Consider the following 56,421-nt stretch of genomic DNA (forward strand, 5'->3'; position numbering starts at 1 on the left):
TCTTGAAATAATTCCATCCCTCTGAATAACCAGAGGTGTCTGTCTGAGTTAATCCTCCCCAACACACACACGCGCGCACGCACTTTGGCTATAAAAGCATGTTTTGAGGCTGATAGTGGCAGAAAGGCAAGTCTGAAGTCCAACTCAGTTCTATTGACTGATTAAAGTCAATAAAACCCATCAAAGTAAATTGCAGGTTTTCCCAGAACTTGCTGCAGAAAACACAATGATATTATAGGCTCAACAATGACTATCGCAGCACAAACGGGTGAAGTTTGAAATTTTATTCTTTTAGTGATATGTTTAAACACAAAAAGAACAGATCAGAACAAAGGTTTGAATTATTACTAAACTTTATCTCTTTTCTTGCAAATATAGTAAGCTAATCATTTGACAAGGAGTGTTTGTTTCAGTTAAATTGGCAATATGCAGAAGAGTTTGGGCTCGAGTGCATAATGAACCCCCATCATCAACCCTCTACTGCCGCGCTTGACAGTTGGCATGAAGTATTTGAACTGACATTCTGTTTTTGGTTTCTCCAATCACTGTGCTCTGCCTTGTGGCCAAACATCTCTACTTTGATCACATCAAACTAAAGGATATTGTTCCAGAAGGCTTTTGGTTTATTCAAAGGTAAATTTATCATTTGTGCTACTATATTCTTTTTAGGAAGACGAGGTTTACCTCACACTTGCAAATAATTTCCACCCATTTCTTACCGTCATATCTTGAAGCTGAACATCCCTATGTTATGCTTTTGAAGACTGTGACATACAGTATATACATATACCCTATATATACTCTTATACTGATGGAGAGCAACACCTGCATCTCTAGGGTCATTACTGACGTTCCATGTTGGCATTTTATTAGCACACAGTTATATGCTCTGCAGCAGTGGTTCTTGGTTCTCAAGGCACACAGCCCTGCATGGCTTAGATGTTTCTCTGCTTTAATGCATCTGATTCAGACGACTGCATCTCAGCAAAACTCTGTTAATCAGCCATAAATTGAAATCAGGTGTACTGAAGTGCCTAAAATGTGTGTTTTAGGAGTGTTTTAAAGACCAGGGTTGGGAAACAACACTCTAGAGCAGCAAACTGGACAAACTTTATTTATAGAAATGGTTACTTTTATGATGCTCTGACGATCAATGCATTTAATCCACAGTACATCCTGCAATATTGATTTGCGTCCCAAAAAGCTGATTTCACAAAATAATATATCTGTAGAAAACACTGTTATAAATGTCAAGTTCTTCTCAGTTTATTTTTTTTTCCCTAACATAATCTCCACAGATACTAATTTATGATTATGTAAAACAAAACAAAACTAAATGTTTCCCATGTCTATATTGCTGATATTTAAGCAATTATTTTGTACTAATTAACCAGTTAGCTCTAATTATACCATCTCTACCATAAATATATCTTATATTTCTTATGCCTGGTGTGGTTGCAGTCTGCCTGTCTTTGCAACAGAAATCTGCCATTTCAGAAAAAATATTTTTGATTTTTTTAATCTGCGTCTTCATCGAGGCTTCACTCCCTGCTTCGCTCATTTCCTCCCCCTCTTCCCGGGTCTCATTACTTCCCTTCTACCGTCTTTCTCTTGGCTGGGATAATCCCCCCTGTAGGGGACTTCAAAGTGCGGGCCGGCCAGGGAAAAGCCTTAATTACCCATTTGCCTTGAAACTCAAGCCAAATCACAACTCGCCCGGGTCTGTCCGACTCCACACTCATGCCTCCCTTGACTAATTGTGCTTCAGAATCCCCCCCCCCCCCCCCCTACACGTCTCTCTCTCTCTCTCTCTCTCTGCTGTGTGGAAATGGAACGATGAAATTAAATCAGAAAAGGAAAAACGGGGAAAGATGTGAAAATGTTTAAGGAGGTGATGAAAGTAATAATGGCCTTATTTCAGGGAGTATTATTATTTTGGATGCTACACTGATGCTATGTAGATTTTCATGTTGTCTATGGCTGTCATTCAAAGTGACGCTGCTGCAGAGCTTTGAATGACAGATAAGAACATTGTAAATTATCCCATCTAATTTGCCTTAGTTTAACCTGAAAAGCAACAGTGCTGCTTCTTTACATCAGGTCCGACTACTGGGAACATTCCACATCTTTTTATAGGTTTTTGGGAATCTAACTGAGTGAAGGTAAGGTTCAACATCTTAATAAGTAGCACCGCCACCTTTTGGATGGCACACTGTCTTGATAAGAGACACTAGGGCACACAAAATATATGCTTTTGTCGATGTTGACTGTGTTAGATGAAATTATTTGAGGTTAAAGCATATATTTCAGTCAGAATATGGGAAGAAATGAAACATAGTGAATGATCTTGCCTTACTAATCTACTATTAACTATTTAGATAGATTATGCTCACCCATAGGCCAATAAGTGTTTGTATTAAAGTATTCACTTTCAATCACAGTGAAATCTGACATGTTAACTGTAGGTTGTACAAGGTATGATTTCAGATTATGTATTCTACTAAGAATTCTACTAAAAGTCACTTGAAGCTAAATTTTTTACACATTCAATAACTTAATTATTAAAGAAATATTAAGTAGGTCCATTTATTTACAGGCAATTGCAGGATGACGTGCTACACGTGTCTTTCTACCTCACTGCAGTTGATGAGCTCATCGGACTTCATGCATGCATGTATCCATGCATACAAGCAGATATTTCCTTAGCATTTTAATGTGTATCTCCTCAGCACTTCTCAGTTACCAGCTCTTCATCATGGACTTGACTGCTAAAACAAAAATAAACAAACTAAAGGAGGCTTCTGTTTATTTGTGACTAAATTGAATTGTTTTTTTTTGCTTCTTTAGTAGCAAACCACTCAGTGAATTCCACTCCATGTCACAGATTATTTGCAAGGCTTTTCCCTGTAGCTGCTCTGTAACCAAATGTGATATTTGAATTTGTTTAAACTAATTTAATAATTCCTTTGCACCAAGCAAAATTCTAAATGCAAGCATAGAAAGTGTCCTAGCTGCATATCCTTGCAGTTTTGGTAGTGGTAAAACAATATGTTGTGCTGCAGTGCAAAAATCACAATAAATTGTTAAAAATGTGCTCTTTCACATCTAATTGTATCCATTTTATTGACAGAGAGGCAGCTGCATGTAGTGGTGTACTATAGTATTCAGTATGGACTTTTTAAAAACTTACTAAAGTAAGATTTTTCTGCACAAACTTCCGAGTTAACAAGTTCCAAATTTAAAGGCACCATAACAAACGCTGTGACATCAATATTCTGGTTCTGCTCTGCATCCCCCGAACCGGAACCAAACAAGGAGAAGCAGGATTCAGCTTTTATGCACCACAAATTTGGAACAAACTTCCAGAAAACTGTAAAACAGCTGAAACACTGACTTCCTTTAAATATCAACTAAAAACCCATCTGTTTAGAGTTGTATTTGAAACGTAATCAATTATGAATTTAATCTTGGCACTTGACTTAATGTAATGCTTTGATTGTTGATTCTATGTTGCATGACTTTGTGTTTTTGTGATCATGTTTACAAAGACGTTTCAAAAACAAAAATTATTGTTGTGGAAAATCTGAGATCTGTATGTAAATTGAAGAGACAGAACTGTTGATAATCTTAAATGTAGACCTCATGGGCAATTTGATAAAATGGAAAATATGAGGGGTTGATTTTGAATTTACAGCATGAATCCATCTCTTTAGAAAGATGTTTTGAATCTAGCCTACCCACCTCCATTGGCACTTGTTCTTGCTGCTGTGGTTTCCGTCTCCCAGTTGTTCAGCAGTAAATATTTCCTTGCAAAAGTAATATTCTTACTATATTCTGTCAAATCATCTTGAAGAATTTAAAAAATGAGGCAGACAAGCAAGATGGACGTTTGTAACATCTTGTATTTGTGCTCTGTTCTCATGCTGAGGCCTGGAAACTGACATGGAGAACCCCCAGCCTTCCACATCCAGGCCACTGCCAGTGCCGGTCAGAAATCACAAACAGAAAGGACAAACCAAAGGAAAACAGAGTAGTCATAGAAAAAACTATGTACAACCAAAACATCAAGGTGTGTTTTTGTCACTAAAAGGCTGTTTAACAACCTTTATTTGATCCCATTCTGTACAACATGATTCAGTACAACAGTACAAATTGATCAGGTTCTGTTTGGACAAACAGATCGTGGCAGCCCGTGAGTCGGATTGGTCAGAAAGTCACCCCTATTCATTCACAAAGGATGCACACAGCCTACAGGTTAAAAAAAGACAAGCTCTTTAGGAACGACAGCAAGCGCCTACACATGTAATTCAAACCATCCATGAAGAATAATCCATTCCAGAAGAATAAAAATAGATACAGGTCAGGATTCTCCGTGATTCTTCCTGAAAACCAGAACCGACGCTCCCAAAAACTTCCATCACCGAGTTCGTCTTAGCCCAGGCTTGTTTTCCGTTCATTTATTTTTTATTTCTTTACACCCAAGCCAGAAGAAAAGCTACTAAAACTCAGGAATTTACAGTTACATTGACAAAAAACAGTTTCAGAGACCCACAATTTAAATTGGACTGTAAAATAAAAGATTTAAAAAAAAAAAACAGCATTTTTTTATAGTTCTGTAAAATGCCCCAGCATTCTCCAATATTACAAATACTGTTATACTTTTACAGTAAACCAGAAAAATGTCATATATATTCATATATATTTATATATATACCAAAAACCCGTCAAGAAAAATGAGAAGCAATGAAGAAATAAAACTCAAAAGTTTTGAAGCAAAACTAAAAAAGAAAAAGAGATTTACATACACAAAAATGTATTTTAACCCTTGTATCAATACTGTAAACTTCTTCCAGACAGAGTGCACTAAATTCTGTTCTAGTTTCTGTTTTTCCTGATTTTTCTCCAGTTTTTGTGAGGTTTTTATTCACTTCCTGATGATCCGGTTTTGGGACAGACTTGTGTCGTGGTCTGTGTGGAATTTGATATAGATCTATATATATTCATATAGGTTGTGCATTTATATGTACATATGCATACATATATATACACACAGACACATTATTATTATTGTGCCGGGTAATCTGCTAATGCTAAACCTAAACTCATAATTTTCTGCTGATTTTTTTTTTTATCTGTTTGAGTGTCACATTTCACTTTACAGTAAATTTGTCTTTGTTCAAATTTGATGCTTCAGGGAAACCGTTGCATTTGTCTCAGACAATAAATAGGAAGATCACAATTCAAGGCACACTCAAGTCAAATTGAATGGCAGTACACAAAATATCCAGAATAAATTAATATTCTAATTACTCCCATTATTCAGTTATTACATTTTTATAGTGCCAGCTTTGAGAAAGCTAAGCCTAACAATTGTGGCACTCCAGCATCAGGAGATCCCAAGCTCCACACCCTTTTTCCCGCTTAGCTGTTTTGTTCGTGTGCATTGGATGGATAAATCATAAAGTGCCGGTTTGTTTCTGAGAACGGTCAGCATTTGAAATAAATGCGATTTGTTTATTTTTAATAAAAGTGCAACTATAAAGTTGGAATGGCTTAAAGCAAACAAATGGATTGGAAATTCAAAACATCCCAAGGTGATAGAGAACATTTAAATCATTTTAATGTTAGTAAAATGTTGCTCTGCAAACTTCTAGTAGAATGTTGTTTAATTCCAATATTTGTCAGCTTTAAATAATTTCATTACAGACATCTACTTAATTGTCTTTACATACCTAATCCCTTAGAATAAATTAAATTTGACTAAGTTAGCCAAAAAAATTTAAATGTTGAAATTTATAATATGATGTAGATGAAATGCTTTGAAAGGCAGCATAAGAACGAGTGGGTAAAAAATAATAATAACAATTGAGCTGCTATATTTTACCCTGAGACGTCTATGTGCTCTTTCTGTTTCTCTGCCCTAAGTATTGCTCTCTGCAGACTCATCATGGCTTCATGCTCAACAACTAATTAATAATAACACCTATAAATCATGAGGCTTGGTGAAAAATATAATGCAGAGGTGTTTAATGTAGTAAAAGGAGGTTCGAGTGAAAACTAGTAAGTTGTTGTAGAGTTGTAGGATTCAGCAGCTGTCATGTCGAGAACCTGTTTCCTCAGGCTGGTTAGGTTGTTAAGGGTTTATGAATCTTGGGATCTTCTTTCGTTTGACATTTACTATTTGTTATGACACTCAGTGCTACATATCCAATTATATTGAAATGGTTTACAGTCATTTCATGCTACAATGCCAAAAAGGATTGTTGTCCGCATATCATCGTCACGCAAAATAAATTAACTCTAGCATTCGCAGTTGACTCTGAAATTGAAGATTGAATTCTGCTTCTTTTCAAGATACTAAACAATTATTTTAATGTACAACTTCCTACAAGCCGTGTCCGAAAAACAAACAGCCTAAAATTTATTTTTATTTTTTTTCTGTTCGGTTTGCTGAAGAGACTCTCAGGATGTCACGTGGGATAAAAAAAATGCAAACTTAAACAAAACAGTAAAAAAAAATTTACCTGCACGTGCCAAAATACAAAATCCAATAAATACAGAAATTATTGCACAGTTAAAGGCTCCACATATTTAAAACTCATCAGACTGATTGTTTAAAAATGAATGCCAAATGAGGCAGTTTAGACAGCTTCAGTTAAGATCTCATTTTTTTTTCTCAGTTGGCAGTTTTTTAATCAAAAACACAAAGTCAAACTATAATCAATACAAAAGTATCCAGCTACCCCCTTAATTTGTTGTCCTTTTTTTAGAGTCCAAGGAGAATGGTGCAGAGCATGAAAACGTGTTTTAGACTCTCTCTGCTTGTTCAATTTTGACCTCACTGGTCATCAAATGTTCTCCATGCCACTTTTTCATGTGTTTCTCCAGAGTGCTGTACACACTGAAGGGCATTTGGCAAATGTCACAGCGGTAGACCTCCTTACCAAGCTGGCCGTGTGTCTTCATGTGGCGGGTGAGCTTGGAGCTCTGGGCGCATGCATAGTTGCACAGCTCACACTTGTAGGGCCTTTCTCCGGTGTGACTACGCCGGTGCACCGTCAGGTTGCTGCAGTTCTTGAACACCTTGCCACAGTATTCACAGGTGTCGCATCTCCTCCCATCCTTGGAGCTCGGTCGACCTGGACCAGGGCCTCCACCTAAATGAGGTGTGCTGCCCCCGCTGGCGGTGCCGCTGCGGCCGGATAGACCGCCGTCCAGCAGGTCTCCTGGAGGTGTCGAGAAGCGCAGGCTGCCGTTTTCCGATGAGTGCTCTGAGGAGGTGGCAAAGGGCGATTGTCTGGAGTCAGTGAAGCCTAAGAAAGGGTCTTTGATGAAGTGGCGAGAAGCAGCATAGCCCACCAACCATTGGGAGTACACATTCTCAGAAGGGATATGTGGTGCCTGGGGAATGTCCAAGTCCTTCTCAATCTTGATCCTCTTGTTTGAGGAGTTGGAGAGAGCAGGGCTGGTGATGGGGGTGGGCTTTCGAGGGAACAAGCCTGAGAAAGAGTCACCGGAGCCACAGTTCCGGCCATTAATGGTTGTCCGCTCTTCCTGCTGGTGGTGATCCATCGCTCCAGCCACAGAATCCTCATCCATAGTGTCCCGCTGGCCATCAGAACCCCTTTTGGAGAAGGGCATCCTTTTACGATTGTCAACTATCAAATTATTATACTGCTGAATGGAATTGAGCGCTCCACCATCTACCATTTTGTCAAGGGAGAGAGATGTCTTTTCTTCCGAAGGAGGCTTAGAACCATTTTCCCTGTTCCTGTAGAACTCAGACTCCATACTGAAGTTTGATTCTGGTCGACTCTCGTTCTCCAGTTCCTCTTCTTCCTCTTCCTCCTCCTCTTCTTCATTACCCTCCCCGTGGAAGTCCCCATCACGATTTTTAATGCCCTCCCCAGTGATATCACTGGTGCCTGGTTCTGGGGAGCTTGTGGTTGAAAGGCCATCGTCTGAGCGTCCCGTCATGGATCCAGCCTTGTGCATGTGCGTCTTCATGTGGCGTTTCAGCTTGCTTGCCTGAGAGCAGGCATGGTCACACAGCTGGCACTTGTATGGTTTTTCTCCAGTATGGCTCCGCCGGTGCACCACCAAGTTGCTTTGGAACTTGAATGTCTTACCACAAAACTCACAGGACTTTATCTTGTTCTGAGTCTGGGGAGGGGTGGTGCTGTTTGGGGGCATTGGTGGCAAAGGAGGGGTGGTCAGAAAGGGAGATTTAGGGCCTTGTTGAAAGGGATTGGGGTTTAGCAGTCGATGCATAGGGTTGGGCCTGCTGGGGGATAGTGGTGGCGTAGTGCTGTTTGTGTTCCCTGCCAGTTCACGTAACCGCCGGGAAAAATCCATGGACTGGGACTCCATGGCCATCGGCGTAAGCCGCATCACCCTCTCAAAGGCACTGGGGTGCTGTGAGATGAGGCCCATTTCCTCGGCGCTAAGGCGTTCCAGCCGATGGGGGTCCAGGTGATGGCGGGGAGGTGGGCTGACAAACGGTGGGGTGTTGGGGAGACGGTTCTCCACAAAGCCTGGGGGTGGTTCTCTGAGTAAAGGCCCTGTCATCCTCAGCAGGTGAAAGGGATTGTTTTCCCCCAGGAAGCTGGTGAGTGGGGACTGTGGGATGGAGTCGTTGCCCATCGGCGGAGGCATGGTGAGTCGAGGGGTGAGGGCTGTGCTGGAGGGGTTGGATTCCAGATAGATGCGAATGCCGTGAGTGTTCTGGGCATGCTGCAGCAGGAACCAGGCGCTGGGGAAAGGCTGCTTACAGGTGGTACATATGTAGTTGGAGGGCTCATCTCTGCCACCTGCAGACACACAAAAACAGAATAAAGATTTTATAGTTAATATTCTCAGAGATATCAGCCCTCAACATAACTCTATACTATCATGAAACATTAACAATAGATGTTTTATTAATAAGAGCTCAATTGCAGTGTGTAAACTTTTCAACTGAGGCAATGAGATGTGGTAAATACTTTATATTCTATGTAATACTCTCAGTAGCTGGGAAGACCTTTTTCTCATCATGCTGTCGCAGAAATGTGATGTACTTATCATGCTTTTGACAAGTGAATTTTCACAGTCGGCCTACAACGAATATGTGTTTAAAGAGGTGCTTAATCTCTCACTAAGGGAAATATCTTTCCTTTCACTTCAGTTTAGTCAACCTGGGATTCCCCTTATTGGAGACATATGCAGTGTAACTCCAACCCTGAAATTATTTTTAGCCTTAGTCTTTAGTACATTTTAGGGGGGAAATGCGGCCGCAGAGAGATATTTAAAATTAACAACAATTAACCAGAATTCAGTGCCGTCCTCAGTCTTTATTTTCTTTAACAGAAATTAATCTACTTGTTTTTCTGTCTGATTTAAAGATGCCGCAGACACACACACCAAAAACAAAGAGATGATGCTAATTGTGCTTTTTTATTCTTGTGTATTTATTTAATGAAACCTTGTTTTCTTGACCTACTGCACTAATTTCACATTGCTTGGAAAACATATGCTGCTCTAATTGTTGCCCTTGTTTGCGGGCGTGCATGCGTGTGTGTGTGTTGGCTCATTGGGAGTAAGGCTGAAATGCATTTACTTTACGAGGAACATTTATTTATTTAAAACAAATAGCAGAAAAATAAAATTGTGTCCAATTTGCAATCATTGAAATTTAAGACATTTAAATGTAAATTAAACATACAAAAACACAGACAAAGGATATTTTTTTTACAATAATATTAGTAATAAAAAATAATAAATAAAACCTGAATTATTCATGAATTTGTCTTACTCTGAGTGTGTTTGCATTAAGGAGGAGCAGCGTGGAGGTGGAACAGCTGTTCTCCTCTACAGTCCTGTAAGGCCTTTTGACTTAATTATAGCAGACAGGACGTTCACACACACTCACACACCCCCACTTGTACAGTGAAAATAACAGCTCCCCATGTCTCAGCTTTTGTCTCCATGCTTCTCACAAGCTGTTTTAGTGTCGAATCTTAACACTCCAAAGAAAGAAACATTCACTCCCTCTGCCCCTGCCTCCATCTTTCTGCAAACTTCTCATTTGATCAGTGAAGTCATTTAGGAGTGTGTGTGTGTGTTTTGGAGAGTGAAATAATGCACCGAGACGCTATTTGTCTCCGGTCACAGTGGAAGCAGAGAGCCACGGTTTTTGTCTCGGGCAAGTGTGTGTGGATGCGTAGGGGTGTGTGTGTGTGTGAGTGAGAGACAGAGTGCGAGGAAGAGAGAGAGGGAAAGAGAGCGCCCTCCCGGGGGAAGGGAGTCTAACGCAGATGGCAAATAAAGTATGCAGCCTGAGGCGAGAGCACATTATGCTAATTCTAATGTCAGCTGTACTTTAATATACGACTCTATTTAATCACCCCATTATTTTCTATTTCCATATGAAAAAGCAGGGAGAGCGAATGAGCTGCTCATCACTTTATTTGGTCGAATGCTGAGCGCTATGCTTTATAGAGTGAAGGAGAAAACACTGCACGGATACTTCCCTCCTCTCTGAGTGTTACTGTACACACACACACACACACCCCAGGCATGGACATGCAAACTCTTTGAATTATGATCTCCTGTATGAGTATTTACACTCAGTATGTCTGTAAAGGTTACACAAGTTCACTGACATCTTTTTATAGAAGGCTTTAATGCTCACAGGGTGAACATTCACAGAGAGATAAACCATCGTATGCTTGCAGCATTCTGGAAGTCAAAACATTTTATTCCAACTTTTAGCATGCATCTGATTTTAGTGACAAACAGTAGATCAGACTCTGATGCTCTGCAAGCAGTCAGGGAAGTGATTAAGATTCTACCAAGTCAGAGAGTGATATCAAATATTTAAGTTTCTAACTACTCTATTGGAAATTTTCTATGGAATAAAGATTATACACAATAAATGGTTTTATTAAATATTCTGAAGTAAGAATATTTGATGTAATAATTTTTAAAAAATTAAGGAATAAAAAAGATAAGCGATCCTTTTAGAAATGCATAGCCTTACATGTTCAAAGGGTTTGTTTAAAAAACATGAGCATAAGTTTGTATTTCAGTGACTAATTTCCATAAAATAAATATATTGTTGCATGAGAGTAAATAAAACATAACGCAGCTTTGAACATTTGTTTTTAACATTTTAAAAATATAAACTTTGGAAATTCACTAGTATTACTGCCTACTTCTAGAGTTAAAAAACAGAAGAAGAATCAACAAATATTCAGTTTATGCACATAATGAAACTAAATAATTCATTATATATATATATATATATATATATATATATATATATATATATATATATATATATATATATATATATACCACATTCATTTGCATTTTATGAGTTTTCATTAACAGCATGGAAGCAATAAAAAATGAGGCAAGGAATAAAGATAGACAATGTCTTGGTTGTGTTTCCAACCTGATATTCTTACAAATTTCGCCTGAAGTTGTGCAATAAATCCATCTGAGAATAATCCAATTTTCTTACCCCGTTGTACTTCAGTAGATGGGGTTGCTCTAGCCATTTTTTAGAAAAGAGTGTCACCTCAAACAATGGTTTTGTCAAATCTAAAATCTGAAGTGTTTTATTTCCTTCTATCCTTTAACCATACCTGAATAATTCTGTTCACTGGAAGCGGCTTGTAGTAGTTAACAATTGAGAGGCTGGTACACCCAATCACACTCAAACTTCAGGCCGATTTACAGTCTCAAATCCAACGTGTTTGTCATTTGGACGGATATAGGAAACCTTTAGAAAACGGGGGTTTCCTCTCAGATACACAGAGAGGACATGTGAACTCTGAATCATCTTTAGCTCTTCAACTCCCTCAGTCTGATTGGAGTCTGTTAGGCATTCATTAAAATCTGTAAAGTTTTGTCCAATATAAAATTATTTAAGGTCTTTGTGTAATAAAAACACTCATTAAAAAATTATGAACATGATTGTGTCTGAAGCACAATTTAATTCAATAGTTATTTGATGAAACCTAATAAAAAGAAGCAAAACTGATAAACAGATGCATGTATACACCTTTTTGCAGCTACATGAACTAGGTGAACAATGTGTACTTATTATGTGAAGAAAGTTTACTCTTCAAATCATTTTCAGAGTATCATTTCAAACAATCATATAAAAATTTACACCAGATACAGTGGAAAAAAGGAAAAAGTGGTGGTCAAAATTATAAAAGAGACAAAGAACGATTTACACTTTGCTTAAATTTAGGTTCGCTCACACATGGATTGCTAAGCTTGAGCTTAACATATTTCTACAGTATTTTAAAGTAGAAAGATGATGACGTGGTCATATTTGGAAAATAAAATTCTATATAATTGACCTTATTTTTAGACATGTCAGCCCATTTTCAAAAGCAGAATAAAAAGAAGCAGCTTCATATTTTCTGGCTCCGGTTCACAGCAGTTTTCTAGCTTGTAATCTCATCATTTTCCTGCAGAGATCTTTGCTCTGAGCTCTAACAGTTCATCTCTTCTGTTTTGTTCAATTTCAGAACCGAGACACTAAATAAATCTGATTTTTTTTCTCTACATCACTGATTGAGTAGTTTCACAGTTTCACATTCAGGAAAATTTGGCTTATTCTTTACACTTTCTCTCATTCTTTATCTCTGTGTTGTTTCAGTGGGCTGATGATTAAGAAAAGGGATTGTCTTCATCTTCTTCATGTTCCATTCGGTAGTCTCTAAAGCGGATCATCTGCTTTTATATCTCCAGCATCCTCCTCTGTCCCATGTCATATTTTCCAATGCACAAACTTTATCTGTGATGTTCCTCTTTTTCTTCTCTCTGACATCGCCATATTCAACATCTTTTGTCCAGTGTGTATCCTCTGTCCATCTGTCAATGTAAATTTATCTCCATATTTCTCCAAAACATTTACACATGACTAAAGTTGAGAAAAAAATATTTGTGACTCTCCACAATATGAATGGAACTTGAGCGTCACTTTTTGAACGGATGTTTTAAGAAAAAAAAATATGATCAGCTGGAGATTGGACAAAACATTAAACTAAAGACCTCTCAGTTATCAAGTCAACAGGCTGCATACATGTTGCACACATGCTTTAAATATGGTTTGTAATTATCTCAAGTTAATTGTGTTCAAACAGGACTTTTATGACAGAGAGAGGGCAACAATGGAGGAAAAGCTCTAATGTTTTATATTGCTTGCATAGATGGATTATTACTTGTTGCAATTACAAAATGAGTAGTTTAAACTAAAAGGGAAATTTCAAAAGTGCTCATAAATGTCTCTTAATTTGTGACCAACTTATAGTTCTTATAAAGCACAGAGCATATGTTAATGATAGAGGTCAGAATGAAAAAGAAAAAGACATGAGCGAATAACTGCTTTACTGGTCAGTAGGATAGAGGTGCATCCTAACATGATGCCAAGGAAGAACAACATAAGCATTGATTTTAAAGGTGCAACTATTTCTCTACATCAATATGGAAATAATTACGAGTTTATTTTCAAACCCTTTGAATCGTCACCTTCATTCTGCAGAGAGAAAACCAGAAAATGTTCCAGCTAGTTGCCAGTAAATTCAACTAAAATTTAGACTGAGCAATGCTTAGACAAGTGATTAAAAAAAACTGACTCCACAGGCTTGAGTTAGAATGTTGAATGGTAAACTTCATGGCAGCACAATTAAAATAAAAACTGAAGAAATTCAGCTTGTTTAGAGAAGTTGGAAGAGAAAGTTTTTCTCTCTTAATGTTTGAATAACTCCATCTAATTGAATGAAAACATCTGGATCTAACTGATTTGGATGAATGAAATTTAGAAAAACTAAAGATGGACCTATTGTAAGACAAAGATCTGCTAAAGACCAGATATTTTTTGAATGACTTGCAAACCTAGCAGTGATTTAGCCATCCTGTTAAGTTCTTTGCACACCAAAGTTTAAGTTTGAGGCCATTTGTTCAAAGCTTGGTTCTAACTGGTTCATTTGAAGCAACTGGGGAAAGAACAAGTCAAGATTTATGGCTGCTAAAGTTGCTCCCATGAGCTGCGTATTTCACTCCCATGAGAGTGTAATTAGCTTTTTACTCATTATGTTTTTGTTCTTGGTTCTTCTTTGTTTGGCGAATACTTTCAATGTGTAATTTCACGTTTTTCTTGTACATTTGAGGATAATTTATAAGAGTTTAGAATCTGTTAAAGAACTGATGTTTTTGTGTGCTATGGTTTATTGAACACCCTTATAAATTGTTAAAAGTAACCATAATATTTACCCAAATCCAATTCTGCATCCCACATCTTCCCATCTTTCCTTCAGGTGAAACTCCACCTCCCATTTTTTCCACACAGAATCAAACTCTCATTACACACTGATTCCAGTTTTCACTATGATTCAATTTGCTGTAATTACTGCTGCTGCTGCTAATAAAAAAGGAGGAAGAGAGAGTAGAAAAGCAAAGGTGCAGAGGTCAACTGGCAGTTAGCGGCGTTCATTTTCATCACAGTGTATTCTTCTGGGGCGGCTAATGGTCCAATTTTCTCCCCCTTGGCCCTCAATAAATATTGCTGGAATTACAGGTTAAATAGCTAAATTAAATCACAGCTATTACAGATGAAGGAGGGAGGAAGAGTGGGAGAGAGGGAGTTAAATATGTACAATTACAGGGGGTGTGCATTGCTGCAAAGAGTGCGATTAAGGCAGCGAGGGTCGGTGGAGCGCTGTGGGATTATTGCGTCCAGTTATTACGCAGATCCCTGCAGCAGGCTGATGTATCACTTTTATCTAATGTTGATTTATTGTCTTGCACTTTGGTCATTAAAGCTTGAACATTAAACCCAACCAAAAACTGAGAAAAATTTGCTGGTGTGAGAAATTCATATGGGTTCCGGACAAATTCTTCCTCCTGTCCTACAGCTGCTGAGCCTCATTTAACTCCTCACTCTGCATTGCTGTCCATCACTATCAGCGCATGGCAGCATTTTCTCCAGTCATGTCAAGTAGCACACATCCGAGCAGCACCAAAGCTAGTTGCTGCTTGTGGGGAATTAGGAGGTGTTTATTTCATGTGTCTCTGAGCTCATTTCAAAAACGGAGCTCACTCGGCGCCGCTTTGCCAGTATTCTTTAAATAGTCTGTTAGCTCTGAATGAAGTGGTTTGAGTGCAGCCCAACACGCACTTTAAATTGGTTTTAAGAGCTCACAACTAGAATCATTACAAGACCACATACAGTACCAGCAGCAGCTTTAATTAAATCTCATCAAGATCTTTTGCTCCAACAGCCGAATTTATCTGCTGCACGACGCGCCGGCCGGCCAGAAGTCTTGTTGAAGCTCCGGTGGGAAATGTGAGTCATCTCCGAGCTCAGATCACCGCAGATGCTGTTGGCCAAAAACCAAGAGGCAAACCCCAAAGTCCTTCTGGTTTTTAGGCTCTTGCTGTCAGACTGCAAGCTGCAAAACAAGCTGCCTTCTAACAGATTTTCTCGTTTTTCAGCTAAAAAAAATAATGCAAAGTATTCAAAATGAAAGGAGTTTAAATTGGGAACCAATAACTGGATTTGATCTACGAGGTACTTTGAATATTTATTTTTTTTCTCTAGCAGACTATGTTTGAAGATTCAAACCCTCCCTTATCCCTTCAAAACAGTTATGTCATGTCCCACCTAAAAGAAATTCAACATTATAAAATAAATACCATCTGAATGAGCAGTCTCAACATATTAGAAACATCCTATGTTTTAATAATTTACAAATATTTTTTGCTTGAAGATTTTTTTTTCTGAAAGGGATGTTTAACTGACAAAAATATGGGTGAATGTATAAAAAATATGGATTTGAATGTCTGGTCAAATAATTTGAATGCGATGATGCTAAACTCCTGAATTCAAATGTGCAGGTGGTGGAAACAAAGAAGTGTTTGTATCCAGCAGGCCATTCTGGTACAACCATAATTAACCAGATTTAAGATAATCAACCTGAGCTCTGTTGGTTTTTATTTCTAATTTTCTGTACTTCTGTGTAATTTTCCTCTGTCCTTCTTCCTTCTGGGGTGTGTGTTGAACTTTAGTTTCATCCCATCTTCTCCTCATGTTATCCAGCCAACAAAGGATTATCACTGAACAAGGTCTGTACGCATTCCTGGCAAGAAAAGACGGGTCTTATTGGTGTGGGTTTGAAAGGAAAGCTGAACAGATCAGAACCAAATTAGATTGAATTTAGCTCATTAGAGGAAGAGGAAGGCAGAGGGAGAGATCCGTGGTCCCTCACGCCGTGCAACGAGTCCTGCAGTCAGAACAAGGCCAATCCAAAACAAACTGCTTTGTGTTTGTGTGTGTTGCTGCCTCTGTGCCCTGTTAACAAATTAGAGGGATTAGGAGAGGAGAGTGCCAGAGCATACCAGCTAATCCCACACACTGGCCTGCACCACTGCACCTGGGGAGCCTGCGAGAAACTGTGAGGAGCAGCAGGAGCCTCTACAGCCGCCTTTATAATCCTGCACAATGCACACACAAACACACGACACCTGATACATGTCACTCCGAATGTGTATGTCGATGAAAGACAGCGATGTGACAGATTTGTTGCGCTTCACTGCCTCTCAGGTGACTTCCAAAGTAGCTGACATATTTGTTGCCGTCTCTTGTAAAGCTTCAGATCTCTCTCCGAATGTCTTTATTCAGTAGTTGCCATTTAAATACAGTAAAACCAATGAAACTTTTGTGACACTTTGCATATATCCAAAACAATCCGTATTTAATGTCTGGAAAGAGAATAAAATATAGCAGAAAAGTAGATATGATGGGATTTTTCTGCCTTACAACTAACTTATTTCAGGCATTCTGTCATTTTATGTCATTTAGAAGAAGCTGCTGAGTAATGCCACCACTGGAGACTCACAAAATGCTGAGTCACTGGTTGCTATGGTAATTCCATTATTTTCCAGGGAGCAGGAGATGGCCCACAGCACGACTATTTTCATCAAATATAAACAAAAGTTTAACTTTTAAATATCTCAGTCAAGCATCGTGTGAAACACAATTATTGAGTGCAAATAAATATTTGAACCGTCAGTAGCAGAACCTCCTGGATTTAAGTTGATCCACACTTAAATCTTTAATTCATGTGCAGTTTTTTATTACGGAGATATGATAGTTTAAAGAAACTTCAGTTACATCAGTTTCAGTTTCTATTTTTTTAGCGCTGCTATTGACCTTTATTCACCTTAGTCAGACAGGAAATGAGTAAAGGAAAAAAGGGGAAAACCTGCAACAAAGGTTTCAAAGGCTGAAAATAAAACCACGCAGGTGTGTCAAAGACACAATAAGTAATCTCAATAACTACTTTGACCTAAAATAACATGCTGAATTAGTTAAATAGGACAAAAATGTATTTAACCTGACATCAAAATATTGTTCTTATTAACTGCATCATAATATTGAATAAGGACTGAAATAAAATTGAATTGCCATTATGGAGAAGATTGGAATTTTATTTGTGAATTTATTTGTTCTGGTGCTTGATTTTCTCCCTTTAAATATAATTGTTAACATTTAAATTTGAAGTAGATTCTCAGTTCTCACAGACATCTCTATGGAGAAAACTGTGTTTTTGTCTGTACAGGTTAAGTCACTGACATGCTGTCAGGTGGAGAGTTGGCATAGCCACAATAGAGAAACTCTGCCATGAGCTTGATGTGACAGGGACAGCAGTCCAGCACATTTTTGGATCCCTCGCTCCTCTTCCCATCTCCCATCCCGTCCAAATTCCATCCCCCTCCTTCCCGAATGCAAGACTCGTCCAAGCTGAGCTCGGCCAAGTGGGAGTCTCCTGGAACACGCACAAGCCGGAGAACCATCCAAGACTGTGATGTAGCAGTGCCTCTCCTGTCTGAATAAGACATATTACAGCTTTGTCTGACAGCAGCATCAAAAGGAAAATCTCTCTCTGTCTGCGTTGGTCCTTCACTGCTCGCCTGCTCTTCCTTACTGTAGCAGACAGGTTTATGAATTCAACATTACGCCCTCTGATCAGTTTCACCTTTTCTACTCTCAAAGCGAGCAGAGATCTTTCAGGTGACTGCAGCCTAATATATATATATATATATATATATATATATATATATATATATATATATATACTGCTCAAAAAAATAAAGGGAAGACTTTAAGTGTTAAACACCTGTTTAAGTGTTCCCTTTATATTTTTGAGCAGTATATATATATATATATATATATATATATATATATATATATATATATATATATATATATATATTGTGGATGTAAGGCAGGAAAAGTGCTGATGCAGATTTGGCTTTAGGGTGAGAGGAGAGAAAGACAATCAGGGACTGAACTCTGGGGTCTGAGTGGACTTGTTTATCCAGAAATAACACCGGGATGAGGGAGCAGGGAGAGAAAGGGGGGGACAAGTAGAGGAAATCCAGACCAGAAATCGTGAGGGAGGGTATGGATGGGATGCAAGAAGGATGAGGGGACAGGTCTGTGCTGCAAGACCTTATAAGGGCCGGATGAGTGCAGTGATATTAACAGAGTCGCAGCAATGGTATATATAGTGAACAAAAACCGAGAGCAGTCACTCTGACTGACTCATGCAGTTTTAAAGTGGACTACATAAATGTCAAGACTTAAATTAAAGCTAATCTAAAGACTCATTTGTGTTGATTATACCTTTGTTCTCATTTATCCTCAATTTCTCCTACTTTAAAAGCCCTCTATACACAGCACATAATTCAACTGCACTTTAAAAAAAGGAATACAATTAAATTTACCACTTTATATATATATATATATATATATATATATATATATATATATATATACTGTATACTGTATATATATATATGTTACTGAGCTCAGTTCAAATAGGCTTGTAGAAACCTGGTTGCTTGTGCAAAATCTCCAAAATCACAGCTGTAATTCTTGCTAAATACGTCCTTCACCTACATGGGTGTCCCTCAATAAGACCTTCCACTTTTCTTTCCCAAGGACTCAAAGATGGCTGAGCAAACTACAACACTGTGAGGCATACGTACAACAATGGTGGTAGTAAGACCATGTACTACATAAATACAAGATTTGGTCAATGAGAAAGGGGCCTTTGGGAAATCTGCTTTCCAGTTCAACACTAGATTTGTCAAACTGCAGTCCTCAAGGACCAGTGAGTGCAACTTTTAAAAGCATCATTGGTCCACCTGAATCAAATGACTGAATTACCTCCTGAGGTAGAAGTTTGAGACCGCTTTTTATATGATGATCTTGACTTCCCATCAGTCAGGTAATGTTTTTTGACTGAATGTCAGTTTAAGCAAATTGAACTTTTACTGCCAATGTCTTCATCTATGTTTGTTTTCAAATCAACAACGTACTGGATCCTTGAATCTCTTCCTGCATTGGTGGAGTGACCACATGGTGGCTCTATAAAACTTATCTGGCCTACACCTGACCAGATCCTGGTGAGTAAGATTCACCAATGAGTCTCCTCTTACACCTGGCTCCCTATCTGAAAGGTATAACCAGGTCCAACAATCTTGAAATTGTCTACATAGATACTGAATTGTGCCATGAGTCAATTTACCATTGGTAAACTGACTCGTGAACAACAGCTTTGGTTTTAAGGTAACCAAGACATTCTAACCCCACCACCATGACAACATAGTGAAAGTAACGTGCTAACTTAAGTAGGGGTAATAAAAGGTTAGGATGCTGGCTATATTGAGCAAATTATGGCATCAAGATTGGTTTCTATGCAAGCTAGTCAAATAAGACAGAATACGGGAGAGACTGAACACAGCTTCAGGTGAAAACTGTCAGCACATCAGTTTGGAAAACAGCTCAAATTTAAGCTTCACTGACTTCATCCACAACTCCATTTCTATGCCTCTAGCTTAGCAGACAAGAAAATATGACAAAATCATATTTGCACCTTGCAGAGTTTGATCTTTTATTGCAACAGGTAAGTGATCTGTGTTGGTTTTTATAAAAACTGTTCTGCAGCCCCTTTTTGCCTTTTAGTTTGTACTAATACAAACACAAGCAAAACAAAACAGTAGCCTTCATGTTTTAAAGCAGAAACGATAAGGATGCATTGGCATCACACGTTTATCATAAAGCAACAACCAAAACAACAAACAGAAAAATATTTTTTCCTTACACAATCTAATTTTTAAGGAGCTAAGGGACTCTGTTTTATTCCAAGGAACCTTCAACCATTTTATGATTTTCTGCAGATTATGTCAAATAGCTGCTACTTCACACTTGATGGAGCTCTCTCTTGTAAACCCCACAGAATGTGACAGAGAGCATGGGTCAGTCAGATGCTGCTTTTATCCAAGAACTGACCATTTAGGTCATAACATTTACTGTAAGAGCTGCTTTCTCTGCATGTTCCTGCTTCATCCAGCTGTCACGACGGATGCACTGATCTGATTTCCCTTCACCGTGGCCAGGCAGATGGCACCACGGAGCTCAAACAAACCATAAGAGGCTAAGCCCTGCCAGCAGTTGGTCACACTTTATCCACTGACCAATCACAGCTGCATGACAATGGCTTGGACCCTGCAGTTGCTGTAAATGGCTGAATGGGTGGTTGTAATCTACTGCAAAGTACCAATGAATTGAGAGAACAATCCGGTGTAGGGCAGTGAGAGGAAACGGAGCAGAACCCCGTGGTGATCTGGCAGCCACAACGATTGAGAAAATTCTACCTGCAATTTTCTCCATGCAGGTCTGCCTTTTGTTTGTAGGTCTAGAAATGGCACCACAGGGCACTTAGGAGGTTCAGCAGGGGCAAAACATGTGCAGACAGCATCCTTACACATCACATAAAAACCTCATGGTCAAAGCTGTAAACCATATCTGAAATTATCAATAACTGTGTGCTTGAGTGTGTTTCTAAAGCAGCGTTTTTATTCGCAAACTCTGCCCAAATTTCTGGGTGAATAAAGGCAAGAAGCAGAAGAAAGAATGGGGAGTGGTCTGCCTGTCTTTAATCAGGCGGCTGCTGCCAGTTTTTGGCCCTCAGCCAGTATTGTTTACTTGGCCAGCCCCCAGCCTCGCTCTGCATTGTAAATGATCCTGCAACGGGGGCAATTTTAGCCCCTCCAACAGGTAGAAAACAAACCGTTCCCACATGGGAGGGCCCTCATACACAAACAGCTCTCACAGGCTAAACAACATCAAATAAAAACTATCATATAAATTCATTACTTGTTGTGCTGGGAAACAGGACACGGGCTGCTTTCTCAGGAGAAAAACTACACATGTTATCGATTTATTTAAAGATTTAAAAAAAAGAAAAGCAGAGACGGCAGCATCCCAGCTCTTTTCCTCCAGCCTTCTTTTTGTTATCTGTGATGTTGCCCAGAGAAATCAATAGAACAACTGTAGCTGGCGAGCTTTGTTTATCTTTTCCTCTAAGTGAATAATTCAGGGGTGTCAGCAGGGGTGAGGCGAAGCTTTGATATAAACCAAAGAGTTTTGTGTTCAGGGGGGATCTATCTCCCTCTTTATCCCACTCTTCTTCACCAGAAAGTCACAAGGAGAAGCTGCAAAAACTCCTACTTTGGTTCACCAGCCTCAACAACAATCCCCCTGGTATAAAACTGAAGCTCATAGGAAAAAAAGATGAGGAAAAAGTGTGGCAAACAGCTTTGGGAGAACTGAGAGTAAATGGCTTTAATTTGAAGGTTTCAGAGTTTCTTTATTAGCTGATTGAGGTGGAAATAATATACGAAAGGTAAGGCTGAATGATCAAAAAATGATTTAGCATTTAATAGAAAGGTGGCGTCCAAATAATACATTTCTTTCTATTTTACCAGTGGTAGCGAAAGTGTGAAATTTGTAAAGACTGATGAAACTATAGTTCTGAAACTATGGTAAAACTACCATGTAGGTACATGGGAACCTTGTGGTTCTCATGAAAAATGTTGGTATTAATTATTTTTAAGATAAATGTGATTTACAAAAACAATAAATTTATGATGTAGAGGCAATAACATTCAAACAGATAAGTTGTTCAAGTGCACTAATCTTTGCTTTATCAGAAACCTGTTAGATAACATTCCCAGAACTCCCAAACAGAGGTTGACAGTACAAAACCGAAAAAGTGTGGGTGGAAACAGGATGTGGAATTATATTTTGGAGTTTGGAAATTGGATCTTGGAATGAGATCTTACCCAGCTGAACATATTCCAGCTCCAAATTGGAAAACTGCTGGGATTTGCTTATACATATGCTGAAATAGGCTAGCTGCTGTTGGCAATAGAAGCAAAAATGTCCTTTTGTGTCATTGTTTTTACTTTAAACATGTTCACTTTGCAAAGTACTGTCAGTGAAAGTTTTAGTTAGATAAAAATGATCAGCCGTGTCAAAAATCTATTCTCACTGCATATATGAGGAATATTTGGGTGCAAGGTATTCTAGAGATCTTTTCTGTAATTTTATTTTATTTTATTTTTTTCAAACTCCAGGCTGGCAAATTTCAACATGCATGGAAGAATGGAAAACATAATCAAACTGCAATGTTCCAAAAAATAATGTTTTTCTCTTTTTTGGGGTGAGTTTTTATGACATAATACTAATGGTTTTCAAGATGGTGATACTTGGAAAACATTGAATTTTCTGGGGTGGTACATATAATAGGTTCACTAACCACCACCAACTAAAGTAAATAAACCAAATTAGTTAATTAGCCTACAAATAAAAATCCAGAGATTTTATTTGTTTAAAAAGACCTGGCTCAGAGATTCTTAAATCACAGGCCACAATTCAGATCCAGACCTGAATATAGCATGTCTGTGCTTAAGTGGTTTCAAGCAAAACACTTTTTTTAATGGCTATGTTTTCTTGCATTTATGGTAATCCAATAAAAGCAGTGCAGCATTTCCAGCCTTTATTACGTCCCTGTTTTTGGTACTGTTTGTGATTGGCAATGTCTCAGTGGGAGCCTGTTTGGTTGCTGCTTTAGCAGAGACCAGGAAGAGATTCATAGACTCCATGACTCCTGTGGTTTTATATTTGTTGAGATTATTTAGGTACGAAACAAAAGAAGAAAATTTAAAACATTTTGCACTGAGGGTAACGTTTAAAGCAATCTCTTTAGTTGTAGCAAAGTGAGAGTGGTGGCAACCTATCCATGAGGTGTGGCTTGGGAATTTAAAGCCCTGATGGAGCCATGCCAGAGGTACAACCCATCATTTCAATTGAACTAATGCTGGCATAGATTTCTGCATCAAGACACAGTTTGACAGAATTGTGCCAGGACTTTTGTTGAAGAATCACTGTGGGAGGTTTTCTAAATTTGCCCTCATCCCAGTCCAATCTAATAGGTCTTGAATAGTTTTGAAATGCCCGTCCACTAGGGAGGATGCCTTACAAGTTAGGCTGCTTTTCTGGAAAACAGATATTGAATTACAGATTTAATAGAAAGTGTCTAAGTCCGGCTGAGAAAATTATGAATACTAACAGCAAACCACTTCCTGACAGAAAAACCTAACAGGATTGGTTTAAATTACTGTTTTGCCATAAGCTGTGGTTCTGTGTTGTATAGCTGAACAGTAACTGGAGAGATTTAAACCCTTCCAAACAAGGGGATCAACATGTATTTGTCAGGCTATGTCACCCTTAGCTGCAGGAACATATATGCACACACTCCTCCACACACATAAACAGACATGCACACATACGACGAGGCGGCAAACACATCCAGAGAAGTCACTAAACCTCTGCGTCCCACCTTCACCACGGACACACAAAACCCTCAGTCCCTTGTAATTGAGGTTTAAATCCTTTCCTAACATCCTTCCATCCCTCACTCTTCACCAAACATGGATTGGGCCAACACAGAGCCCCTAATCCCTCCCAGTTTAACCAAGTGAGAAATTAGCTTTTGTTAAGTGGTGATTTGGCCGGTGCTAAACGCCAACAGACTATTGTAGAGGAGAGGGGCAACCATGAGTTGCAAACACTCAGAGAAAAACTGTCCGTGCAGCCCAGACTGAACTACTGCAACAAAGCTGTCAAATTGTTTTTGCTGAGATTTCCATCCCCCTCCGTTTGGTTCAAGAAAACCTTGAAGAAAGGCCTGTATCTACAACGTTTCTCTGAGGTATTGTGTCTGTTCCCTTGCCTCTAAATTCCTCCCAGTTTTTCTGCCTTTATAAAACCAAAACATGTACTCAAAGCTGCTGCAAAAAGCCACTAGTGTCAGGTTGATAGACGACACAAGGATTCGGATCCTCAAAGCTGCAGAGAAAGAGCCGGCTGTTGCAGCAGGAGGAGACGAGACAAAGCCCGGCGTGTATCTGAGACTCAGCAGGGCGAAATCTGCCACAGACCGGCTCAGAGACTTCAGGAGTTCATCAGAGCTGCTGTGATACATCTACAAGGGAGAAAGAAAACTGACAAACTTTCTGTTTTCAATGGCCAATCCAATACTAGAATCTTTACCACATCATTGGATTTATGCTTTTACTTTTGCTCTTGGTATTTTGTTTTTTGTTTTAGGTCCAAGTTCTTTATTTCAAATTTCATTAGTTGTTGATCTCTCGTTGCTGTGATTGCTTCCTGATTTCCCATCATACCTGATCCTCATTCCTAATCTTTACACCTGCTTTGGATCCATTCATTTATTTCCTTACTTTATATAGACCCTAATTTACTTATTCTGTTTCTGCAGCCATGATCAGTTGTGTTTCATGCATCTCTCAGCCCTGCTCATCTGCTGTCTTTCCTGTACTCTTTGGAATTTAGCTCTTGCATTTCACATTTTTAGATTCCCTCCTTCATTAGCATTTTTTGTGTTTTTTAGAACTTGGAGCACACCTCAGAGAAAAAGCATGGATATGGTGCACAAAGACACCATTATGAATTGTCTTTTGTCACTCAATCAGTTCCTGTTCACACTCTAATGAAATGCCTTTCTTTCTACTTTTCCAGTAACTTTCTGAAGTTTGTCCTTTAGACATTTTATTGGGGAACATAAAAGCTTTAATGTTTCAATTATGCTCCAAAAATTAAGAGCTCCAAGTTATGCTTAAAAACATTTAGTGAAAAAAAAATCAATAAAGTGAAATTTCCTAATACATAATTTCCCATCAGTTGTACTGAGCTTTAAGGGAATAATGTTCTACTCCATTCAGGAACACATCATTCCTTTGTGTAACTGTGTAACATCAAAACCCTGTTTTCATTTTATTAAAGTTTTTTTTTGTTTGTTTGCGACACCACCCAATGAATTATTGAGGGGGATAGGAGTAAAAACGTGACTAAACAAGTTTGTGGAGCACAAATATGTTTTCCTCTTCTGTTGTTCATTTGCCAGCTGCCCAAAATTGATCTTGCTGCGCACTGTGGGGGTCCTGACCATCAGGCTGGGAACCATCGCTCTATTTCACTCACATTTAATGAGGACCAGCTCACAGGTTCAGAAACAGCTTTAAAGTTTAAGTTCAGACTCTTCTGGTGCACATTTGGCATGAAATTATTACCACATTTCCCCTTACTGTTGAACCAACTCATAATTATTTGCACAACTAAATAAATGTTCTGTTTTTAGATCAGTTTTGACTTGCATATTGCTGTGATAATCATGAAAACATGACTTATTAAACTGAAAATGCCCTGAATTTAATGTTCCATAAATTAATGAATAGTCGCCAAGAATACCAGGATGAAACACCCACCTTCATTCTGTCACTTAGCCCACGATTGTTGGAAAACTTTCACAGCCCTTAAAGACTGGATCATATGGAGAAAAGACGAATCCATGTTTTTTAAAATCTGATGCTGGAAAGATATTTCTACATATGACCAGCTGCCATATCTATGACCTAAATGTCTACACTCATTAAACAATTCAACATAAATGGTGTCACTAAGAAAAATTGCAGCTAAATATGTGAACATACTAGTGTTAACATTAAGCACACACTAAGGAGAGTCTGTGGGTGCATGATTTTTTTGAGAACACAAACACACACACACACACACACACACAGTGCAGCAGCATAGCATTTGGAGGGAATGCCGTCACAGCCTTTTTTGCAGAGCCTGCATCCTTAAATATCAGTAACAGTGAAAGTGAATTAAGACGGAAGGGAAGCTCCACATAGCTTCCCAATTCGCTTTCTTCTCTCTATCCATAGTCATGCTTGACGAAAGCTTCACATAAGACAAAAGGTAAAAACGTGAAAGAAACACAACAATGATATTTTATGGTTTCATTTAAAATCTAGAAGCTATATTTCCTTAATGAGAGCTCACTGAACATTGAAGGAAAAGCTTGATGACTTTACATGATAACAAAAAGTATTTTTAATAAATTGCTTTCTGCAAAAATGTAGATGACATTTCACCAGTTTGCAAAATGCTATTTAAAAACTGTTGATGCAGCACGGATAAGCTGTTGCATGGATTAAACACACAATAAGTTTTCTGTGTATGTGCAACTTGTCTCACCCAGCACTACACAAAGTATTAATTTGAGGTGTGATTTATGCAAGCCAGTCTTTAGTTTCTCAGAAGACAAATAATTCAAAGAAGAATCTGTCTTCAGTCAAGACCATGTGTTTCCCAAACCTGACAAAGTAATTTTTGATTCTAAGCTATAGCATGTAGTTTAGGGACTACAACGGCAAATAATATAAACTGAAAATGAAAACATAAAACATAATAATAAACAGAAATATGAAATGGGCATAAAAACTGACTTTGGATTTTACATAAATTGGCAGTTCTTGTTTCCCTTAAGTTGTCTGTATCTGCAGTGAGAAATGTTTCATGAGGCTGCTGGAAAAGTGTTTAGTGGTGTTGCCTCACAGCATGAAAGAAGTGGACACAAATGGTACAGGTTTCCATGTTTTTTTGTGTTTTAATTGGAGCTGCTGAATATCTTGAAGTACAGAACAGAAAATAAGTTTACAGCATATCCCCACAGTCTCTGAGGGAAAGATGCATATTGTTTTTCTAACCGTAAACAAGTAATTGTTGGTGTCTAAACCTAACTGCAATACATCTAACGCCAAAAGGAACATAAATCAAAAATGAAATGTTTTAACCTCCTGAGACCCTGCATCCTCATATGAGGACATTACATTTTTGTAAACACAGATGTAAATAATAACATTGATTGAATGGTCTTATCGTCACACAGATAGACCCAATGTCCTCGTCTGAGGACATTGGGTTTTGAGAAAACCACTTATTGTAGAAAGCTGAAATTTCATTTTTAGGCCAATTGGGTCCTTATGATCCCAAATGACAAGGAGAAATGTATATGCAAAAACAGACCCATTGTCCTCATATGAGGGCATTGGTTTTGACATAGTTCAAGAGCACATAGAAAGCTAAAATTTAATTTCAACTAAAATTAGGTCATACTAATCCCAAATAGTAAGGAGACATAAAAAATGCATATCAAACAAAAGCCCGGGTCTCAGGAGGTTAAGATAATGAATCTCAATCTCTTCCCTACAAGGCCAATTTCATTTAATTTTATTAGATTTGTTGAAAATGTTTCACTGTTTTTCGTTTCTCCCAGAAAGCTAGTTGCATTGCTAAACTGTTGCTAATGCTTCTTTGTGTGTCTGGCAATGGATCAGATAAGCTAGTTCTTTATTAGCTTTATTAGGTGAGCTCATGGAAACCACCACCAAATCACATTTTTGATCTGACAAAAAAAAAAAAAAAAAACATGGCTTAAATTTTAACAAAAAAATCTGACTGGTATCAAAAAAGCTGACTCTCTCATGCTGCCACTCGCAGATCAATGCAATGCACAAAGCTGTGGTTCAGCTGAATCTATAAACACCATTTCCAACTGAGTTCTTAAACACTGTTGGTCAATAAATCTTGCTCTGAATGATGTGTTTATCTCCTTTTCCAGAGCTTCTGGTCCCAATTAGATTAGTGAAGAACTGGGCTGCATTGTGAAGCGTTCATAAACACTTCATGTAGTTAAAAGCAACAATGATATATAAAAATCCTGATATCAGGGCATCTGTTGGAGGGATACTGAATAAACAGTGTATTTCAAGCTAAACTATTAATAGTTTCACAATACAGCCAATAACGTAGCTGCAGGTTGATTCTCAGATCGTGGCAAACCAGTTTTTTCTTCAAATGCCTGCTGGATTTGCTGGGCCAAGTTTAAGTCCGGGAACCGCTATTATGGAAAACCCTGTCTGTGTCAACCCATCAAAGCTATACTGTGTTACTCCTCTTTGCAGTTTGTCGACAACGCAAAGTAAAAATTATGTTTCATTCTGTTATTTTATGAATGAGGCGATAGCTTCCATTAATGTAAGTTTCATTCACACATTTCTGCTAATTATTGCCCAAGTTTTCACACGTTAAAGTTTCACATAAAAAAAGGCGACCATTTGTCAAGATTTTGACAAGATTTATTCCTCCTGTCAAAGAGGAAAAAGATACCATACAAAAAGGTCCAAACTTATTGCTCTATATTTCTTGATTATCTGAAAAGAAGCATATGATCCAGGTCGTCTTCAAATATAGCTCTCATGGAAAATAAGTTCTTCACACTAACTATTCGCCAAATAAGTTAACACAGTGCCACCTACAATCACTATAGCAAACCATCTGTTTCGGTGCAAAAACACACAAACATGAACTCTAAGTGTTGAAGAAGAATGAAACCAGGATTCCTCGGTATTATTCAAAGCTGCCCTGTGATTTATTCCCATCCTGTTGATGGTTTTATTGGCCGCAGCCGGAGACTCTCCATGATCCCAACAACCTCTGACTGAGTTTTAATAAATCAAACCACAAAATAACATAGTTTCTCTTCATTTCTCTTCATTCCCTTTTGATATAAATTGAACTCCACTAACACAAAATGGCACACAAATGCACTGTGGATCAAACTACCCCCCAAGAAATAAAAATAAGCTTCTTCTCGCAGAAGACAATTTAAAATAAAGGCACATCTTATAAAATCAGTATCTATTCATTTTTTTCATGATTATTAGAAGTATCACATGTATGAAATCGCAGGCATCTGCATCACTGAAATTAAATTGTAATCTCCAAAATTCTGCGAATGTTTTCATCTTCATCAAACCCGGCACTGTCTGAGAAGTCTTTGCTGTTTTGAAATGAAGAACTGTGAGTAAACAATAGATTTACAAATGGCTGCCAGCCAGTGCTCGACTCAGTGTGCATGTGTTGGTGTGTGCGTGAGATAAATTTAGGATGGGAATTTACTGAAAAGCCTTCAGTTTCTCGACAAATAAAGCAGATTTCAAGAAAGTTACAGGCAAAAAGAGAGTTGATCTGTCATCTTTGATAAAGGTCTAACATTCCTTTCACCTCCTCTTCTTCCTCCTCCAGGCCTCACCTTCATCCTCCCTCATGCACACACGCAGATGCATACACACACACACCCCTGCCTCCTCCACCAATCTCATCACTGACGCCAGGACATCAATTTTGCAAGTCGCCGAAAATTACCATGCATGAATGCAAAAAAGGCTGATCAGGAGTAATTAACACGGCTTCATATGCAAATTTTATTAATGCAGAACTACAAAGTCATTATGCAAATGAGGGCTTCGCCGAGCCTCTTGACAAATACTCGCAGCTCCAGCCATCGAGATGGATGACAAGTCTGCTCACTCACTTCGGACTGGAGGGATGCCTGTGTGTTTTAGTCTAGTTAGTGGATTAGCACCGGCTATTGCTGCTGGCTAGCTGTGTGTGCGTGCGTGAGCATGTCCGTGCATACGTGGCCAGTCTGTGCGTGTAAACTGTGTGATTAGGAAAGTGGCTAATGGCTGTGTGGCAGAGTAATGAACCTGAGATGCAGGGGATGGAGGCATTTGGGGGGTGAGATCATATGAATATGCATGATGCTCGCTGGCTTTGATGATTAAAGAAAATTTTAATATTTAAATGAGTGCATGCAAAGTGATTACCGCTGCAGAGACAGAGAGGGAGAAGACAGGGCAAAAATGGCAAAAAGGGATTTAGAAAATGCAAAGAAGCACATGATGTTGTATTGATGGTGAAGTTCCCCCCGCAACCCCCTACCCACCTCCAGCCTCTGTGTTTCCTCTCTGTCTCAATCAGTCACCGTCTTTCTCTGCCGTCATGTGTCTCATTTCGCTCTGGGTGCCTGGTTTGTGTCCAGGATGTTGGATTTTTACAGAAGAAAGATGGAAGAGGAGGATGGAGGGAAGACAAGAGGGGGAAAAGTATGCTCACACGGACACGCAACATCTCATCCTGTGATGCATTTCTAAGGCTTGATGAGGAATACACGGAAAGAGCCAACGGTTAAACACGATCATTCTAATGAACTAAAGATATTCTTTGTAAGGAGGAACCAACCTGATGAGACAAAAGTTATTTATTGAGTGCCTGGAACATGCAAACAATTGGACTCCAGCATATTTGATGGTTCTCTTCGTTGTGAAGAATGAACGACACATAGGAATATGTTAGTATTTACAATGATCCCAAAGTTTTCTACCAGACCTGTTCTTTCCTGTCAGGATTTATAGACCAAGTCAGGAACAACAACCATAACAGGATCAGCATCAACAGGCTAATGGATAAAAGCAGTGTTACTGTTCCATTATGAGTATTTGTTTAACAAACTATGTATTTAGTGACACTGGGTTTTCAACTAGCTGGAAGTTATTTTTAAATTTTTTAGTGGAAATGTTCCTCCTTTGTTTTCGAGGTTTACATTCAGTCAATTTTGGGCTATATTAGGATCAAACAGCTTTGGACTAGCTGAACAGGAAATGTAAGATTTTAGCACCAGACTGACTCAACATCTCTTCCTGCTACTAATTCGTCCCTTTACTTCACTTGCTCCTCTTTGTGTTTGTCCATCTCTAACACTTGGCTTTGGGCTTGAATGCTTATGAGGGTTATATATATTGAAAACTCAGAGAAAACTGTTTTATATCTGCTCATGATGCCATTTGGTCCTGATTAAAGGGAATGTGACATTTTATAAATATTAGCCATCGGTGATGGTAACGGAAGGGCTCAAATGGAAGAAAAAAAGTGATTTGGCCTCAAAGTTTTCTACTGGTCTTTGCACATCCAGGTAAAGGGTGTTTCCATGTCTTGTAAATAGGGTAACACTGTACAAAAATATGGTCGTACAAATTTTTGCACAGTGGTTTCTCAATAATCCTTTTTATTGATAAAGGGCTGTTTTGCCATTTTAAGACTCTACAAAGAGCTAGAAGACTTCAGGGAATGCTGCTCTATATTCCCACTTAAACTATTTCAGAATAAAAAAATAAATAAATAAGGAACCCCGTTATCCAGAACCAGATGACATTTCTGTAAGTTCTTATCTGAGCAAACAGGAAGTCCTTTTTTAAACAAACTGTGTGGTTAAACCTTGACCTGATATGTGCATGCACCTTTCAGACCCTATAAAATGCATCATGGCTGTACTATCTAAAGATACAAACACCCAGGCTGGGGTGAGAGAGGCAAACCAATACTTGCAGAGGGAGAGAGAGAGCGATACAAACCAAAGTAATTACCACTTCAAACAGGCCATCGCTTCATCCGAGAGGCCTCCCAGCTTTATTGAAACAACGCACACACATACACGCACACAAAAAAAACAAGAGCAGTGGGGCTCCATAATGCCTCTAAAGTACAGACTGCTGCATCAAACACACACACACTCTAGGTTGAAGCTCTTTATGCAGTTTAATTTGGAAGACAAATAAGCATATGGTAAATATTTTCACGACCCACCACCGAGTTCTGTCGTTATTTATGAAAAACGTGTGTGAACGTTTGAAGCGTTTTCGTCATCGCCGCGTTTTAATATTGGAATTACAGCTGGTGGTGTAAGAATAAATGAAGTGCAACAAACAGAAGCGAAAAAGGCTGTGAACGCAGCAAACGTACAACCCGTCAGATTGAAAAAAGGTGTCATCGTCTCGGAGTTTGTCAGAACTTCCCCCCTCTGCTGCTCTTCTGTGTGTGTGTGTGTAAGTGGACTTGGTTAAATGTCTGAATTAAAGCCTGGCTGATGGGGCTTTAAGGGCTGCACAGTATCGTGTCAGGTACTGTTAAACACTCCTCGGTGAGAAGCACTCACAGTGTGCAAACCTTAAAGGAAAACTGACATGTTTCTTTATTTTAATCTGCTGTCACTGTGTGGTGCCTGCTAACCAGGCCAATGCTCACCTGAGACTATGAAGGTGTTTGACCTGACTGTTGCCAGTAAAACTTCAGCAGATTGGCTGCAATACGTTTTTTCAAACTGCCTCCAATGATGTTTGGTTATCTGTGTTGTCAGCGCAGATAAGAAATAGTCATTGTCTGCTTTATTGTTTATTTTGACTAATTCAGAGGCTTCGTGACCAACAAAACCTTGAGTCAGAGAAGGACTTGCTGTATGCTATTAGTCTGTCAAATATTTTATACCTGGACTCTGACTACTTACGGCCTGTCTTAGCAGCTTCATGAACTTTTAAGCTGCTGCTATACATGAATTTCTCCTGAGTCGGACAATAAAGGCCATTTCTATTTTATTCAATGCAATTTTGCATTTTTTTAGGTTTTCTCAACAGTTCTTTTTTCTACACCTTTTATTTATTTATTCTACATAAAAAATTGTATGGTAGCAACGGGTAAAAACAATTATATTATAAAAGTAACATATTACATTATACTTACAGAGTGCCTACGGTGTAGTTATTTGTGTTTTCTTTCAGGGTTGAAGAGCTCTCCTATTGGTGGTATATGTGAGGAATATCTATGAAGTATGTAGTAGAGAACTTAAAGGCCCCAAAATGGTAAAGAAAAATGTCTCTTCTTTGGGTTCCTGTTTATCGTCATATTGATTTTTAAAATGTTTAGGAGGTTAAATTTGCCTCGCATCATCCTGTGGATCTCCTCAACATCCGCACACCTTCATGACCAATCACATCAACCAGCTACTTTCTTCACAAAGTGTTGAGATGAAAGTTGATGCAAGTAGCATTCACTATGACCCCACTACAACTGAAATACCTTACATGGTTTAAATCACAACAAACCATTCCATTTCTACCCATTGTTATCTATTCAATGAAAAAATACAATATTTATCAAAGGCATATTATTTATAAAATATAAATTAACATAACTTTTCATACAAACTAATAACAATGTATCCTGTGAGCACCAGAATGTTATTATATATTGCTTCTTACTATATCTTGCACACATGTTTATTATTTTTCAATCTCATTGTTTCATTTTGTTTTGTAAACTTTATATTAATATCAGTAGATTTTTTTCTTCTGAACATGATTCATCTTTGCTGTTAAAGAAATATAAATCTTCCCGCAAAAAGATAGAAGGCACACCTTGCTCTGAGCGGTCCATTTTTATTTAACAAAGTTTTTAAAAAGGATATCATTTTAAACATGCTTGACAATATGTTGAAGATAAGAAATTAACTAGAAGAACTTATAATCATGCACATATATGTTTTGCTTATCAATGACATAAAATTATACCTTTTAAATTTATAAATAAAAATGAAAAAAAAAATACTACAAGAGGGAAATTTGCCTGAGACGTGAGATTACACCTACTGAACCTTGTCAATTTTTCTTAAACTGTTTAAAAATTGAGTTTCATTGCATACAATAATTATCTCTTTAAATCTTTTTCAATCAAATGTCTAATAAATCTACCCTTGCCTTATGGATCATAAATCATTCTGAGATGTAGTTTTTTTTTAGAAGGTGAACTATAACTTGTGCTAAAATTGGTCACAGAAAGCCTAACACTGATAGAGAAGCATGTTTTTACTGCTCAGGAGGGGGAACACTTCATGCTCCACATTTCTCTCTCATGTCTGACTTTAACACAACCGGTTAAAGACAAGCTATCAGTTACAGAACAGGAACACCTTTTCTAATTTAAAAGTTTGAAATAAAACAGAGGACTGCTTCTGCTGCATCAACCTGCAGGGTGCCAATTACACCGCCCTGATCAGTTTTCCCTCTGCTCCATCTCTGTCCCCACCTACAACACCAGGTAATAAAAGGTGTGAAGGGAAAAACTCCATCTAAGTCAGAAAGAAAACTTCTTTCCCAGCTTGTCGCTACCCTTCCCCCCCCAGTGGCTGCAAGTCGTGCGTTTTCTGCAAATTAAAGCCCGTGTTGATTAACAAAGCGCTCTGTCCTTTGCTTGTGTTAATAAGGTGCAGCTTGGACGTATGCATCATGTGGAAACTGTGAAATACCGAGGGTAATTTTGCAACATAAAATCTTATTGGAGCAATATAGTTTACAGCTGCCGCCGCAGTGCACGTCCAATTGAGCCACTAATGTTTTTGCTTTTAATATGAAAATTATTATTACGCTTTCTGTTATAAAGAAATATTGTGCAATTACGGTTTCCAGCATGTGGGGCTGATTCCACTGGAGAATTGCAGTCGGATATATTGCAAGCATTTGAAGCAAAGGGAAAATATATTTCTGCACATAAATATGAAAAACTAATGACATGAACTCAATTAGCACCGAGCTAGGGAGCTGTTTTTTTTCTTCTTTTTTTCTGTCGTGTCCACAGCAGTAAAACTCCGCCTTACAGAGACTTTAGTGCTTGATGAAATAATAATGAAGTTTAGGTTCAAACACCATTTCCACCAGAGGTCAGACCACAGACTGACATTTTCTCATGACATCTTTAAAACGGAGTCTGAGGTGTTACCTCCAGGTGGCTTTGAACAAGAGTTTGCAACTGTATCTACTTTTATTTATAACCATGCGGACAGAAAAGGTAGCGCAAACTGTAATATAACAGAGGAAATATGTCAGTCTTAGCAGACAAACAGAAATGGGTCTACAATTAGTTTACTTATGCAAACTAAGTAAACTTGTGATAAAATTACGTCTTTCAGCAGTTTGCAAACATATTTTTGACATTTTCTTATACACACTTTCCCTGGTTGGTCTGTATTTTCTGTTCACTTAAAAAAACGTTTGTGCAAATCTCCTGATCCAACTTAATAATGTCCTAAAATATCTTTACAATGCTGACAATTGTCAATGAAGCTTGCACTTATAAGCAAGCCTTTAAGTCAGCTTTTGACATCAATTTAAATCTTGTTGCATTAAAATTTTGCTGGAGAGTCTGAGGAACATAAAATAAAATGAAAATTGTAACATGAATCTGCAAAAGCACACTAAGCGAGGGCTAAAATCAGAACAGGAAACAGAAAAATGTAGCAACATGTTTTGTGTTGACCACTATGGCCTCAAACTACACAGAATATCTACTTTCATTTGAGATTCAGATAACTACAGTTTGGAATCAAACAGCGTTCCCTTTTGTTATTTAATAAAAATCATAAAACAACACCCTTCATCATCTATAAACACAACTAATATCATGACTTTGGAGGACTTTTTTCAAACTTAAAAAAAGTCTGATTAAGGTTAGGGACAAATGCTTTCATCTAAAGCAGGTGTCTCTATTAAACAATCAATCAGTCAAATTTTATTTGCATAGCACCTTTCAGCAGCACTGCATTTCAAAGTGCTTTATATCATAAAAAACACAATAATACAAAGTCAACTTAGAGAAAATGTTTTGTTGCTGGTATGAATACAAATCTGAACTGGTCAAAATTTAAGCAGGGCCATACTTGCATAGCTAATCAGACACATTTGGAAACTTTTATCTTTAAGATATATGTGAATGCATTCTGAGTCCTGACCCTTGCTTAACCGCTGGTTTGTTGGTGATTTTTAGCTAAATCTGGATTTTGGTGAATTCCTGTGGATTTCTGACTTCCAAAGTTCTCTGGGAATATTCACCCTTTCTCCTGTGGAGTAATTATATTGACTGGTTTGAGAGATAACTGAAAAAAATGGAAGAAACTTGCCTCTTTTTAATCCCCTTCTCTGCCTTCTCCTTCCACTGTGTTTTTCCTCTTTCTTTCTTTTCCTGGCTTTGCTTATTTGAATTTTAATGAGCTTTTCACCTTTTTAAGCAGATGGCTTAGGCTGGATTTCTCCACGCGAGTTGGGGTGAGCCTCTCTGTCATGTTTTTGCACAGTTTGTTTCAACGAGCCGAGTCCTTGAGGGGGTTTAGAGCTCCAAGTGTGGAAGGCGTCTGTCCTCTCTCTGTTGTCCTCCCTCTCTAATGAAATGAACTTCTCTCTCTTTCTTTCTGCAGCAGCAACACGACGGGACTGATCCACAAAAACTGAAAACATGTGTGCTCAAAGATATGCAAACCCAAATACTCTCTTTGTAGCAGACAGACCTGAGAGTTGGAGGTCAGAATCTGGAAATGCTGTTTTCCAGATCAGTTAAACCCTCAAGGATCTCATGATTAAGGTGAAGGTGTTCCAGCATGTCTTCCACTCATTTTGCATTCTAATTTGCTTGTGGTAATATTAGGTTTGCAATTTAGATCAAAATTCAATCAGTTTCTGATTATCATCTCATTTTGCAAAAACTGACATTTTCAGCTGTTTCTGAGTACAGATACGCCTCTTTTCCAAATGCAAAGTATATTAGTATAATGGAGCTTCTGCAAACAAATTCTGTTGCATCCAGTAAGACTTGAAAATCAGAGCTGATTTGAAACAGTTGCATGCTCTCCACATAATCTTCTGCACAAAAGCAGCAGAGCTTTTTCCCCCCCTGCTGTCAGTCTATACAGTGGAAGAATATCTATTATGAGATGCAATTTTCAAAATTTACCTGCAAACAAAAATCTGAAAATTGTAGTGCATGCCACACACATTATTCTAACTGGATGCCAGAAACTATTTCTCATCTGAGCAGAGCACCTGATTTCACATGTTTGCTGTGCCTCCTACATGGCCTGTCAGCAAGTCGCTGTAAGAAATTATTTTGGTTTTCTATCAACAATTCAGCAATTTTACCATTCTACCACTGAAGCAATATTGGTGTTAAATATGGCTAATAGTTATCATGTTAATAGAATATCCCTCCTGAGCTGCGGATCGCTTCAGCTCCTCCAAAGAAACAATGGGCCTTTTGGCTGCTTTCCTTATAATTGCATTCATTGCCAGGCCTCCCTGATTAGGTGGAAAACCACGTTTTTGTAGATTTACCGCTACTTTTTCCATTTTCTACTGATGAACTACAAAAAGATCTCTGAGAAGTTCAAAACTTGGGACATTTTTTAAAGACCTAACCCTGCTTTAAGCTTCTCCACGACTTCATCACTGATCTGCTTTGTTCCTTGGTCTCCATGATGTTGATTATTTACCAATAAATCTCCAAGGCGGTCCCAGGAAAGTTGGATTTATACGGAGATTGAAGTAAATTAAATAATAAGGTGGTTTTTGAAAGCATTTTGGTTTCAAAAGAATTTAATGGGTTGGAAATAAATACATGATTTGTTTACAAAAAAAGGTATAAAATCAATGTATTCTAATACTTCTTAATGCTAGGTTTGTTCTATCAATTAAAATTGTGACTAAATACATAGAAATCTGTGGTTTTCAGGTGAAAAAATGTGACAAAAATCAGTGCTGTTCAATATTGTACTGCTCATTTAGAGAGTTTGATTTAATAAAAAATAAAAACTGAGTCTAAGCAGACCTATCGGACTCTGTCTCCAACTCTAAAAGTTAGGAAAAGTCCCAGTTTAGAATAGTGGGAAGGTTATGCAATGTTGAGAAAATACACTTGCAAGCTAAAATGATTTTGAAAAAATTCTACAAATTTCACTTAAATGAACTTTGTTTTTCAGATTTTATTTGTATAAAGGTGTTCTTTTTGCATGCGTGTGTCGAAGAAAATGTGAGCTTCCTGAAAGTAATAGTGTGTCTCTGTCCTGCCTACCTGCTGGAGTGCTCTCCTGCTTCGGGCAAATTCCTTTGGTGGGCGTCTTCTCCCCTCTCTCCACTCCTTCTCTTCGTCCTCTCCCTCCCACCGCCTCCTCCTCCTCTGGTGTCACCTGGATGCCGATCTCCACCGGCTCCACCACCTTCCTCAGCTCCCCCCGCTGGGCGTAGTGATGAAGGCTTTGCAGACCCCCTCCTACTCCTGCTCCTCCTCCTCGGTCATTCAACTTGTCGTAGCAACCGTTGGGCAGCAGCGGTGTTTGGCACTGCTTCTTCTTGTGCTCGATGAAAAGGAGGATGTCGCCCAGCGGGAAGGTGAGTTGGCACTGGCCACAGGTCAGCAGGTCGTGATCGACGTGGAGGCCGGGCGGCAGTGTGTGGGCCAAACTGGGCTCCAGAGTGTGGCCAGGAAGGCCGAGCGGGTGGGGGGGCGACGGGTCGGAGAGCAGAGCGCCATCTGGATGCTCAACTTCCGCTACAGTTAAGAGAAGAAAACAGGCGACACGAGTCAACATCAGTCTGGATTAACTTCAGCAGGAGCTGTGAAAAATAGTTTAACTTTTTTTTCACAGACACATCTTTAAGTCTTCTCCTCAAAGAACAGAGACAGAAAGAATAGAGAAATGGACAACAGCAGGAAGAAGAGGCCGAATGCCACAGATCCAAACAGTGGAGGTTATGATTGACTCTGAATCGTGACCTTTGCTTTCTATTCATCCACTCTGCAAACTCTGATGCACTCAGCAGGATTTGATCATAAACTCAGAAAGACTTCAGACGCAGCAGCTGTCTGTGAAATCTGATGGTAAGATTTCCACAGACACATTTTCCAATCCAAAAACAAAATCAAATCAAGTAGGCTTCCACTTCCACTTATTTTTACTGAAGTGGCATTATTAAACTTATTGATGTCCGTTTTGATCACAACAGGTTGATATAAGCCGACCCACTTTTGTCTCAAATTCAGCTCTCAGTTTACTCTGCAAATTTGTTGTTGGTATATGAAAAAGAGGAGGCTCAGGGGAACTATAAAAATCTGGGTTTGATTCCTCATCATGCCTGTAAGATTCATTTAGTTTCTCTTAGTAAAACTTAGATGAGGACATAAACAACCCTCCAAAGGAGAAAAACTTTATTTTTCTAACCGTATCATGTCTGTGATTCATGATTCTCCAGTTCATGGACGTGGTGTCCAACCAGACTATAAATGTTACTCCTCATCATCACCTCTGTTTCTAATGGACGAAGGATTTAGCTGCAGATCTCAAACTCGATAGACCTGCTGTTTTTTAACACAGAGCTGATCAACTTTCAATTAGAGATATATTCTAGATTTGATCCTCAGAATATCAGTAGACAGACTGAAGACAGATGCAGGCATGCTTATCTGTTTTCTACGGCTGCAGGAAGTGTGTGAGAGTGTGTGAGCGTGCGGGGGTGGGGGTGTGTGTGTGTGAGCAGGTGTACAGCATCAGAGCTCCGTCAGCCCACAACCCTGCTTCTTCTGCATCATAACATGTTTGTCTGAAGCACACACACGCATACACACATGCACACATGCATGCATTATTGTGTTTGTGGCCTGCAGGCTGCAGCCATCTGTCCTCTGAAATGATCAGCCATGTACAGTACGGAGTGTGTTTCCTAATAAACATCAGAGAGAATAAAGCCAGTTAGCTGACCTGGAACAAACCCAACGCGCGAACACACCGCAGACTCGATTTCATCTGACATGTCAGTTATTGTAGTAATGCGATAAACACCGACAGATGTGAAATAGGCAGCTGTCTTCCTGTGGGTTGATCAACTGGAACAGAACGATTCTCTTAAAACCACAAAAAAATTATCAAATTTACTCAGATGTTTGTTAGTTGTACTGATAAATCGCTGTGTAACGTTACATTCACCATGTCTGAGGAGACGCTCTGCACGAAAACAAAACCGTAGGTTTGGTTTTGAGTATTTTCTCTTCTTTTTTGCACGCCGGCACGGCCGACAGTTTGTATGCAAATGATGGCGTGGAGGAGGAAGCGACACTGTAGCCTGATTTACCTAATAAGGTTTATGTGAGGCAGCTGAGAGCGCTAATAGGATGAAGGAGGGGAAAAAAACAGAAATGGGCAGAATTTTTAAAAATCAGTAGAGATGCGGAGCTCCGATGAAATGCAGAGTTAAAAATATTCTGTTTGCAAATTTGGCCCAAGCCGCCTACCGTACCTGTGGTTTGGCTTCATTTGGTGGCCATCTACTATTGCAGCTTGAGATACCAGCAAATGGTATAAAATGTTTCCTTTTATTCTGAGCAACTTAAGCTGACAAAAAAAAAAAAGCCAGTGTGTGTGTTTTTTGTGTGCAGCGAGCTCTGAAATTAAGATAAAAATGTTAGTAAGGCGACACACTATCACACACAACCACACACTTTCACGCAGGATGGTATTGAGATATCAAAATTTGATTTAAGTTAATTTCCTCTAAGCTCATTTTGCTGCCGCATGCAGCTGCAGCTGGATGCAGAAGCTCTGCAGACACAAAGTTGTTCTTGCTGTGCATCAACTATTTTTACTTTGCAACTTGTTTTGACAGAGCAACTGGAGATGAATCTGACTGTGTTTGTGCAGAGTGTACGATGTGTTTTTCGGTTTGCAGGTGTTTCAGGATCAAACCATCACCTTCTCGCTCTTCTGTCGTTTCCTGTCTACTGTCAACCATCAAAACCAGAGCAAGAAATACATGAAAAAGTACTCATGTTGAGTAGCAAATGATTCCAGGACAAGAACGGGAATCGGATGATATTTGTTCCCCTATTCTGTGGACAAATCCTCCCTGTTTCGAATAAAACTAATTTTAATCCACAAAATGTGACATTTTTATTTTTACTTCTTTCTGTTTTGTCGTTAGGTTTGTCAAATCAATGACGCATGTCGTTTTAGTTATACAAAAATCTGTAACATTTAGAGTTATTTTGATTTTCATGTACAGACTCGAGTGAAAAGAAAGATCCAGTAGTTTAAAAACAGCATTATCTCAACCAGTGCTGGATGATGCATTATGACACCATGAATGTCTCCATTTTTGCGACAAGAAATATTTTCACAAATCAAAGTGTGTTGTTTTTGTAAGCATGAAGAAAGCTGTATTTTTCAGACAGCTGACTGGCAGTTCACAGCCACAGGTTTATAGCACTGTGCTTTACGACGTCAGAAGAAAAAATCCTGTCACTCCTGCGTTTTTCAAGAACGCTATGGTGGAAAATTTTAGCAGGTTTTAAATGTCTTTTTTTAAATACTTTTTTGATACCACTAGCCAGCCCATGTCTACTACAAAACACTTGGTTCAGCATAAAATTACCCCAAATTAATCACTCCCACCCTGAAAAATGTGTGGAGATGAAAGACTAATCCCATAGGGTTGTTACTAGAATTATTCTGTTATAAACTAAAGAAAAAGTCCAGAAAATATGCTTAAATCCTTGCACTAAACGCACAGTGAGTGAGGCCTTGTGAAGTTTTCACTGTAAATAAGACCCAGAAGTACACAGTGTGCAGTTGCTGACAGTTAAGGAGGTGAATGTGGTCTTCCAGGACTGATGTCATCTGATTAAACACACACTCACACACGCCACACCACACCACACACACACTGCTGCAGCGCTCCCAGCCTGATAGCTCCCCCTAGCTTAAGCCGAGTGAACACCAACAGGAGGAGGTGCTGAAGTGCAAGCAGACAACAGTAAACCTCAGCTGAGCACGCCAGTACTCTGGTATGCAGGCGTGTGTGTAAGCGTGTGTGCAGCCATGAGTTCAGACATGCTCTTGCGCATTCGTGGACTTCCATGCAGGATTTAAATGCTACAAAAGCAATAGGAAACTGCACCGGTTTACAAAAATCAAGAGGGGAGGGAGTGTGGGGGGGAGGACAACAAATATCCCTTCACGTTCTGGTTTAAGTAAATCAGCACGCACATCTCACGCGTTCAGCTGCTGTTTTAGTGACCCTAAACTGAACCGGTGCGTTTATCAGAATCCGCTGAGCAGGAGAGCAGTTTCATTTGTGGCATTTTAAAGGCTCCTCTCCGCCTCTAACAAAGACTTCAACCCCAGCGGGGTGCACGGCTATTTGACAAGCCGAAGGGAAACATGCATCTCAAGTGGGCGACTGCAATTTACACGGAGCACGTGCGCGCGCGCGTGCGTAATGAAAGCTCTAGTCCTGTTTGCGCCTCTTCACACTCCATCAGCCTCCTTGGAGGAGAGCCGGGCTTTCTCTTTCTTTCTTTCTTTTTTTAATTCACCGTGCATCAAATCAGACAAAACCCGAAACTGTTCTGATTCTTATTGTCTCTGAGGGACAAACTCTGCACATGATCAGGAGATTTCTCACTCTGGATTGATTTATTTTTTTCCTTCCTCCTCTTTTAAGTGCTTGATGTGAAAAATGTGCAGAGCTGGATTTACTGGAGACGATAAACATGCATATTATTCCTCAGATTCATTCACCAGTTGGTTCCAGGACCAATTCATTACTGAATCTAAAAAGAAAAGGCTGTCACACTTTAAGATGGAAAAAGTCTCCATAAACAGAACATCCCCTAAAAAAAAAAACATCTGAGCGCTTCATGACCAAACTTCATTTAAAAAGTTTAGCTTCACCATCTCCACACACTCTCTCTTAATGCAGAATTCAGATTTTAAAATGCCATTTTTTGAGTGTTTTGCAAAAAATTTTGAATAAAAACCTGCGCATTCAAACCTACATCTGATGGATTTTAGCGCATGCCAGCACAAGAGGAATTATGTAGATTTGGGGGGAGGTGTGTACATTTACATGTCTTAGTTCTCACATAAATATGTGCATCTGTGTGTGTGCACATGTGAGTTGTCAAGCAGAGTAAATCCAGGACCTTCGCTTGCACATAAATTACAGAACGTGGTAATGCACAAGAGCCTGAACGCGGATAATTCAGACGCGTCCGACCGACCTGCACACAGAACAACTACGCAAACAGGAAGCTCGCTTATTAACCTGTAATCTTTCGTTCCACCTGACTTCCTACATCCCCATTTTCAGCTTTCTGATAAACTTACAGAGCGCACCAAGTGACGCTCGGCAGGCCTCCCGGGAAGCTGCTGCGCAAAGTTGCGGCACTTTTCTTTAAAAAGAGAAAGAGAGAGAGAGAGAGAGAGAGAGAGAGAGAGAGAGAGAGAGAGAGAGAGAGAGAGAGAGAGAGAGAGAGAGAGAAAGAGAGAATAGTTTAAGATCAAGCATTCACTAAAATTCCTTTTTTCCGGTCATGCAGGTTGGCCTTACAGCAAAGCGGAATTTGTGCACAACCAGGCTGTGGAATTAAAATCACATCCAGTGCAAAAAAGTTTGTTAAAACATTTAAGGTAATTCAGTGCGTGTTGTCCCCCTGCTGCCAGGACAAATCAGCCCGAAAAGTGATCCGAGGCCATAAACAAAATAAATATCTTCATGCTTAGATGTCTGAGAGAAGAAAGTGCCAAAAGAAACCTAAAAGCTTCACAGATGAAAACTGTTTGGAGTCTAAGGATTAATATGAGGGAGTCAAATATCACACAAGATTAAATGTCAGAGATGTTTGTCTTTTCTTTTGAAGAAAAACTAAATTAATCAAATTTAATACATCATTTCTCATTTAGAAGATAACTTGTGACCTGTAAATTGTGTTTGTCACTTATTAAGGGAGCACATTTTAATTTGGTGTCAAATAATCCAAACGTTGTGAACAGGTTACATATGGTGGAAAATGAGCTTTATAACAGTCTGAACGGCACTAACAAAGTGTTGGGAAAAATCCCATATTTACGTAGCGGCGTCTGTTTAATTGAAGCCATTTTTCTTAAACAGTTTTTTAGAAAAGTTAAGTTGGTGATTTATTTTTTAAATAAAATAAAAACAAACAATCAGTCTCTGAAATGAAACAAGAATAAACTGTACAAAAGTGTGTTTTCGTGTAGAAAAATATGTCAGGAATCTGACAGATTAAACTGTCTTTCTTAATCTAAAATACACATTTCTCTGCTGAATAAATCGCAGCTTCACAGTCAGCCAGGAGCGGAGCACCGATCTCGTCTCGGGACGGACCTCCGGCTCCTCCGTGCGCGGCTCCTTCAGCTGCGCACAGTTCTTCGCCCTCCTGAGTTCGGACTGTAAATTCTGAGCTCCAGTGACAGCGTGTTATTTTGCACCGAGCAGATCAGATAAGCGCTTTAAAGAATTTGACTAATTCCTACCAATTAATTATGAAAAATGGGAGAACAATCCCTCAGGGGACACTTCACAAAACTTTCCGTGCCAAATCTGAATATTTTATTTATTTGTTTCTATGCACTCAGAAAAGACAAGAAAAAAAGAAACAAAAACAACATCGGAATGTGAGCGTGAGAAAAGTGATGCAGGGAAACTTACGCGTGATTTCTCTCTGGGACAGGTGCTGCGGGTTCCCCTGCTTTCGTCGGGACATCGCCCTGGCATTTACACTGGCATCGCCCGGAGAGCTGCGCAGGAAAGGTCGGCTCTCGTCCTCCTTCTCCCTCTTCTCCTCCTGCGGCTGCTGCTCCTGCACGCGGCCAAACTGGCCCCAAAATTCACTGGTCACCCCCAGCTGACCGCTTCGCACCGGCCCCTGGTGCGGCCCGCGGACTGGCCCCTGCGCGGCGGATCTGTCCTCGGTGGGCAGCGGCTGCTGCGCTCTGCGGTCACCGGCCGTGGCGCAGCGCTGGGCGCCGGGGCGCTCGCTCGGAGCTCGGTGCCAAAGTGGTTGCGCGCCTCCCTTCTTGGAGCGCGGAGGGAGGGGGGGACAGCCGGGCTCGTTCCTCCGTAGCTTTCACACCATCCCCTCAAAGGAGCGCGGAGGAAAAAAGAGGGGAGCGGAGAGGCGGCGGGGTCACCTCCTGATGGTCTGTCCGTCTCTGTGTCCACTCTCCGGACACTGGACACTGTCCGGTCCTGTGTGGAGGAGTGACGCGGGTGGCTGGACTTCAGTTGACGCGTGTAAAACAGGAATCCAGATTTCTTCTCGCCAAGTGGTGGGCACCTCCAGCGCTGCACTCAGCGTCGGCCTCTCAGACTTTAACTCTTGCAGTCAGAGCCCGGCACTGGTCCGAGGACGGTCTGTCACCCTCTTTTTCTCTTTGTGCTCGCGGAGGAGTCTCGCATCCCCCCGGCGCGCGCGCGTGGCTCTGCGTGGCTCTGTGCGGCTCTCTGGCTTCTACGGTGGGAGAAAACTCAAGTTCAAGTGCGGACGTGACGTTCAGTCTGCGGTGAGAAGGGAGAGTGGAGACTGAAGAGCACTGGGGGCGACTAGTGGTAGCTTTCACACACACTCTCACACACTCACACTCACACTCGGGCATGTGTCGCGCACGGCAGCAGTGGCCACAGTCGCTCAAGTCATCTCCGCGCCGCGGAAGCGTCGCTGCGTAAGCGGGATTGGTGTTTTCAGTTGGAGAAGTGACCCGAAGCGCGTGCACACCTGCTCGGACACTGTGCACGAGCACTCCGTTTGCAGGGCAGTCTTTTTTTCTTTTCTTTTTTGTAATTATCCGCCGTTTAAATTCTCTGTAAAGCTTTAAATGCAACTGATTGTTAGATTTATTCGGACTTTACAAAAATGACCTTTTTGTGTTGCACGTGCACAGAAGTAAAACAAATTCACCCTAGAAGCGAGTAGAGTATTTTACTAAAATTAGAACTGACCCTCAATTCTTTTATCAATTATACAACTGATCAATTTGGGATGAAGATGCCATGTCTTGTTCTTCAGTTGTGGCCCTTGCTACACGCACACATACACTGATCACACGCAAATATTGATCTCACTCAGATTCTAATAATATAAGGGGCAAAAACTGTTTCCTAATTTAATTCTTGTTTATTCGATTGTAATGATAAGGTATGGGCGTCGGAGAGTTTAAAAAAATAATTTAGGTGGAGATGTGCGTTAACGTGGCAGCTTTGTGACCTCATAATGTCAAATCAGCTTCGGAAAGAAATGAACATCTAGAGGTGTGAATTTAAGAGTGAGACCCTGTTATTCACACGTTAAACTGGATTAATTTAATTTTACTTTTTTTATTTAAATGGGGTTTGGATAGCACTGAGGGCTTTAAAGGCGGCTGGAAACTGCATTTCCGCGCTCCTCCCTGGCACCACCTTCACTCTGGCTCCCATCCTCACACACCTCCCTCCAGGGGAGACGCCAAAGCAAGAGGAACATTTAGGATGTTTTTTTTGTTGTTGTTGTTTTTTGCATTTGATGGGAACGCGCCAGTGTCAGAGGAAGCGGATTTTTTTTAAATTATTTGTTTAAGCCGTGGTCGCTCAAACTGACCAGAGAAATGAAATCGCTCCTCTCCCTTTTTTTTTTTTTAGTTTTCTCTCTGAAGAGCGTGGAGGTTGCAGCAGGCCCGAGGTTTCTTCTCATCCATCACAACCTCCAAACCTGCGGTTGTCGTCCTGATTTCTACAGATTTCCGTACTTAGTTGGGGAGATTGCAGGTGTATCCTGCAGATCAGCCATTTTAACGTGTGGAAGAATCCCTGCAGCCCCTGTCTTCCCATCATCAGGCCACAGAGTAGACTTAAAACATTCAACTTCTTTCAGCAATTAAATTGAATTAATACATCTGTCTTCTCTGCGATTTAAAAATCAAATTGCAATCAACTTTTTGGAGAAGAGAATGAGGCTTTCTTCACTGCGGCCAGCATCAGCATCAGCATCATGGGCTTCTTGTCCTTGCAACCTGATTGGCTCATTAGTCAGATGGGCGACAGGTGCATCATTCCGCTTCCTTACTGGACGTTTTTCCAGAGGTGATTTCTCACTTAAAGGCCATCAGTGTGAGTTATGGCGTCCTGCTTCCATCCGTCCCTTCATTTGCATATATATGTATGTGCGTGTTTGTTTTTATGTTAATTCTAAATAATTCCTTCCTTCACTTCGTTTTTTTTTTTTACTCCATCGCATCGTTTGGCGCGGTTAAATTTTAATTAGAGGGACGTGGAGGTGTCCTTTGGAGTTTTAAGATCACTTTGCCGGCAACTGTTCACCGCTAAACTGCTAATATTGATGTTTACGAGTGGAGATGCAGGCTGGCAGATTAAACTTGATGCGGGGAGAAACAAATGTGCACTTTAAGAGGATCTGAGCTGTGAGAGGAATGTTTGATGTGTGCCTTCACTCTTTCTTCTTCTTCCACTTTTTCAGCCAATCAGGAGCTCTTTGTTTATTACAAAGACATCCATCTGAACAATAGCCTAATAAACATCCTTTATATGTGTTCGCTTTCTTTTCATAAAGAAACTGATATAAAAAATAAGTGATTAAAGTGTATTTTTCTGCTAAAATATTAAACACATAAAATCACACTAAAATATAATTCATAATAATTTAATGTAGATTGAAACTTAAAATAAATTTTAAAAGCGACACATTCTGTAAGAAGGCGTCCTTCTTAACAGCAGCCATCAAGTCTTAATGTCAGCTTCGTCCATTAAAGGGACGATTCGCTTCTCTGATCCTGTCTCCAGTGATGAAAAGCAGAAAAGAAAAGGCTGGAGGTGAAGTGATGAGCTTCCGAATGATGACCCTCGGAGCTCCGACCAGCGGTGCAACACCACCCTCTGTTGGTGATCTGCTGCCATAAGCAAACACTGAGTTCCTCTGATTCAGCTGGAGTGTCTCTATGTACACCACATTAATAACTGAGACTCTGATTACCTTCAGAAAACTTCTTAAATTGAATCAAGCAATATGTGAACACCATGTCCAACTCATGATCACCCAACATGTTAAAGTCTCAGTTGTCTTCTCCTTGACTTTACAAGGCCCTTATTTTGTTGTAGAGGATTTTGGGCCCATGAAGCATTGCTATACTTTAACTGACATTTAATTCAGTTATTTCTGCATAGCCTTTATCATAAGTCTGGACCATTGAAACAGTTTTTATTTTCTTATTGAGCCATCCTATTGTATATTTACTGCTGGGTTTGGGATGATGGTTCAGTTGGGGACAAGCTTCATCTGTAGGGACGCATTACTTCATATTTGACTCTAGATCATGTCAGTATCCAGCAAAGTTCATGGTTGGCTCAATGACTGCAAGGCTTGACTAAAGCTCAAGCCTGTGCCATCAGCGCCCCGATACTTTGTGCTTCATTTGAACCTTTGCAAACATAAATCACGCTGCCATACTATATTTCAGGAGAAAATGGTTTCTCCGCCAGTCCTTTGTAACAAAAACATAGTTCAGTCTTCCTGTTCCATCATCAACTTTAGCATTATGCTAACTGAACCCTGTGGAGTCTGAGACGGGGTGTAAGATGCTTGTAATTTCTCTGAGTATTCCCCAATTTGATTTTTGGGGAACATTCAATCCTACAATGACAGGCAGTTGTCTCAGGGTTTTTCCACTTTTGAGTAATATTTTGCCTTCCAGAGAGAACAAACATCAAGTCAGAAATGGCCTATTACACAATGAGCAGCTTCAACATCTAACACATTACCTAAATTTCTGCTTTCATTGAGGCGTTTATTCTTATAATCATTTAACATTTGCATTTAATTAGCAGCATCTCACCAACACTTGTCAAGTTAATATTAAACGCTTTTATAACTGCCCAAACATCACTAAATCTAGCTCAAATAACTTCAAAAGTTTGGCTCCCAGTATTAAACCTTGTGGAACACCATGTGTTATTCTCTTAAACTGACTCTGAACGTTGATTTTTATGTACTCAACCTATTTTCCAAATCAACTTTAAACCAACCATTTTCAGCAACTCCTGCTCTATGATGTTCACATTTTTACAGCACCTGGCTAACTTTACCTCAACTCCTGTAGAAGCAGCAAAGGGGCTGTGAATGAGTGTGAAGTGAATAAAAAGCAGCTGTGATCATCTCTGCACAGAGCAGAGAGCGTTTGAGGGCCAGCGGAGGAGCGCAGAAGCCCTTAAGCACAATTACAGATATCAAAGTTGGAATTATTCCGTTTAAAGGGAAAAATGCTAATCACTGATTTATTTAGAGCAAGTTAGCAGAAGTCTCATGACACAAACAAGTGTGCGCTCCCACTTCAGGACCTTTTATCCTCCCCTCCTCTGTTTTCAAAGAGAATTATTTTCACCTTCATTAATTCCAGCAGAATTAAAGCAGCGGGTAATGCATGTGTTGGTCGGTATTAATTTTCATATAATGATGCTGAGAGAGGAAATGAGAAAAAGGAATACGTAGCGTCCTAATTAGGTTTGCCTTCAATTAGAGGCTATAAATGAGAAAGGCAGATCTCCAGGGCTTCAAACGTTCACAATACTAAAAAAATATTTGTTTTTCCAAACTTGAGTTTTGAGGGTGATGGGTGGTGTAGTGGCTATTTCAGAAAACACGATAAAAGAAAGTGAAAAAGTTTTTGGAAAAGTTGTGAAAAATCTAAAGTAAAAAAAGCATTTAGTGACATTAGATTTTATTACAAATATTGACCACTACATCCTGCGTCTCATTTAGTTTAAATTGACCAATCAATACTTTTATTTTAGGCTGCAACAGAAAAAGGAATTTAGCGCTGGTGATTTTTTTTTTCAATCAACAGGTCAGCAGGTGATCATGACTTTGTAGGGTCACAATTCTTGTCACTGTTATTTGTGGGTCAGAATCCTAAATGTTTACCAGCTTGTCACAATCTGAGGCATTTACAGAACAATTGGTTTTAAATACCGATGGATCAGTATTCAAAGAGCTTGGCTGAACAAAATCGACACACTCAGCTGATTAGGTGCTAAACTTTAAACACTTCTCTCACAGGTGAAGGAGTCCTGCATGTGAAAAACAAATCAAGGACTTAATAATGATCTGAAGCTAAGTGACCTCAGCAGAAGGAAAACAACTAAATCAGGTCCTTTTTGGCAGTCTGACTGCAGACCCTTTTCCACCAGAGCCTCTGGAGGAAGCAGAGAAATACACAAACAAAAGAGTGAGGGAATGCATGACTACACACAGACACACACGCCCACCCACATTATAATGTTGGCATCTGATAGGAGAACGAGGCACTGCCAAAGCTTTGCATTCACCACAATTAGCTCCGTCCTCTGACACTCGTCCCAAACGCAGCAGAGCCAAATCCTTGCTTTTGTGTTAAAGGACCTCTTGTGTCTTTTTCATCCTCCAGCACTGACACGACTTTTGGCTCCGCAACCTGCCTCTTTGTCTTGTTGTGGGCAGGGAAAAAAAAGAAATAAAAATCAAGAAAACACACAAACACGGTAGCCAAGTCACACAAATCTACTGCGGCTTCAGTTAAACAGGAGCAGCAGTGAGGTTAATTAGGAGAAGAGGGCTGATACAGTACAGCACCGATCAGAATAAGAATCTGAAATCTGGAGATTTGAACCACTTCTTTGGTTTGTGGTAGCCAGTGTGTTTATCTGACATCTGTTTATCCTGAAAGCTGAAATCTCAGTTTGAGGGAAACTAACAATTTTAGACTGAATGGAGCAGACCTATGTCTTGTTATACATAAAACTCTCAAACAGGCACAAAACCTGGAAACGAGCAGCACATCAAGATTCCTGTCCAGAGGTGAAATGGGATCAACTTCCTAAATCCTCAATTGCATATAAGAGTTGATTTTTATTGTTTTAAGTTTGTTGTTTTTTTGGTATACAGAGAAAACTGTTGAAAAATGTCAAACATTCTGTACACAAGCATGCGGATTTTGGGTCCAACTCACTAATAACTCCTTCATTGGGATGCCGAATAGTGAACATCAAGTGGCAGAGACCATCAAAATCTCCACAATATTTTTTTTTTTTGTTTGAGTTTGTTGCCTCTTTTCATTTTATACCACTCTGACCATTATCCTCCGCCATCAATAGGACACACAGCTGCTGCTCACTTCATATTTTCTGCTTTTCAGAACCCTGTAAGCCCCTGAAAAGCTCAAATCTTCCTGTCTACCAACAACAACCACGCCGCCATGTTCTACATCATTCAAATTTCCTTTTATTCCTGGTTCTGATACTCAGGTTCAATTTCTGTACGTTGTCTTCACCACTTCTACATGCTTGACAGGCTGTGCTATGATCCTGAGCTTACAAATACACTGCTCAAAAAATAAAGGGAACACTCAAATAACACATCCTAGATCTGAATGAAAGAAATATTCTCATTGAATACTTTGTTCTGTACAAAGTTCCATTTGCACAGCAGCAGGTGAAATTGATTGTCAATCAGTGTTGCTTCCTAAGTGGACAGTTTGATTTCACAGAAGTTTGATTTACTTGGAGTTATATTGTGTTGTTTAAGTGTTCCCTTTATTTTTTTGAGCAGTATATTTGAGCACATGGATCAATGACAAATTATGTTTTTCAAACCATATGGAACATCTGTTGGAAAAGCTCAAAGCTGTCCTTGGCTTCCTATATAGACACCAATCCTGTTTGAAGCCTGACATAAGGAAAAAGCATGTAAAAATAACTTTCCTGAAGCTGCTGAACAATGGAGACATGATCTACATGAATGCAGCTTCCTCAGCTCTCCATTGTCTGGATACAATATTTCACAGTGCTTTACGTATTATCACAAGTACTGCCTGAGGACCCACCAATGTGAACTTAATGCTTTGCTCTCGTGGCCTTCACTGAGACAAAAGAGGCAACGACATTAGCTTTATTTATTTATCAAGCGGCCTTGGGCAGACTACGACCATATTGTGTCGTCTTCTGTCTACCAGCAGAAAATAAAAACAGAGGGTTTTATAGAGTGGTGCAGGGCATAAAATGTAAGTTTTCATGTTGATTACCAACATTACCAACCAGCCTGAGTGTTTGGCAGCTCTGATTGAGATCCTCAAGTTCGTAGTTAGCTGGTCTGAGGTCAGATTCCAGTTTTGACTGATGTTGTTGACCTGCGGTTTACTGTCTTCCGCTGCCCTCTCCTGGTGGATATCTTCAGGTTGGAGATTTGATCTCAACTTAACTCATTAGTCTTTTCCAACCTGCAATAGGATGACAGGATTTTTTTATTCAGTGAATTGTTTAAGGATGGTTTTTCCTCTCTTCCCCATCCATCTATCATCCTCCCGATCCCTTGCTTCTTTTCATATATTTGGGCTGACAGTCAGGCTACTGGGCACAGGAGCCCATGGTGCCAAAGCCATCATGTCACAGAGTGTGTGTCCACCTGAGCGACCGAGCTGTGGTCAGAGAGAGCGGTGGATGGCAGGTCGTGGGGGAGAAGGGAGATTCTGGGTCAGAGCTGCTGAGGTCTGATGAAGATTAGGTGGGACACCAAGTCTGGGCCTCTTCACCGCTCGCTGGTCAGCACACCGTCATGCCTGGCCGGTTGTGTGTGAGGAGATCAGGTCTGATCCGAGCTGATTTAGTTGACTCTGTCCTCTCAGCTGCGTCTCCTGACAGGCCGTCACACCATAACCAGGACAAACACCAGAGAGGTGGATCAAAGCCACTGCGTGCACCTTTGAGCTCTCCTCCCAACTCTGGGGTGTAAAATAAGCAGCATTAGAGTCAGAAGTTTGATTGAAGCCTCCTCAGAGTGTTCTCTTTACATCCTTACATGATTGGTCCGCTCTGTGCGCTGAATATAGATGCATCGCCAATGATTCAAACCCAATAAAAGAGTACAAACTGTTTGTAGATGTGGTAGTAATGATGTATGGAGAGTGTACGACAACTTAGCATATCGTTTTTTTTCTTTTGTTTTAGCTATGTGTTGTTGCAGATGGTCAGTCCATATGCATGTGGGTGCAGAACTAGAGAACTTGACAATCCCTCACTAAATTCTGAATTCCGGTTTAGATGGAAGAGATGAGAGGTAGCAAAAGATGGAAAGAAATGTGTTACTGACCAGAAATCCAACCTGTCAAAAAACTGGCAGTGATTTAATATCACAAAGTAACATAAAAACCAGAGATGTACACAATGCTCGTCACTTTTTGATTGGACACGGCAATAGAAACCTCAAATAATCACCCACTCTGTAAAATATATGCCTCTATCAAAAGTCATCACAGTCTTTCGTGACGTCATGTCAATAACAGTTCATATGCTTAGGACTGGGCTTTGCAAAGTTTCATCTGAATGACAGTATAGCACAACACTGAGGTGGCAAGACAAACCACGAGAACCTTAAAATAACGTTTTCATCATCAATCTGGGAAAATGTAATAAGGCCATCTCCAAACTTGAAAACTCTAAAGATCTTCATAGAAAGAGATTATTCACAAGAGGAAGACATTCAAGACAGCTGCCAGTCTACTCAGGAGTAGACATCCGATATAATTCACCCTAAAGACAGAGTGTGCAATGCTGAAAGAAATCATTGGTACATTGAGGAGCTCAAAATATTCTATGATTAGTTGAAGCTTGAGCAAAAATGTAAACGGAGAGTAATCAAAAATTCCTCCACAATCAGGTTAGAGACAGGTCAGATTTGTATTTTTGTTTTTACAAAAATCTGTAAATTAAATTGTAAATTGTCTAATTTTACAGAGAACAATTTACAGATATTGTTCTCTAATATGTAAAACCTTTAAACTGAAGCTGCCTGAGGTTTTACTACAAGTGCCAATAGATACTGAATATCAAGGACAACACATTTATGTGAGTAACTCGTATGTCCTCTGCTGCAGACTGATCTTGTTGAGGGCATTAGGGATCAAGTAAGTGATTGATCTACATGTCAGGTGACTAAATAAGGCTTCTGCCCACATCTTAGTTCTATTGTGCAAGACTGAAAGAAAGAGGCTAAATGAAGGTGTAAATTGGGTAGCAGGAGCAAAGAAACCAGTTGAGCTATTGGTTTATTTCCACTACTGTAAAATCTACAGAAGTGCAAACATTTGTGCTAGTTTGTTTTTATATACATCCAACGCGGCCGACATCAAATAAAACCCTAATGACGTCCTACTCTGAGAACTGGTAATAACACATAGAAATCTCCAGTTTACTAACTAGAGGGAAGCTGTTTTCAATCAAGCTGAGCTGATTTTGTGGCTGTTGGTCAACATAGTGATGTGCTGATGCTACCTGCAGTGTATTCCCCATGGCCGCCAGTTGTCCTCAGGCCTCCATCAGCTCTAACAAATGAGCCTCTCTGCTGGGCAGGTGGCTGCGCCTCCACCACCTCCTCCTGCTGCTGCTGAGAAATGATTCTGGAAGGGTTAACCCCCTCTCCCCCTTCCAGCTCTCTCTCCCCCTCTTCCTGCCCCTGACTTTCCTCGCCTCCATCCACCACCCCAATCCACCCCACCCCACCCCACCCATCCTCCATCTCCCCACATCCATTTGCAAATGATCCGGCTTGTCTGCATATTGTCACTTGCAGCCGGCCTGGCCATTCATCACCTGTCAGCGACTCCCAGCGCCCTCCACACTTAATTGTTCCCTCTCTGACCTGCAGAATAGAGAGTGATGTTCCTGCTCCATGAGAGGAGAAAGAGAGAAGGAAAGAAAAATGCAAGAAAAAAAAAATCATGGTCAGTCTTCATTTTTCTGTTTCTAGGTCGCATCAGAAGAACACACTTATGCATACAGGATTTATGGCTGTCATCGTCCAGTTTCCCTTTTCCTTATGTTCTCTCCGTCATTGCATGTCCTCGTCTTCATTCTGTTTTTACTGTCCAGTCATAGCTCAATATTTAGTAACTTTACAGCAACTGATTGAAAAAAAACCAAACCAAAAAAAAAACAGTATATAGCCCATTTTGTTCACTTCCAGCAGTGTCTCATTTTTCGAAAGCACTGGCGACGTTTAGCCTCTTCAGACATTATCCATGATACATGCAGTTCAAAACATTGTATACAGTTGGAGTCGCAAAGAGGTGATTCAAATTGAAATCAGAAGAAGGATTTCCAAGTATGTAGAATGTTTGTGTCTTAAATGAAACCTTGTAAAAGTAAATGCTCTGTTTTTGTGGACTCTTTGTTGAAAAACGGACTGTCACAAAGTTTTGTGAAATAGCACCCTACCTGAATCTGATTTTAAGCAAACCAAAGCAAATAATAAATAAGCAAATATTCCCAGAAACAATCCTAAACACTGACAGCCTTCACAGAACAGTTGAAGCTATAGGCCAAATCCAAAGGGATATGTAAACAATAAGCCTCATATAACAAGATTCTCCAGCCGGTCGTTCTGAGAAAAGCGAAAAGCAGGTAAAAGAATTATTTTTAACTCCATTATACAGAAAAGTGTCATTTCCACCCTGAAGGTATAAATGACTTGCATCCTAAAGTGGGGCAGATAAGGAATGTAGTAGAATAGATTGATGGATCAATAGAAAACGGCAGAAACAGAAGTTGTAAAATGTAACACTTCCTTATTTAATAAAGAGAAAGTCCAACCCCCATTTGGATCATGAGCTTTAAGTTACGACTGAACAAATAAGATCAAAAATACATGAACTTGGATGAGCTTCCATGGATGGATGGATCAGATGGGGACATTGTCTCATTTTCATGGTATGATTGTCCCAATGGACAAAAAAACATTACATTAGTCCACCAAAGGTTTTTGTAAGTGAGGTAAAAGACCACCATTCTTTCATGGCACTGAGAAGCCAACCCACTTCATCACCATCATTCTGACATGAAAACTTTAACTGTCAGTTGTCTTTATGTCTTCATTTGTCACACTCTCCATCCCTTAAGCCAGGCCAGCCCTCCCATCCATTCACCTCCTGAATAATAAAAAGATGCTTCCATTATGAGATTCCAGTAGCGTTACATCACAGTCAGTCATTTTCCACGGAGGAGAGGAAGATCTGGGACATTTTTTATAAGCACAGGGAGCTAAAAATGCTTATCTATCTGGGAGGTGATAAATCATTTTAAATACTTATATACATGTAAATCATCTTTAAGTGAAGCAACACATCTGAGGCAAAGAAATTACCAATCGTGTCCAGATGACCAAAGTGTACATTATCAAAAACTCATGGTCGCCCTGATTTTCTACCAACAAACAGGAACCAGCTTAGAAATGAAGCTTAGGATGCAAAATAACACAAAAACAAAGATGGGAACACAGCTCTGTCCATAATTTGACCTAAAAATACCTGCCATCCCTGCAGTGTGCTCCCACAGCGAGCTGGACCGACCTGGCTGAGGCTGCTGATTGGCAGTTTATAATTCATACCCAAGGATTTGACAGGATTGCTGGTCCCAGGTCTGTTCGTTGCACTGACACAGAGAGCACTAACAATAGTGGACAAGCCTTGCTCTCTGCTGCCCATCATAGTGCCCATTATAATAATATATTCAAGAATTAAAGGGCTTTTATCTTTGGCAGCCATGAATTATAAATAATGCACTTCAAAATTTAATTGCTCTGAATTAAATGATTCAAGATAATGTTTCTTTTATAAATTTATAATAGGGCCAGAGGGCAGGAGATGGGAAAATACACTCAATAAACCTTTTTTGCCCAGCAGATGGTGAAGAAAGAACAATAGATGGATGGAGACTTTGTGTCATAGAAGAAAAGGTAAGAAAACACTTGAGGAATAAGAAATGACTGTTTAATCTCTGGATTTCTGG

At 39.6% G+C, this 56,421-nt stretch overlaps 1 protein-coding gene across 1 annotated transcript; it reads right to left on the minus strand.

Moving 5' to 3' along the window:
* Positions 1-3,884: 3,884 nt before the first annotated feature.
* On the minus strand, positions 3,885-45,104 carry bcl11b (B cell CLL/lymphoma 11B). The gene is made up of 3 exons (XM_023352813.1): positions 44,275-45,104; positions 37,844-38,320; positions 3,885-8,810 (listed from the first exon to the last, which is right to left on the minus strand). The coding sequence occupies exons 1-3, from the start codon at positions 44,327-44,329 to the stop codon at positions 6,808-6,810; spliced, it is 2,535 nt and encodes an 844-aa protein (XP_023208581.1). The 5' UTR covers positions 44,330-45,104; the 3' UTR covers positions 3,885-6,807.
* Between the last annotated feature and the right edge of the window lie 11,317 nt (positions 45,105-56,421).

This window comes from Xiphophorus maculatus, chromosome 19, assembly GCF_002775205.1.
Source record: "Xiphophorus maculatus strain JP 163 A chromosome 19, X_maculatus-5.0-male, whole genome shotgun sequence".
Lineage (NCBI taxonomy): Eukaryota > Metazoa > Chordata > Actinopteri > Cyprinodontiformes > Poeciliidae > Xiphophorus > Xiphophorus maculatus.

Coding starts and splice junctions, on each gene's coding strand:
- bcl11b (XM_023352813.1), bottom strand. CDS start 44,329: ATGTCCCGACGAAAGCAGGGGAACCCGCAGCACCTGTCCCAGAGAGAA. Junction 38,321..44,274: donor GTCCCAGAGAGAAATCACGC/GTAAGTTTCCCT, acceptor TCTTAACTGTAG/CGGAAGTTGAGCATCCAGAT. Junction 8,811..37,843: donor GCAGGAGAGCACTCCAGCAG/GTAGGCAGGACA, acceptor GTGTGTCTGCAG/GTGGCAGAGATGAGCCCTCC.